The sequence below is a fragment of the Barbus barbus genome, assembly GCF_936440315.1.
Source record: "Barbus barbus genome assembly, chromosome: 3".
Taxonomy (NCBI): domain Eukaryota; kingdom Metazoa; phylum Chordata; class Actinopteri; order Cypriniformes; family Cyprinidae; genus Barbus; species Barbus barbus.
Window position 1 is genome coordinate 4,238,477 of NC_136731.1, and position 72,089 is coordinate 4,310,565.

Genomic DNA, 72,089 nt, shown 5'->3' on the forward strand with positions numbered 1-72,089 from the left:
GCATGCATTTAATAATTTGAATTAAAATTATAATTTGTACTCAATACGTTATTATTGCGTACTGTTTTATAATGTACTACAATACTGAGGTGCAGATAATTGCCACTATTTGCAATAAGTAGTATAAATAGCAGAAAATCTTGCTATTTTAACATAGTGAAAATATAATCTATAGCTATTTGCACTTAGTGTAAATAGCATATCGTTAAAAAACACTGCTATTTTCACTTAGTGTAAGTAGCATCTATCACTAACATCCCACCCCCACCAGAGGATGATGACGATGGAGAAGCTGGAGACGCCAGCCCCCCTAGCAACATCAATCCATGTGAGCCTTCAGACAACACTTTGCCAACCTACACTTTGGGTACACATAATTATTACAAAGGTTTTAATACACACAAGTGTTTGTTTTTCAGGACATTTTATTTGTCACTCTTGGCGAAACACAGGTATATTCTAAATCTGTAAATGTTAGAAAGCCATGGAAATATTCCATGTTTTTGTCAGAAGTGCACGAGCCTTCTGCTTTGAGATTCTCTGCTAAACTTCACAGACTTTATTGAACGAGCACCGCCACGCTCATGCATGCCAAACAGACCTGCAATGAAATAGGAGCGCAACAACTGACTAAAATATAAATTTTACTGAAATATTTGTAGTTAATAAACAATAAATGTGACATGTAGAATTTTAAACCTACAAGTAAGTGTATTTGTATGATAGCACTAACTGTAAAGTGACTGTAATGGGGTAATCAAAACAGCCTTTTTACTCAATTAGTCTGTGCTTTTTTATTATTTTAATTTTTAGTTTAGTAAATTTAACTTCTGCTTTAAAAGCGTTATTTTTATATTGCAATGTTACAATCTTAGAATGTAATGTGATTTTAACATAATATATGCCTATGGTTACATATTTGTTTAATCCAAATACAAAAGCGTAGAAAATACCGAGATATATACCGTATACCGCAAATCAGTGAAGAAATACCGAGATATGATTTTTTGCTCATATCGCCCAGCCCTACTGCAGATGTCAGTATATTGTCCAAGATCCCAGTAACATCGCTAGTACTGTGTGCACCTTTATGAAGTTAAAGATTTCCCTTACATTGCAAGTGAATTTATTAAATATGATTCAAATGATAATCCAATTAAAAGTAATATTCAAATACAAATGTGACCCTGGACCACAAACCCAGTCATAAGGGTCAATTTTCTGAAATTGAGATGTATATATCATCTGAAAGCTAAATGAATAAGCTTTGCATTGATGTGTGGTTTGTTAGGGTCGGACAATATTTGGCTGAGATACAACTATTTGAAAATCTGGAATCTGAGGGTGCAAAAAAATCAAATTTTTGAGAAAATCACCTTTAAAGTTGTTCAAATGAAGTTCTTTGCAATGCATATTACTAATCAAAAATCAAGTTTTGATATATTTACAGTGAGGAAATTTACCAAATTTCTTCATGGAACATGATCTTTACTTAATATCCTAATGATTTTTGGCATAAAAAAAGAGAAATCAATAATTTTGACCCATACAATGTATTTTTGGCTATTGCTACAAATATACCCCAGCGACTTAAGACTGGTTTTGTGGTCCAGGGTCATAAATATTAATTCAAATAGTAGCACGATGCGATTGCAGACATGTTTTCATCCCTGTGTGTAGGAAAAGAGATTTACAGGATTGTTTGTAAGCAGATTCACCAATACTCATCAGAATGAATAACAGAAAACATCATTAAATCATCTAGACTTTCAAATATCTGGCCTTTAATTGTGTTCAGAATCACTGTCAATCAAACACCAGCTTTACAGCAAATGTGCACACACACACACAAAAGCATATACAGTTGATTCAAGTATACGGTTTCACACCATATGCTACACTTCGCAGGACCAGATGTACAAGATATCTTTTCAACCCTGGAAAACACGGGAGATGTTACTGACTATGACACTGTAGTGACCGCTTTGAACTCCTATTTCATGGCCCAAGTCGATGCAGCATTCACCCGCCAAGTTGACTATAAACAAGAGATGATACAACAATTTGCTACTCACATGCGGCAAGCTGCCAAAGACTGGGTATCAAGCAGACACAAGTAACCAGGTTCTTCGCAAATATACATCAGATTACATCTGTCGGAAATTATTAGAGGAAGATCAGAGTCTTAGTAGAACTGAGTGAGAGAATTGAAGAGCAGATGTCAGTCATGTCGCTGAAACCTGATACGGTGCAGCTAACCGAGTCAAAGACAGACAAAAATGAGAAAGGATATAAAGGATAGGCCAGAAACAGACCTGCAGAGAAAAAAAAGATGAAACAGTGGATAGGAAATGTTACAGATGTGGACACAAAGATCATTTAGGCCAAACTTGTCTTCTGTCTCATTGAGTTTTTCACTGAATTGTACACATTTTCTGTTTTGCTAGTTTCCGTGTGGCAGTGATTGCAAGTTGAACAGCCACTGCATGTCTGAATCCTTTGCTCTCAGCTTCCTTTATGGTGCTCTCTTTCTCCTCAAGGGTCACCATCTCCAGTGCTCTGCGTACATCTGATCCTTTTACATGTGGATGCATAAGAAGCTCTGCCATGAATGAGTCAGAAAAAGATTTCTTAGCCTCACGTCGTGACTGCTCTGCTAAACGCCAGTATATTTTCTGCCATTCTGATTGTTTGAACTGCTTTTGTTTCTCATCGAGTTTCTGCTTCTGAATCTCCTGAATGCATTTCTCTGCTTCCTCAAACATCTCATTTGAAAAGTGGCCATTTTCTGCCACCATTGTCTCAACTTTACCGATCAGGTCTTTGAACTGTGGGAAACTGGCAGACTCGTTCTCCAGACAGAAGACTCGGTTTCCACAACTCTCTACAAGTTCTTTAAGAGCTGGATCACCTTCTTCTATATATTGCTCAATGGTTTGCTTTTTCTTCTGTAACTGTTTTTTATGAGTGAAGACGATCATGGAATATTTTTCCATATGTTCTCCAAACACTTCTTTAAGTTTCTTTATTGTATTTTTCTCCTCCTCAGTGAATCGACCCACTGTAATCACAATGAGAAAACCATGTGGTCCTGGACAAGTGAATGTCATGCATTTCCCTATTTCAGTTTTAATCTGATCTTCACTGAGTTTAGTATCATAAAGTCCAGGTGTGTCAAACACTGATATTTCTCTACCAAACCTCACTGTAGTTTCTGACTGACACTGTTTGGTCTGAGAGGTTGAGCTGGCTGAAGATTCAAACACGTTTCTGCCGATGATGGTGTTTCCAGTGGCACTTTTCCCAGCTCCGGTTTTTCCAAGCAGAACCAGCCTGATCTGCTCTTTCTTCTCAGGAATTACATCAGTCTCATCTTGATCTTCAGCTGGAGATTCTCCTGAAACTACAACAGTAAAGATCAGTGAGTCAACATATAAGCTACTTACACTTGGTGAACAAATTGCCATATGTTTGTGTTTTTGAAGTCATTTATAATGGCGGCATGCAAAAGACACTTACAAATGGCATCAGGAACTTCCATACTTGATCTTCTCATTTGTTTCATGATAAATTTCCCTCCATTCTCCACCATCATTCTTTCAATCTTGCGCAGTAGTTCTTGTTTCTGATCGTCTGATTTACTTCTGTTATTGAAACAGTGCAATTTTCCCTTGCATTCTGTCACTAATTGCTGGAGATTCTCATGATCTTTGCGTTTTAGGTGTTCATCAATGTTCTCATCGTCCTCCAGTTCATCTCCATGTGTGAAAAGTACCATCATGTATTTCTGAACTTCAGGACCAAATAAACACTTAATATAATACAGAATCTCTTCCTCATTTTGCACAGGTTCCTCTAGAGGAACGGTGAGCAGAACTGCACTGAGACCTGCTGAACATCGAGAGACCAGCTGCTTTTTTATCATCTTCTGCTGCTCTTTATTCAGATCTGGATCCAGTAGATCTGGACAATCAATCACAGCAATCTGCTTCCCACCGATCTGAGTTTCTTCCTCATAAACTTCAGCTTTATGTTTCTTCTTATGTTTTTTGGCTTTAATCTGTTTTTTTCCCAGTATGGTGTTTCCAGATGAGCTTTTCCCAGAACCCTTCCTGCCCATCAGAAGAATCCGGATCACTTGATCATCTGGACTGGAGCTGATCGCTGACATCTCTGAAAGAGACAGGATATATGGAGTGTAATATGTCAAACTAATTTCTTAATCTTAAATCAGAGTTAAACTGATTAAATAATTAAAAAATGTATTTGTTGTTAATGATGCCTTAATTATTTAGTGAGATGTCAACATAAATTAAACATTACTACAGTCTCAACATTTTTATTAAACAAAAACCAGATCTGTGAAATTACACAGATTTCTGTAGCAGTTCTTGTCTCACTTGCACGGAAAAACTGATTTCAAATATTAAAGGGTACCTATTATGCTAAATTCAGTTTACATGGAGTTTGAACATAAATATGTATCACCCTACAAGATAAAAATCCACCTGCTCCTTTTTTTTTTTTAAGATTTATTTTTTGGCATTTTTTGCAACAGGACAGATCAGAATTGACAGGAAGTGAAGTGGGAGAGAGAGGGGGGTGGGATCAGGAAAGGGCCTCGAGTCGGGATTCGAACACGGGACGTCCATAGCACAAGGCACTGTATTGTGTCAGTGCGCTGCCCAGTAGGTTATCGGCACTGACCACCTGCTCCTTTTTTTTTTAACCCCCATTAATCATAAGCAGTGTCTAAAACACTGTATCACAGACATGTTGCCGGACACAGCTGTATTAGCATAGATTCCACCCTGTGTGAGTTGTACACAGTCCGCTATTGTCTCGAAGCCATAGCATCTGTAGTGACCAGAATGGCTGTTTCTCAATTCCAAGAACTCAAAGAACAAACTTGTGTTCTCAGTCTTGCCAGGCTGCCTTGAAAGAACAAATTTAGAAGGACACAAGGAAATAGACTTGGACTTGCTGATGACGAATCTGAGCATATAAAAACTTTGGCCTGTCCTGTCTTTTCCACCCACATTGCCAACATTTCCACTGTATAACCCCCCTAATTTATTAGATGTTCTTCTATTGATTTCTATTCCTTTATCTGTTATCACCACCCCCCAATCCTCTTATTTCTGTCTCTGGGTTCTTAGCACCATCGGTATAAATCTGGATATATTCATTATATTTGTCCACTACCCAATTATTAAACACTCTTTTTTTTAACACAAACCAGTCTACCTCAGGCCAACCTATCTTCCATGGAGCAATCTCTGGATAAACTGCTGTGTAATTTATCCTCAAATTAAACACTTCTAATTCTTTAGCTGTATCATTTCCAATCCAACCAAAACTCTCCTTTAATTTTTACTGCTTTAATACTGCTTTAGTGGGATGTGAATTATTATGCCCTTGTAAACCAGCCAAATAGTTTGCCATCAACTGCTTCCTTCTTAACTCTACTGGCAGTTCTTCCATTTCTACCTGAATGGCTGACGCTGGTTTTATTTTGAAAGTGCCACAACATATTCTCAAACCTGTGCCTGGACTGTAGAGAGCTTTAGCTGCTGATCCAAATACTCTGCTACCATAAACTACAACTGATCGTATAAGTGCCACATATATTCTTTTCAGTGATAATCTACTTGCAACACATTTTCTTCCCCTCAGACATCTCATTATATTTATTACCTTTTTGCTAATAAATATAATGCTGTATGCTAAACCTGTTCTGCTTGTTTTTCTGGCAGTCAGGCGGCAGCAGCTTAAAGGTGTGGTCGGTGTTACTGTGAAAACTGAATTTGTTTTCCTTGAGTCCGAAGGATATCACTTTTGTATTTGGTGTAAAACACCATCATTCGTCTGTGATTGTTTTTTTTTTTGAAAGACCTTTAAGACTAAGAACACATAATTGTATGAAGGTTACATGATGAAGCAAATAAAGCAAAAACTGAAACTTGGCAACAGAAACATACAGTCTTTAAATCTATGTGAATATATTTCTTACTTTCAGATGCATAAGGCTCCTCCGCCATCTATTTTGAATGAGACACCAGACAGATCACAAGAATAATGCTTCAAGCAAGTACAAAACATTAATAAATCACACTCTTTAAATGGACCGTGTTAAGAACAGCAGCTGTTGAGTTTAGCTTTACTTCCACTTTGGAATTGCTCCTCCCCTTTTTTTTACCTGTTCTTCCTTATACCTGTTTGAGGAGGAGCCTGCATTCAAACAGAGAACAAACATGATCAGAGCCTGACAAATGAACAGCATGAGATGAACACATAATGAAAATGCAATTACTTGATCATCTGTTTAATATATTTCAATTTACATCAGATTTCGCTGTTAAAGGGGTGATGAACTGAGAAACCAAAATTCCCTTGATCTTTTGACTTATAAGAGGTCATTGCTCTTATCATGCCCTAAATATAAATCATCTCCAGGCTAAATTAATAAACGTATGGTGTATGGTGGTTTTCAAAATTGCCTAATGACAACATTTTTCATGCTCTCCTCCAAATTGACATTAAGAACTGTATTAAAACTATTTAAATCATTACAACTCTCAGAGCATTTTAGCATGGTGATGGACATGACAATGATAATGTATTAGGTCTTGGTGGAACAGATCTGCCGTGAGTATTTAAGACATACTGCACAAATAGCATATAAAATAACCCGTAGCAAATCTATACAGGTGGAGCTGGGGAAGGTGGAGGGTTTCAGAGAAACTCTGAAAGCACGCTGCAGGAATCTCAAGTGAATGGTAGACAGCCATATAAATCCAAGGCATTTATTCCAGAAAGCGGGTTTTGATGGAAACTCTGCTAACCCCAGAGAAGAGAAACTCAGGGTTTTTGGTTCCAGAAAAAGACAAAACTAAACCTCTTGTAAGTTACCATAGTAACTTACCTAACCTAACCCTACCTAACCTAACCTAACCTGGTTGGGAGTTTCTTTCGGTCTCCTCCCCCTTTTTAAAGTGAAAGCGATGTTTAAATAATTCATTAATTTATTCATGTTGCAAAAATGCTTTAATTGCTGAGATTTTTTCCTCATTTTAAGTAACCAATAAATATCTAAAAATTCTTAAATCGAGATGCATTTTCAATATAAAAAATATAATACAATATTTACTAAATCAAGGAAACCAAGATGGCGCAGCTGATGGCAGCTATTGTGCGTTGCTCTTCAGTGTTTGTACTGTTGTACTGTTTTTGTTTGTTTTTCCTGTTTTTTGATTTTCAGATACGATCAGTTTTACCAGGGATGACCTACTGAACATTCGGCAGAACACACCACAAAATCTTTTACTGGATTTTTACTATTCGGATGTTTTGCTGGACATTGTAGTTGGCGGAGCCGTAGCTCTGGTCAAACGCTACAGCAGGCGTGAAGCTTCGTCAGCGCGGATTTCGAATGGAGTTGCCTAACATCCATCTGGCGAATCTCCGCTCTCTACCCAACAAAACAGACGAACTCATTCTGCTCTCCCGGACAAACAAGGATTTTTCTAACTCTGCTGCTCTGTGTTTCATGGAAACCTGGCTAAATGGCGACATACCGGACAGCGCGATTCATCTGCCTAATTACCAGCTGATCAGAGCAGATCGGGACACAGAATCAACGGGGAAATCGCGCGGCGGTGGGACGTGCTTTACATCAATGAGAGGTGGTGTACAGATGTAACTGTGTTAAAGAAGATGTGCTGTTCAGATCTAGAAACTCTCTTCATTAACTGCAAGCCGTTCTATTCGCCGCGGGAGTTCTGCTCGTTCATTCTCGTGAGTGTCTACATTCCACCGCAAGCGCACGTGAGCACAGCTTTACAGAAACTCGCTGATATGATCACAGAGAGTGAGCAACAACACCCGGACTCTGTTTTAATCATTCTCGGGGACTTTAATAAAGCAAATCTCTCCCGTGAACTGCCAAAATACAGACAGCACATCACATGTCCCACCAGAGACAGTAATATATTGGATCACTGTTACACAACAATAAAGGACGCATATCACTCGGTTCCACGAGCAGATTTAGGACTCTCTGATCACTGTTTGGCTCATCTTATTCCATCCTACAGGCAGAAACTTAAATCTGCAAAGCCTGTATTAAGATCTGTTAAAAGATGGACTAACGAAACAGAGCAGGATTTACAAGCCTGTTTCGACCTGACTGATTGGTCTGTTTTTGAAGCTGCTGCCACCGATCTGGGCGAGCTCACAGAGACTGTAACATCTTATATCAGTTTCTGTGAGGATATGTGCATTCCTAACAGGACTCATCTAATCTACAACAATGACAAACCATTGTTCACTGCAAAACTCAGACAGCTCCGTCAGACTAAAGAATATGCTTACAGAAAGGGGGATAAAGTCTTGTACAAACAGGCCAAATACACACTGGAAAAGGAGATCAGAGTGGCAAAAAGGAATTATTCTGACAAGCTCAGGAAAAAATTATCTTCCAGTGATCCTGCTTCAGTGTGGAAAGGAATGAAGGATATCACCAGTAACAAGTCACCATCCCTCAGCGCTCTGGAGAATCAACACCTGGCAGACGACTTGAATGAGTTTTATTGTCGTTTTGAAAAATCACCCCACACCCCCCATGAACACCTCTCCACACAACCATTAACACCTCCAGCAACCCCCCTCTCCCCCACACCTACAATTCAAATCAGCGAAGAAGATGTGTGCCAGGTCTTCAGGAAGAACAAAAGAAGGAAAGCACCTGGTCCAGATGGTGTGTCACCAGCCTGCCTAAAAACCTGTACTGATCAGCTGGCCCCAATCTTCACACAGATCTTTAATAGATCACTGGAGCTGTGTGAAGTCCCCTCATGCTTCAAACGCTCCACCATCCTCCCCGTTCCAAAGAAATCCAAAATTACTGGACTTAATGACTATAGACCTGTGGCTCTAACGTCTGTAGCCATGAAATCATTTGAAAGACTGGTTTTGGCTTATCTGAAGGACATCACTGGACCTCCTGCAGTTTGCCTACAGAGCAAACGGGTCTGTGGATGATGCTGTCAACATGGGACTGCACTTCATCCTGCAGCATCTCGACAGACCAGGGACTTATGTGAGGATCCTGTTTGTGGACTTCAGCTCCGCTTTTAACACCATAATCACGGAAACCCTTCAGAATAAACTAAGCTCTCCGTCTGTCAGTGGATCAACAGCTTCCTGACAGATAGGCAGCAGTTAGTAAAGCTTGGTAAATCCACATTCAGCACTCGTACCATCAGCACTGGAGCTCCTCAGGGCCGCGTTCTCTCCCCACTGCTCTTCTCCCTCTACACCAACGACTGCACCTCTAAAGACCCCTCTGTCAAGCTCCTGAAGTTTGCAGAAGACACCACATAGATTGGCCTTATCCAGGACGGCGAAAAGTCTGCTTACAGACAGGAGGTTAAGGAGCGGTCTGTCTGGTGCAGTCTTAACAACCTGGAGCTTAACGCGCTCAAAACTGTGGAGATGATTGTGGACTTCAGGAGAAACCCCCCTGCTCTCCCCCCACTCACCATCATGAACAGCACTGTGACTGCAGTGGAGTCATTCAGATTCCTGGGCACCACCATCTCCCAGGACCTGAAGTGGGACATTCACATTGACTCCATTGTCAGGAAGGCCCAGCAGAGGTTGTACTTTCTTCGCGAGCTGAGGAAGTTCAGCCTGCCACAGGAGCTGCTGAAACAGTTCTACTCTGCCATCATTGAATCCATCCTCTGCATTTCAATAACTGTCTGGTTCAGCTCAGCTACCAAATCTGACCTCAGAAGACTACAGAGGGTAATCCGGACTGCTGAGCGAATCACTGGTACAACCCTCCCCACTCTCCAAGAACTGTACTCATCCAGAGTGAGGAAAAGGGCTGGTAAAATCACTCTGGACCCCTCACATCCAGCACACTCCCTCTTTGAACTGTTACCATCTTGTCGACGCTACAGAGCACTGTGCACCAGAACGACCAGACACAGGAACAGTTTCTTCCCTCAGGCAATCCATCTCATGAACACTCAACAATAAACGTGCAACACACAACTATAATACATTATCCATTCACCACACTCACTTATTTTATTTTTATTTTCTCATTTCTAATTTGCACATACTTGACCTGTACATACATAGTTGTCTATATTATATATTGTGTTTTTGCTGTTTTGTACATTGCCTATTTGGATATTAGTATATTATTCTTTTATTATCTGTGTCCTGTCTTGTTGCTGTCTTTCTGTTGCACTGTGGAGCTTCTGTCACTACAACAAATTCCTTGTATGTGTAAACATACTTGGCCAATAAAGCTCATTCTGATTCTTTCTTCTGAAACAAGTAAAATGATCTGCCAGTGGGGTAATAAAAATTATCTAACAATACTACAGAGGGTAGTATTTAACAATGCAAATGGAAACAAGATTTTTTCTGACCGCGCCACTTTAATTTTCATCATGCAGACACTGTAAATGTGACAAAAATGGCATGGGATCCTGTCAGTGAGGAGGCTGCATTAATTTGTAGGGAGTTATTTGATTTTGCCATATCCACAAGCATATTTATTTGAGGAGTACCACTTTTAAATGATGTTCACTTTCACTTGATAACATCTTGCTGCGATCTCTGGAAGTAACCTAGTAATTAGAATTTCCTTTAGGATTTCCAGTGTGGTTGAATGCATTGATGACACACATATTCCAATCATCGCACCTTCCCAAATTAATCTGATTACTAATGGAAGGATAGCAGATGGAAGAGTAGTGCGAGATATCTATCCTGTAATCACCACCACAGCTGTTAAATAAATACAAATTATTCACAATTAATTTGTCATGTTTATTTACTACAAATAAAAGAGCAACACTTATTATTTTCCCTGTTGGATTTTAATATTGGCATTGTGGCCATCTCATCTTAATCTGTCAGTGATGCTGGTGCAGGTTCTCCCCCCATTTTACTAGTCTCTGGGCTCTAGCTGTTGGCTGAATAGCAGTCAAATGTTAATTTCATTACCCTAATTAAGAAATGTAGCATGTTGGATTAGAGAACATTTAATTAGCCAATGTGAAAAGAGCATTAGACTATGTTGAAAAAGCCACTGCACACTGAAATAGACAATGAATGATATTTATTGAATATGTTTTTGAAGCCATGTAGGCTAGCCTACACCCATGAACCTTTTACACTTGAAGATTTACCTGGCTGAATTATGTTTTTATGTTTAATTTTTATCTTCTACAACATTTTTTTTGCCCGTGGGATACCATTAAAATGAAGATTTTATAATGTTAATATTATATAATTTTTTTATTAAATGATGGTAAATGTTAAACGTCAAATGAATTACTTTTGTTATTATCATTGTATCCTTAAAATGCTTCTCGCACACCACATATCCACACAGTTTTTTTTGTTTTGTTTTCAGTGAGAGGTCTGCTCTTCTGATATTGTGTTAAAAACTCATAAGTGTATTTAATTTCCTTGTTTTAGACACAATCTCCACCTTGCTGTAAATAAGGCATTAGAGTTAAACAGGAGGGTCTCCACAGCGCTGTGGAGTGTTCAAGTGTTCAAAAAAAACTCTCTGCCTTCACAAGATTACCAAAACTTTCATGACAGCTGGCCAAAAAGCAGTCAGATCTGTCCTCTCCAAACCACAAACTCATTCATGATGAACCCACTCGTTGAAATTCTTTATACGATATGGTGGAACGTTTCTTGGAGCAGCAGGTTGCTGTGCTGGCTGAAGACAGGAAAAAATGGTATCTAATGCCAAAAGACTTGGATATTTAAGTTTTAAAAACTATTAAAAGGAGTTCTTGAGCCACTCTAGGGGTGTGCGATATGATTTTTGAGTGTGAACTTTTAAAATGTCTTCGCAATCTGCTTCTGAACAAATATCGTAGTATTGTGCTGCAGCGCACATTCTATCAGCTGCAGTTCTGGCGCTGCTGTATCAATTTAGCTGTACAACGACACATACATTCACATCAGTGTAAACAGCAATAGAGTTACTCACTGGACACTGCACTTATTTGCAGTCACAAAAGTGCATTATGTTTATGTGCTTTAAAGTCTTGCCAGTTAAAAATTTCATTCACGTGCTGTTATAACATTCACTTTTTCTGAGCACGCACACATAAAGCGTGCACATACTAAAAGCCTGTCAAACAACACCTGATTACTAAGTTATCTTTTGCATTTGATCGCGCGAATACCCTCAAAGACACACAAGGTTTACATATAAACAGCTTTTTAGGTCTAAAATGAAGGTAAACATTTGAGAAAAACGGATGCATTAAAAGGCTTAAAGGGTTAGTTCACCCAAAATGAAAATTCTGTCATTAATTACTCAACCTCATGTCGTTCCAAACCTGTAAGATCTTCATTCATGTTCGGAACACAAATTAAGATATTTTTGATGAAATCCGAGAGCTCTCAGACCCTCCATAGACAGCAACGCAACTCAAATTTTCCCAGGCCCAGAAACGTAGTAAATACATTGCTTATACAGCCCATGTGACATCAGTGGTTCAACTTCAGTTCTGCGACGCCACGAAAAAAAAACATTTTGATCAAAGAAAACAAAAGTAACAATTTACTCAGCCATTCTTCTCCCCCGAGTTACGTTGTCCGACATTTTGGAGAGTATCACAATGCATATGCATGCTTTCGTCTAAGTGCAAACAATGCTTATTACGTAGCTTCCGTTCACGCGTGCAAATTCCCTCCAAATGTAAACGCTGATTATGTCAAATACATTCTTGGGTACTGTCCAAAATGGTGGAACACGTAACTCGGGGGAGAAGAATGATTGAGTAAATTGTTATTTTTGTTCTCTTTGCGCAGTGGCCAGCCACTCCTGGGAAGGTTCACCACTGTTCCATGTTTTCACCATTTGTGGATAATTGCTCTCACTGTGGTTCACTGGAGTCCCAAAGCTTTAGAAATGACTTTATAGCCTTTTCCAGACTGATAGATCTCAATTACTTTCTTTCTCATTTGTTCTTGAATTTCTTTGGATCTCAACATGATGTGTAGCTTTTGAGGATCTTTTGGTCTACTTCACTTTGTCAGGCAGGTCCTATTTAAGTGATTTCTTGATTGCGAACAGGTGAGGCAGTAATCAGGCCTGGGTGTGGCTAGAGAAACTGAACGCAGGTGTCAAGAAGATCTTTCAGAAAGGCAATTTAGAAAACAAATGCGAGATATTTACTTTGTGCAGAGCGGACATTCGTATATATATATATATATATATATATATATATATATATATATATAGGGGATTTGACTGTTTTCTTCTGGGACATTTCCTTTGAAAATGAAATTTAACCACAGTGTCCTCAGCGGCTCGGATGGAGGGAGACTATGGAGACTCCTATGTTCATTGGTGCATCCCAAAACACAACATTTGTAATGTCTCTTTGGGGCTGACATTGAAAGCGCTAGGGGAACGTCTTCAGCGTGACCGCGCTCTGAACCAGAGTGTAATCTGTCCAATGGATGGGCGAGACGTCATAGGCGGGTGACGTCACCGACCGGGAAGCATAAAAGCACGTGCGGTGGAGCCGGCGTTTGCTTTTTGTCATTCAGCAACCGCTACTCTGTCTGTGTGTCTGTCTATTTGTGTTGTGAGTCTTATTTAGTGTTGTTTGTCCTGGCACAATCACTTGAATTAGGCTCCAGCAATATGTGCAAGCACTTGGGCGATAGAAGATCGCATTACGGGCTGTGTGTTCCTCCCTGCACACGTTATATCACTGCTGGGGATACACGCAGTCTGTGTGTGGTCTGCTTGAGAGCAGAGCACGCAGATTCAGCTCTCGAGGGAGCTGACTGCCTGTTTTGTGCTTGCTCTCTGAAGTGAGCTATCACTAGTGTGGAATGAAGACAGGCGAGCCCCTATCTTCTTCCCTTCCTTCAGTCTTCCTCCTCCGAGGTGGATGCATTAATGAAGCAGTGTTTGCACAAGCATATTATGAATGAGAACGGTGCGCAGTCAGCTCTAAAAAAAAGAAGAAAAGAAGAGAGAGAAGAAAAAATAGAGGGGCTGATTGTGCTTCTCCCCGCTGCATTCCCGCCGCTGCTGAGTTTGCGGGGATCGCAACATGGATCTGGTGAACGTGTTGTAGACGGGTTCGCCCTATCTTCTCCTGCATTCCCCAGATTTAGCGCTCTCGCTCGGGGAAGCCCGCGTGTACGGTTCTTCCCCCTTTGAGTGAGAGCTTGCTGTTGCAGCGCGCGTTGCCGAGGCGATGCGTGCATTTCTCATTCATATCAGAGAGTGATGCCCGAGTGGAACAGACGCTCGTGAGCTATCTGTTCCCTTGCATGGCGTTGTCTCTAAGGCTCGCGGCTGCAGGTCAGGCTGGTGCGTGTCTGCACACCATGGCAGTGTTACAGGCGCACCAAGACGTACCTACTTAGAGAGCTGGATGAGGGATAGGGGCTCAATTTAGATTGAAATATAAGCTGATCTCTGAGCTCCCTAGAAACGCTGTCTGTGGTTGTCCCTATCTGACATGAAGGAGAAGATGGGGTCTTCCTCGTGGATGCCCCGCTTGCGCCTTCTGGCCTGTTCGGCGACGCCATCAATTACGTCGTCAGCAGGTACCAGGAGGCTCGTAGACAAGCGGCGGCGTGTCAGCGGTTTCTACCTCGCCTATCTCTAGCTCAGGGGGCTGCTGGGCAGGAGCAGCCCTCACCGCGTGTCAGCCCCTCTTCAGAGAGGCACAAAACAGAGCGCGTGGCTATTCGCACCCCACCGAGGTGGGGTCATGGGGGCAAGCGTTCTGAGTCGGGGACCTCTAAGGCTAAGCCGGATCTGCGGACCGCTCTTAAGTCTAAGAAGTCATCGGTTAAGAAGCCCTGGCGGGCGTGGCCCGGGGCTTACGAAGGCAGACCTCTCTGGGGCTGTGCGGGTGTCCGCCTTCTCCCAGTGCCCTCGGGAGACCAGTCTGCCAACCCTGCCAGAGTTCCAGGGCGCAGCTGGCTCCAGCGAGCATTTCTCTCAGTTTCTTCCACTCCGAAGTGTAGCAGAGCTGAGAAGCTCGCCACCCCTGCGGGGGTCTCTAGAGCTCCTGGTCATAGAAAGTCGGTCGTCTCCTGCCGGTCCTCCGCTTCAGGGCACCGAGCTAGCAGATCTAAGTACACCAGAGGCCAGTCTCGAGAGACTGGTTCCCTTAGGAGACCATCTGGCAGCGTGGAAACTACTGCCAATGTGTCTCTTTGGGTCCTGCCTTACAGGGTCTGGTTCTCTCAGCCTGATCTTCTTAGGAATGACTAGAGAGAAGAAAAAAAATCTGACCATTAGGAATGGAGGTTGACTAATACCATTAAGTTGGCCGCCTACTGCTTGCTCTTGACAAAAAGTGTAGTTTGTTAGGTCACTTCAATGCAACTTGCTAAGTCAGCGATAGACAAAAATGAAAAGGTATCTGATGACTGCTCCAATCATCCAAGTGCCTTCAGTTGGATCTATTCCGGACAGATTTGAGGTAACATCAGCGCTCATTCAAAACAGTTTGGTTCGATCCTTCGCTGGATGTGCTTATTTAAATCTAGCCGGTCTGTTGTGTCTCGTGCCACAAGTTCAATGATGCAGGCAGTGACGATTTTCTCCGGCCAATGTCTCAGGCGCTGAAAAACCCAGTGGAAAACCCCCCAAAGCCTCTGGTGAAATGTCTTCTGTGTTTTACAACTTAGAATTGAAGATTTATTTGTTCTGGTCTGGGTATTTAAGGGAAAGTGGCAAAAGAGTCATTGGGATTCTGTAACCACATCATTTTTGAAAGCTTTTCATTTAAGCCAATCTTTCTCATAATTTAAGTAACTGCTGTGATATTGAAACCATTTTACCAACAGCACTGAGACATTTGACCGATTTTTACATAGCATGTGCGACATATACACACTTAATTGATTTTTCTTTTAAAATTAATTTTTGTCCTTTCATAGTTTTACAAGAAACTTCACATAGTGTTTTTTTTTCTTCACAATTAAATCTTGTTTACATGCATATGTTTTATTATTATTGTTGTTGTTATTACAGTGTTCTAACATTTACGGATTAACCCCGTTCACTTCTGTCTCACCCAGATCACGGTAATTTAAATTAATATAAACATATTTGTTTAAAAGTAATTTGTGTGGTATTTAATATTATGCCACAAGTGATGTCACTTGAACTCAATGTGTATTTTCTCAGAATATTCCTTTAAGTGACCAACGTGTTCACTTTTTTATGTGCAATGTGATTGAAAGGATCACAGAATGAGACCAGCTGAGAAATATAATTTGCTATTTTGAACTCTGGAGATGGACAGATGGCACAGACAGAGACATCAACAGTCTTTTAGTTTCCCTGCTCATAGTAACTGTTTAATGTCTATAAATCAAAATGAACTTTGACTCCTAGTTAAACATTATTCACATACACATGATTCTAATATGATCTTCTACACAGACACATCTTTCACTTTTCTTTAAGGGAAATCATCATGAAGGTTGTATCTTTCTTCATACTATTAGATAATTTGTTTTCTGAAACGAAAATATGCTTAGCAATAGCGATGAATGATCATATAATGTGTATGAAATATGTATAATTTTTTCATCTACAAACTTTTGGGTGTAATGCTATACATTTTTTTTTTGTCCTTATTTGTAAGTCGCTTTGGATAAAAGTGTCTGCTAAATGACTAAATAATAATAATAATATCTTTACTTTTATATTCAGTATTCTTTTAGTTACATTAAAATCTGCAAAGTGCATTGTGCTTCTTTGTAACCGAAAAAAAAGGTTATTAAAATATATTTAATAAATAATTCAGCTAATTGATATTGAACTATCCCTGCATGGAAAAAGAGCTTTGTCACTATTCTTTAAAATTCAGTTTGAAAAGAACTCATAGAAATCATATTGTGTGCATGTTTTGTGGGTAGAGAAGAGGAGCCATAGTTTCAGAAATTGTAAGCAATTTAAAACTGTAATAGAATTACTAAAAACTGTAATAGTTTGAATAGATGTGGTTGGTATTCTTAATATTGTAAGTGCTACAAACTTCATCCTTCGACTCCAGATGTCTGAATACTATCAACATATCCCGTGGTTGCAAGACTTGATCTGTTTTTTTGTTGTTGTTTACTTTACAGTGACATAATGGCCAATTAAAATCTAGATGATACCATGGACACTTTTGCAGAGACAGACCATCTTTCTGCGACAAAAGGAGAGATCAGCAAAGACATGAACCAAACTCAGCACAGGTCTAATGTAGAGGTAGATGATTTCACTGAATCTAAAAAAGCTCAGTCTTTTACGATAAAGACACCGATCCAGTTAAAAAGGAAGTCAGTAAAGAGACAAAGACCCAAACAGACTCTGCAAAGAGCAAAGTTTAAGTATAAAGGAAATTGTCCAGAATATTAGACTATAGAGAAACTGTACGTATATAGATACATGTAAAAAAAAAATCTAAATATACCATTAGATTATGATAATTAATCTTTCTTTAGGATAATGGACAGTCTAGAAAAGAAGGAAGCAAATCTAAACCTGAAGAACGATGTGACACCGATTCATCAGACAGCCTGGGTAAGATAGCAACGATATTGTTTATAATAAGACTCATTGTTGAAGTGTTTGATGTGTTTAAGAACAGAACTTTGATGTTTATTTTAGAGATCATACCTCCCAATATGACCATTGTATTAACTGGAAACTCTGCAGCCATCCAGTTTGGACATGAAAACCTTCTACTAGGAGTAAAACAGACAGATGTGGAAAGTGCAGAAATATCCAGGATTATTCCTGTACAGAAGAAGATATCAGAACATCATGTTTCTGTGATCAATATGACTGATTTACATGAGGCTGAACATGTGGATAATCTCATTGATAAACTAGTGAATGAAATCCACGTCTTCATCTTTGTTGTACGATTGGGTCAGTTAACAGATACTGATAAGATTGGTCTTGAATGGCTTCAGAAAGTATTTGGTGACGAGATTTTTCATTTTGTGATGATTCTCTTCGTCTATGAGAGAGAAGATCAGTGCGATACTATAATAGATGATCTGAAGAACAACTCTGTTCTGGAGCAACTGCTGGAGAAATGTGGAGGAAGATGTCACACCTGCAACAAGATGATGAACAACCAATCAGAGATGAGAGAACTGATGAACAAGATTGAGCGTCTGTTTGATGAGAATGAACAGCAGTGTTACACTGGAGAGATGTACAACACTGCATTAAGACAGAGAGAAGACCTGAAAAACAGTAAACGTGAAAGGGGTAGGAACATATTTATTTTCTTGATATTTTAATTCAATATTCAATAACCAGTCAATTACTAAATATATTTGTACACATGTACAATCATCTGATACACAGCTCAGTGGTTTTCAAACCGGTCCTGGAGGACCCCCTGCCCTACACATTTTGTATGTCTCCCTAATCAAACACACCCAATTTAGTCCTTTGTTCAATTTAGTTCAAGAACTATTTAGTTCTTGCAGTCTCTACTAAAGAGCTAATGAGTGGAAGCAGGTCTGTTAGATGAGAGAGACATGCAAAATGGGCATGAAACTCTAGATGGCGCAGTCAGATAGGTCTAACTCAGTCTGACCTAATGACATCATTATCACATGGCACAGCTGATTGGTTTTCTCCTGTATCTGTAGACAATGAGCTATATCGGTAAGATCAATTCCATGTGATATAATTAAATCTAGCGTATGATTAAAACGATGAGTTGGCCCATTGATGTTTTGCTCGACTCCAAAAGAGTTTATTAGGTCAGTAAACGTAAGTCCTAATGCATCATTTGTATTATCAACGTGAATGTTAAAATCTCCGACAATTCTCCAGAGCAATAGATAGGAGAGATTTTGCATATCTGACAGAGTAACATTAAGTAGAAATATTTTGAATGAGAACCTGTATTCTGTTTTCTGAGTAACATCGGGAATAGCTTGGTGGAGTGGACTCGTTTAGAACGATATAATAATTTGGTTTAAGCCAGTTTTCAGTCAAGCAGAATACATCAACATTATTATCTGTGATCACGTCATTTACAATAACTGTTTTGGGTGTGAGTGACCTACTGTTTACTGTTTAAAAATTGTCTGGTTTAATCACAATCAGATTTTTTCTAGATCCTGCATTAAATTTATATTTTGGCCTCACTATTCGGAGAACAGACACAGTCTTTATAGATTAGACAGCATAAGTTCTTCAATCTTTTAATTGTAGAACAAAAGTCATCATAGCAGTTATTTGAGAATTGGCTTACAGGTCATATGGAGCGTAGCGTCCTGGTGATGTTGGACCGTCGTTGCCTACCCCTGACCTGCATCTGAAAACGGAACAATTCTGCCTTCGGAGGCAGCATTCCAAGGTAGAAAGGCATCAAGGCGCGTCCGAATCCAAAGTTAGCTTCACTTCCTGTCTCATGAGATACCTTCATCTGATCGATTTTTGAAGGCAACGTAGATGTATCCTTCGCTACCTTTGATATCCCATAATCCTGTACGTTCCATTCTATGACGGTTGAGCTAAAAAATAAACATGGCGTCTGAAAGTTGCGTTTGGTGGTTAGTTTGTGTGTGAATGTATATTTCTGATTAACTTTTTGCATATTTGGTGTTATTTCTATAGCTAGAAATTAGTATTGTAGTAATTAAATAATTGTTTAGTTATCGCCAAAACTCGTTCTGTTTTGTTGTAGATCATTAAACCTTTACACTGCCTCAGAAGCCTGTCCGAAATCAGTTTCGTGAGGTGCCTTTGTGCAGAAACACTGTCATTGCCTCATAATGCAGCAAGTCAGCTACCTAAGTTTTTTGATGCATTCCTTAGGTGTGCATTCAGAGGATTATAAGGCTAAAAATCGTTTGAAACTGTCTTCAGGTCTGTGGTCTCCCATGGTTTTAAAAACATCTAGTGTGTCCCAGGCCTTAGTCCATGTCTGTGCGTCAGACTAATACTGTGTCCTAACTACACACGACGTGACAAGATTCCAGTGACAAACAATTTGGCAGTCCACAACAGATGTGACACGACAACATGACGCAACAGAATCAAATATCACAGCCAATCAAAAGCATGTGTGGGTGGGCTCTCTTTGGTGCACAGAAAATATTTGTTAACTGGTCTTTTCTGTTTCGTGTTTCTTTTTTTACTGGGTCAGAGCATTTGATGCTGTGTCAGTACAGAAACATCCATATCAGTACGCGTATCAGCATGGAATGCTTCACAATTTTTTGAGCACAGTCCTATTTAAAGCCTTGTTGCATGTGCTCCTTTTATACTTTGAACACCTGCTACTAATTAATTGAAAGAATAATTAATAATAATAATAACTAGATAAAAAAGTTTGTCAAGACAAACTTTAAGTTGGCTCGAGAAAGCCAGACCAGAACGTTTGAAAAAGTTTGAAAAAGTTTTAAGTTTGATGGTTTTCAGTCTGAAATAGTTTGAAGTAGTTTTACAAGCTTAAAGGAAAACGCCACCGCTGATACGTACCTCTCCCGTCTCAGTGCGTGCACTTAATCGCTCTAGCGCGCGGCGCCACTATGCTAATGTTTATTTTTTGTCACCATACTTACTCGTGTAACTACTCATGTAACCGTCTTTAAATAGGGAAAACATGGAAGTGTTTGGTGGCTTCTAAATTCATCCCTGTTTGGATCCTAAGGAATAAATGGTGTTTTCCTTTAAGGCAATACAGTCTGTCAGAGATAGATGGAGTCAGATTATAGAAAGACAGACAGATAGAATCAGATTTTAGATAGATAGATGGTACGGACCTCAGAGTGGTTGCTAGGGTAGTCTAGGTGGTTGCTAGGGTGTTGCTATGTGATAGCTACGGTGCTCTGGATTGTTGCTAGGGTGTTGCTATGTGGTTGCTAGGGTACTTGGAGTGATGACGGTTGCTCGGCTAACCGGGGTGGTTGCTAGGGTACTTGGGATGTAGCTATGTGGTTGCTAAGGTACCCGGGTTGGTGGCTAGGGTGTTGCTATGTGGTTGCTAGGGTACCTGGGGTGGTTGCTAAGGTGTTGCTGTGCGGTTGCTAAGGTACCCAGGTCGGTTGCTAGGGTGTTGCTATGTAGTTGCTAGGTTACCCAGGGTGGTTGCTAGGGTGTTATTATTGATGAAGTTATACTATGAATAAGAAACAAAAACTGCCAGTAGATGGCACTGAATGTCTTACTGAGAAAATTATTCATTCATTCAATTCCTTCAAACGGATGATTCATTCAGGAATGATGTAAATGGTTCTCTCTATGAACCATTGAATCATGATGCACAGTTCTGCTAATGGCTTTTGTAATATTGTCATTGGACAAATTGAGCAAGAATAGACAATATTGAGTCTACAATATAACATGATATTAACATTTTTACTAGGGCTGGGTATTGAAACAAATTTCACACTGTTTATTTTCCGCTTTTTAAGATGATGCACTGACAAGAATGGAAGACACAGGAACATCAGAGACTGGAGAACAACACAAAGTGAGTGCCTAGTTATTTTAAGAACTTCCTGTGTTAACATTTAAAGATAATAATAAGAATTAAAAACTACATTCTAATTTTATCTTTCTGGAGTATGTGTTTAATGACAAAAATGTAATAATCAACCACACTGCTTATTATTTAAAACCAAAGTATCAATGTAAATATAATGTTATTTGTTTATTCATTAGGGAAAAAACCTGCTATTTCATAGACTTTGTCTTGAAGACGGACACCACAATAAACTGAGAGCTGCAGATGTTCTTCAGATAACTAAACATTCATTACAGTCTCGTGAATCTTGTGCTGAAGAGGAGCTGATTCAGAATTTCATACAAAAACTACTGATGATGAACTACAGAGCAAGATACAGTAAAACTGAGGAGAATAATCACACACACATTGAAACTGAGGAAGCTCACAGACAACAAAGAGACAAAGAAGTTGAGGGTAATATTTTTGATGATGCTCTTAAAAAAGGAACAAGTCAGTCAGACCCTGTTCACCCAATGGATGTTCAGATGGCTGTGTTTCATTGTGCTGATGGTTTCCTGAAGCAGCTGATGGTGACTAAACTGTCCCAGTGTCAGTACGCTCTGCCTCTGCTTGTTCCTGATCCATTCACACAACAGATTGAGTTTCCTCTCTGGACATTCAGACAAATCAAGAAGAGCTGGAAGACTAGAAACACAGACAAAGAAACCATCAGTCAAACCCAGCCGATTTACAAGGCAGAAACTCCAATGGTGTTTTTCTTCAGGTTTGGCTCTGTGTCTTCATCCAAGTCTGAGCTGATGAACAGTCTGATCAATGAGAAACACAACACGTTCTTCCACAGGAACTGCCTGGGCAGCAGCAAAACCAGAGAACTGATGGATGGAGTGGTGGAGATCGCCTGGTACTGCCCTTCTGGGAAAAACACGGATAAATTCACTGACTGTGTTGCGTTCTGTAATCTACACGGTGATGCAGGAAACCATGAGAAACAGCTGCAGATCCTCACTGAAATGGCCTCAGTCAATGTTGTTCTTCTACCACGACTGGACAGGAATGACAGACATGCAGCAAAAATACAAAACCTGTACAAAGACAGAAAGCCACTTATTTGTCTTTTTACAGAGGATGAATCTGCTGTCATTGAAATGAAAAAAGAGAAATACAAGATTGGTATAAAAGGCAGAAATCAGTCAGACGTATCTGAAGAACTCAGAAGAGCTATAAATAAATGTCTATCACAATCATCTTCCATTTTCAGACTTAAAGATCTGTCCAAACAATCAGATATCAGAGTAGATGAGGAAGATGATGAAGACTGCAGGAGAGGAAGAGAAGCAGCACATCAGATAATGAGTTTACTGGAGAATAAGGGTCTGACAGAAATGAAAGAATCATTTCTGCCTCATCAGGGGAAACTGTGGCATCAGTGGAGTCAGAAGAACAAAGAACTACATCGACCTCGAGGGCATGAGACAGAAATGGGAAAAAGTCAAAGAGACAAAATGAAAGGACTCCGGGAACAGCAGCATGAAGTTAATGTAAATACTTTCATACAGTCATTTATTAAAGAAATGATCTCACATGCTGAGAATAAGATGTATTTTCTTAAATGGCTTGGAATTTTCCTGGATGCACATACCTCACAGTATATTTCTGACCTTCATCACAAATATGATGAAAAGAGGCCAGCAGTTATAAAACGGAAGAAGAGTCGCAACACTGATCAAACTAAACATGAGAGAATATCTGAGGATCTTCAATCATGAGGGAGATCGGTCAGATCTATGAATCATGTTTGTCTGTGAAGAAGAACAAGAAAGACCTGCAGATTCACTTCTCTTCTCTCCCGAGTCTCGCAGCAGAGATGATGATCTCTGGATTTCCTCTGGAGCTGATGGATGGAGACGCTGCTCATGTTCCTGTGATCTGGATCTCTGCTGTTCTAGATGAACTCATCCAGAAACTGGGAGACCAGAGAGTCTTTGTGCTGTCAGTTTTAGGGCTTCAGAGCTCTGGGAAATCCACCATGCTGAACGCCATGTTTGGACTCCAGTTTGCCGTCAGTGCTGGTCGGTGCACCAGAGGAGCTTTCATGCAGCTGGTCAGAGTCTCAGACGAGATGAAAACACAACTGAACTTTGACTATATTCTGGTTGTTGATACTGAGGGTCTTCGTGCTGCAGAACTGGCTGGAAGATCAACAAGACATCATGACAATGAATTGGCCACATTTGTTGTTGGTCTGGGAAATATGACATTGATCAATATTTTTGGTGAAAACCCAGTTGAGATGCAGGACATTCTTCAGATTGTTGTTCAGGCCTTCCTGAGGATGAAGAAGGTCAGACTGAATCCCAGCTGTGTGTTTGTGCATCAGAACGTGTCAGACATCACAGCTGGAGAGAAAAACATGGAGGGAAGGAAACGACTGCAGGAGACACTGGATGAAATGACAAAACTCGCTGCTAAAGAGGAAGTCTATGATGCAGAACATTTCAGTGATATAATTAAATTTGATGTTCATAATGATGTGAAGTATTTTGCTCATCTCTGGGAGGGCAGTCCACCCATGGCACCACCAAACCCAAACTACTGTGAAAACATTCAAGAACTAAAGGAAACTATCATGTCTCATGCCTCAAAATCGTTTGTAATGATGCTGATAGACTTAAAAGACCGTATTAAAGATCTCTGGGAGGCTTTACTGAATGAAGGATTCGTTTTCAGCTTCAGAAATTCTCTGGAAGTTGCAGCCTACAGGAAACTGGAGACCGAATACAGCAAATGGTCCTGGAGGCTTCGCAGTGCCATGCTGGAAACTGAGAACAAACTACACAACAAAATAGAAAATGAAGCAATTCTTGAGGTTGAGGAAAATGATCTTCAAAAAGAACTGAAGGAGACAAGTGAAGAAGTGAAAAAATCAATGTCAGACTTCTTTGAAAAAGAGAAAGATAAAAATATACTGATTCACTGGGAAACGTCATTTGACCTCAAAATCAAAGAGCTTCAGGAAAACATTGTGAGTGAAACGAAGAGAAAATTAAATGAGATTCTTCAGCAGCGAGACCTGAAAAAAAAGATTGATGATCAGAGGACACATCATATAAACACTCTGCATGAAAAGGGCAAAGAACTTGCCTTAAAACTCAAAAACAAAACAAATGATGAAGAAACACTGAAGAAAGAGTTTGATTTGTTTTGGGACCAGAGTGTGAAGAAGATCATCCAAGATCACACTCCTACAATCAAAGACATTAACATAATGATAGATGTGAGAAGACATCTTAATGACATTCATCGGGGAATTCTCCCTGTTGACCTCTGGAAAGAAAGCAGTGAATATAATGATATTTTTCCTGTGCTCAGTTACTCTGAACATGTTATTCTCATAAAGTCTGCACAAAGAGTTAAAGAAACACATGGATTTGCTCAAACTCTGTCTCCAGAGGATGAAGCACAGATAAGATCATTAGTCACAGATGTTGCAGGGCAAACAAACAAAATGATTCAGTCATTTAATATTTCAAAGATGGGATACAACATCAGCTACATTCAACAACTCACAGATTACATCAGGAAGAGAACAACAGAACATCAGGAAGAATCAGCTAAATATGTGTTCAAGAAAGAGTTCTTCTTCAATTTGGTTTTTTCACTCTGTAAGAGAGCAAACAAAGCAATCACTGAACAACTCGGATTGTTCAGAGAGAGAAATGATCCTGTTATATATTTGGAGAAGAGCAGAGATGAGTTCTATAGTATTTTCCAGAAATACTGTCATGGAGCAACATCAGCTGCTATTTTTGGTGAAATCATCTGTCAGAAACTCAAAGAGCCCATCGAGCAGAGCGTCTACAAGAAGACTTCCAGAGATTTAGCAGATGAAATGAGATCAAACTGTGAATCACTGAATGGAAACAGATCAAATCTGGAGAAACACATCCTGAAGACACTGGCAGAAGAGGAGGATTTTGACAAATACATGAACTACATTGAAACTCCCAGAGATCACTTCGAGAGTTTCATCAGAGATGAAGTCAGTCGGTACATCGCTGATCAGTTCAGTGCCAGTGTTTTACCCAAGATGAAGGAGAACACTAAACTCCTGCAGCAGAAGATCATGAAAGCAGCTCATCAATCTACTGAACATGTTCAAGTGAAAAGAGATGCTGGTTTGTGGTTGAAGAGTTTCACACAGCAGCTCTCAGATGAGCTGATCTTCTCCGAAAAAGACCTCAGTGGAGTCAAACATGATGATGTTGATGATTTCAACCTCCTAGAAGATGTGATAAGACAAGAACTTACTGATGTAATGTCTGACATCAGCTGTAGATTCAACACAGAGACATTAAAGCTAGACTTTAAATTCAGACCAGATGAGCTTTTGATTGATCACCTCTGTCAGTGCTGTTGGGTTCAATGTCCGTTCTGTAAAGCCATCTGCACCAACACCATAGAAAACCATGATGGAGATCACAGTGTTGCTTTCCATCGTGTTACAGGACTAAGAGGGTGGTTTCACTGCGAAACAACAAACTTTTGTACTGACATATGCACATCTGCAGTAGCGAGCAGCATAAAATCTTTTTGCCCTAATTTGTCAGATATGCCAGTCCTCTGGAGAGATTACAGAACAGCAGGAGGAGTTTATGCAGACTGGAGCATCACCCCTGACCTCTCTGAACTTCCTTACTGGAAGTGGTTTGTGTGCAGATTCCAGAAAGATCTGGAAAAATATCACAGTTATACATTTGAGGGGAAGGGTGAGATCCCAGTTGAATGGAGAACATACTCAAAACAGGATGCTTTTGACAGTTTAGATAAATACATTTAATTGAACAAGGAAAAAAAAAATTTTTGACTTTCAAAACACGGTTTGCAATTAATTTTTGTTCCTTACAAAACTGAGTTTGAGTCTCTAAACTTCACTTCACAGAATCAGGGACAGATTAACGCATGGACCTACTGGACATATGGCCAGGGCACTAGACCAGAGGGGGGCCTGTTTTTTTTTTGGAGCAATTTAATTTTGCAGTCCAAAAAGCAAAGTTGAACCAATGTCATGAAAAATGATGTGTATGCGTTAATTTGCAGTGGTGATTGGCTGCTGTGGCTGGAGAGTATGCGTCTACACAGGGACATTGGACAGGGGATAATAGTGGAACTAACAAGTAACAAGAGCCCTCATGGAGGGGGAGCCCACATATTTATATTGATAATCCCTAATATTATAATGACAAAGTTATAATTACATGCTTGTCAGTAGGAATAACATTTAACAAGACTCAATTTTACATCAGTAAAAACAAGAAATTAGCACTCCCCTATCAAAAGGAAAAGTGGTTTGATCTTGTAACGAAGAGAAAAGGAAAGAAAAACTGCAGGAGGGCAGACAACTTGTCGCTGTTGTTTATAGAAGAATTGCGAAAGAAGTATTCTGGTCCCTTTTCCTCAATGTAGTAGAGTAAAAAATACCAGTACAAAGTGGATACTTAAATTCTAAATATGTGACGTTACCAGATTTTCTTAATTAGATACCCGCTGATAGGCAGCTGCATTCAAACAGTGTTATGGACATCTTCAGTGACGAAAGTGAGCACACTTTCTGTATATATCCCATTCACTATAACAGTAAAAGTTGCGTGTGACACCTGCATACATGTGTAATGGGGTGGAGGTAGTAGCTCTATATTAGGCTTGTTTAGGACTACAAATGAGTTGGACTACAAACCCCATGAGTCTAGGTACTATAAAGAGGAAATCAAACTTTTTGGCCTTCCTCTTTGTGGTGCCATGTGCTAAGCATGTGCATTTTTCATGACATTTAGTTTCGTATGAATGGTCATGTTAATTACAAATCAGTGGTACAACTGATTTGGTGATATTATAAACATGTAAGCATGTGATAACACTTTACATAAGTCTTAATCAAACTTCTAGAGGTGTTTCTCCACATGATGATTTGAGTGTTAGATAATGTATGCACGGAAAAGAAGCCCTACAGGGACAATTTGATTGGAAGAAGCCTCTAGTGAGTGGACAGAATTCAGTCTGTGACACAAAGGCTTCGATGCTTGCTGCTTGTTCTAAAAACTTTGGCTTAGTCTCTGATTGAGCTCCAAAAGCGCTCACAGCCGTAACATCAGGCAAGAATTCACACACGCTGTCAAACCTCTGACTGAAGAGACTTTCAAAGCTAAGTTGTGTCAAACAGACCTCTTAAGGGTTTCCAGAGCGTCATCACGTCACAAAGAAACCTATCACGGAAGGGCTTTCCTAGAAACGCGTCACGCAACGACAACTTCAGCAGCCAATCAGCAGCCCTGGAGATTCCCCTCGACTACGCGAGGAAAACAACAGATCAGCTATCAAACTCAACCTTGAAAAACATGTAAACAAACTTTTGCTGAAAACTTCCATACACTTCATAATGAGGTATTTTTTATTTTTATATATTTTGTTGTTTGTTTAGTTTGTAAAATTTGGTATTGGGGTGGCGGGTATGGTTGGGAGATTTTTTTGTTTCTATTCTCTTGTATCATCTTCTATTATTATAAAATGTTTATTAAACAGACTAAGCAAAAAATACAAATACTGTAACGCTTCTTTGACACACTTTGTATTGTTAAAACCGCTATACAAGTAAATTTGATTTGAAATTTTAAAAAGCAATTTGATTTACAACCTGCGGATGTCAAGTTTATGTATAGAAATACCAAACGTACGATTTATGCCTGGCATAGTAATAGAATAGGTACCTGTTAAATTTTGTAATAATTCCATTGTGAATAATTTGTTACCCCCTTATTACCCAAACGTAACACATTGTTCCCTTATACCTACATGTACGTTGTTTATAGGTACACTATAATTACAGAAACCTACACCGTAAATTCAGTATACGTACGTAGTTCTTCGCAGGTTGTAATCTAAAACGTTACCTATATTTTAATATTCATTTGTCTGTGTTCTCCCCTCTTCCCACCCTCTACACTCCTGCTTTTCCACAGAAAGACTCCAGAAATGGGTGTGTAAAACTAAGATCTACAGTGGTGGCCCAAATTATTAGAATACTAGTATTTTCATAGTGTGTCAGAGAGATGGTAGTATACGTTGTGTCAAAATGGTTGATTTATTACCCTCATAAAAATTCCACCCCCCTCCCATAACTGGACACCTGTTTGGACACCTGTTTTGTACACCCCTAGCCCCCACCGTCTCTAAGCGGCCATTTTATTGACCTCATGGTGAACTTAAGAATTTATGACAATGTGTTTGTGTGTGTGTGTGTGGGGCCGATGTTATGTGGTTTAAACTTTAAATGGTGAATTTGTGTTAAATGGGGTAAAGGGAAGTTTTTATTAAAGTGTTTTCACATACATATCAAGGGAAAAAAAACATCAAACATGTGTGTAAAACGTACAAAGACTGTTTATTTCCCTACAAGTGGAGACTTAAAACAGGAAAAATGTAGAAAATAAAACAAAAAAAGCATTAGATACACTATCTTAAAACTAGTTGTTTGACAAAGTTAAATAGAAGAAGTGAGCGCGTTCGTTTAAACCTATTTTGCGGTTTTAAAAAGTTGTGACTTTATAACAGGTACAAAGTTAAATAATATAGATTCGTTTTTATCTTACGATGGTACGTGTGTTTTTCCCTTACAAGTGGAGACTAGTCTTGTTAAAACAGTTTTAGGAAAAACTAAAACAAATAAAAAAGCATTAGATACGCTATTTTTCCTATCATTAGAATTTAAAACTAGGTCCTTTGACAAAGTTAAATAAATAGAAGAGTTGCGAGCGCGTTCGTTTATCTATAACAAAAAAGAATCGGATGCGTTAGTTAAAACAATAAGATATTTATCAAAAAAACTATGTCTTGCTTTAAAAAAAAATAGTTTGACTTTATAACAGACATAAAGTTAAATAATATAAAGACGAGTTCTCTTACCGTGAAGTGAAATAAAAAATATCAGACCGTTAAACAACAGTATAAGATAGCTGTAAAAATCTTCTCACATTACAATTGAAAACCTAGTCTTTGTCCCAACTTAGAAAAGTTAAACAAATGTCTATCTTACGCAGCGTCCGTTTACACAACCTCACGCTTCTGTGTCAAACTCAGAATGAGCTCGCGGGCCGCTGTCAGGACACACCCACATCACCGCCCTCTAACGCTGTAAGGAGAGACCGGTCTGAAGATTTGCATGTTAAAGAAATTAAAGTAATGTTTTAACATTAGAACAAAGTTATTTTATAAATATTTTACATTTCTCAATTAATGAAACCGTTCACCATTCATCATAAAACTTTTCACTTTAAAAGGTTACATAACCTTCTTGTAAACAAATGCCCCACAGGGGAAAAATGTTGTTTGTTTGTCTTATTTTATTTTAGTTATTCACACTTAACACCTTTTATTTATTTACTCTTTGATATTGTCAATCTTAAAACTTCTAGTGTGCTGCGTCGGTTAAAATACACGTGCGGGAAGAAACTGAAATGATAGCAAATGTTTTGGATTTTCAGTCATAATTAGAGGGGTGGTAAACTTTTTTTTTTTTTTCTACAACATCTTACGAATGTAAATGTATGTCTCACGCAGAGCGACCGAATGAGAAAGTGGGCTGCGCGTCTGGTCGCATGGCCACTGAAACGGTGTTATCTGATCAACGTTGTAAAATAACTAAAGTTTCTGGGGATTCAACTCATTTGCAATCTAATGAGTTTTGAGGGGATCTGGTATCATAAACATCGTTAGAACGCGGTCCATTGATTAAAACAGATGGTGTTTCTAACATGTTCAACGATCAAAGGATATCCGCTTTAAGCATTTATGAGGCACGCCTGGCTGCCTGTGTGTCTGTGCGTCTCTGTCGAAGGTTTAGACAAAACTACCCAACCCGGTCAAAGGAAACTTTTTATGACACACGTCTGGCAAAGTTAGATGTAGTTGAGAATTGTGTATTTATAATGAATTTATAATCTATTCGAATACGACTTTAAAGTAACCTTTAGGATGTGATGAGATAGTCAAAGAAGGCGGTAACCACAAACTTAAATACATGTCCCACAAAGACGACGGCGTATGCAGGAAAATAATATTTAATTTACTTCATTTTACCTAGTTTTATTTCTTCCCAACATAAGAATTAAATCAGTCCCTGCTTCAAACGTGTATTTGAACGGATGGGTTACATCATACGAGATCAATAAACAGATATTCTGAGATTTTGATGGTTAAAACCTCTCGTCGAATTTAAACACTTCTAGATAAGGAAAGAACAGGGTCTACACGCGAGGATAACGCGAACTAATTATCTTGTAAAGAAAAAAAGAAAGATCTAAATCCGTTTCAACCCATCTCCAACAGAGTTCAGTAAACTGATGAAGACCAGACGGGTAACTGCGGGTGATGAATTTGAGCGGGACTGTTTTGATTTATTACAAAAGTCAGAATCTTTTTTTTTTTTACGATAACGGTTTACGATACAATTGCTGAAAACGTCACACTCCCTGAAACGTTAAAAAACCACAGTCTATTACATCTTCATTATCTGTGTGGCAGTTTGCTCTCTTAGGCGCAATACAATACCAATTATGGCACAAAATAGACTACGCCACCCCGGAAAATGGGCCGGGGACCCGCTTGTACATCAAGTGCAAAGCACACAGATACGCGGTGACTGGGTCAGATAACAGACAACAAGGAACGTTCGAATCGTTTATTAAATACAAATAGGAAAAATACCAAGCAGCATAATACAAACACACAGTAGAATAAATATGTCAACCATAGCACTTATCCATTTCAGAATTGGGGATTCAACTCGCCTGCCCAGTAAACACTGCAACTATTAGTGCTCTCACCGCACAGCACCCAATCACCCTCTGTGAACACTGCAAGGGATAAGCACACCACCACCACACCAGAGGACGTGGGCGTTGAGCTGGCACCCCAACTCTGGATAAAGGAAAGAGAGGACAAATTGAGACATAAACAACCCTACACATACACACGCACACACAATGCACTTTCCACAGAATAGTCTTTTGGTTGAACCCTTATTACATATGGACAGATGGAATCAGTTGTTTACACAAAAAAGAAGGATAAAAGCAACCACTCACTGGGCAACGCTCATTAATAGTTTTCCGACACTGCGTCGCCGGATGATTACAGTATTTTCAAAAGTATACCCTGCTCAGGTCAGATTTAGAAATACATATAAAACATTAAAAATACAGACAATAACCATTTTATAACCGTAAATACTTTAAGTGACAATGTTCCTGCTAACAGAGCGAGTAGAAGTGACAACCCAGTTATTCGCCGCTGTACTTCAGCCCAAGGATCAGCATTGAATTTGCTAAATTCTAAATGCGTCACTACGGCCGAAAATGCGCCATTGTTCCGGCCGTCTCAGGACGAATGAGAGATAAGAGAAAGTATTAGTCAGATGATCACAACAAATACGCGGTTCCAGTAATAGTCTTAAGAAATGATCGAGGAGTTTCTGGCAAGGGGGAAACACAATCCAATCGGTCGTCACTAAGCCCAGCTACTCCCACCAAGCCTGCTGTAACACCACCCCTGTATTACTGAAGAAATATATAACACAATTGTAATTTACACATTTATGATCTCATGAACTTAACATTGACATGAGTATGACTTACCGGTAAATGGTGAATCATACCGCTCAGTGCATTCAATAGGGTACGAATTATAGGATCGATCACTAAAAAAACAATATATCACATCGTTTATAATTTGCGAATTTATGGTCTTGTGAACCTGATATTGAAAGGAGTATGACTTACCGGTAAATGGTGAATCACACCGCTCAGTGCACGCAATAAGGTGCAAATTACAGGCTTGCCGTAACGGATACGTTATCAATGAGTTTACAGTCTTCCTCAGTCGCACTGTGAATTGAACGAGTCTTAAATTCTTTCCTAACGCACGTTCAGAATTAAGTATCTACCAACATTCCTTACCTCCCGAACGTAAACACTGGCGTGCCAGGATGACGTCACTTCCAGAACGAGAATGACGCGCTCGCTTAGGCGCCATTCCCGTCCCTTTTTATATCTGCCGCGCATACCCGGTCCGCCCCTAATCATTATCATGATGGAGCGCATCACCACATCTGTAAACTCTGTTTCTCCCACGACAACAAAATACCTCACCGACCTAAGGACAATGGCAAGTCTGTGTTTTGTTCACAGATGATATTTATGATGATATTTTTGTTTAAAATGAATATTTTAATGTATATTTGTTTAACACTATGTTATTATCTTCAGATACTTTCGAGAATATCGAATTTGACGAGGGTTTGGAACAAATCCTTGAAGATATATGTAAGTCTTTACATCTGGCTATTGAACAGTTTAACAACTAATAACCGCCCATAATAGGGTAATAACAATCCTTATCATTTATACAGTTGATGAAGCACAACTATTTATACATGGTGACGAAGTGGGAGTTAATGGTGAGTTATACAGATTTTTTTCTTAACATCTTAAAAAAAGTTCCAGGGTCTCAAACGGTCTCTGATTATTTGACAGCCGAAGGGGATGATGACGTCGCGGTCGCGGCAGAGGAGGTTGCGGTGAGAACGGATTTACGTCACGAACCAGATAACGTCGCACAGTCCGAGCCCTCCCACGGTGACTGTTCAACAGAAAGAGTTCACACGCTTACCGACTGTGAGAGTGGGCGCAGGACAGAGACCGGTTCTCCCAGCCAGCCAATATATGGTTGTGGTCAAGGCGTAAAACGTCTGAGATTACCGGAACAGGACGCTGATGCGCCAAGCACTAGTCGTTTAAGGAGTTCAGAAAATAATGGTATGTATTAAAACAGAAAATCAGATTATTCTTATGTTCCGCTTTTATCTAATAAATTAATAAAAGCATTATTGTTATTCTTTTGTTTTCAGAACAAGGTCATGACGAAGGAAGCCTAACAGCCTGGACTGATTCCATGATTAATGCTTGGGATCAGGGTTCGTTCGCTGATACGGAAGCCGAGGAGGAGGAGGAGGAGGATTTACCCCAGGAACTGTTCCGTGAATGTGATTTAAATAGGAGACTTGATCGCGAGGCGCTGAACCGTCTTAACCGATACTTTGAGAGACTCTTTGACCTGGCTGGACAGCCCTTATCATACCGGGAAGTAGAAGAGATTGCATCTAACAGTCAAGGTGATGTAATTTCGATTTTAAGAAACGTAATCGAATGCCAGCAACAACATACAGACGCCTTAAGACACGCAGCTGAATTTTGGAGAAACTGTCACGAGCAATTGTATAACCAATTCAGAGAGTTTCAACGCGCTATGATCCACGTACCGGAATCTGTCCGTGACCATCAAGTGGAATTATCTCTTACTTACTTATCTATTACTGTTAACGCCTTATCATTGATATCTGAACGTTTGAATCTTTTACAAAGAATGTTAGTAGAATTGCATGATCGAATGATGGGTGGAAGATAAAAAAAAAAATATATATATATATATATATATATATATATATATATATATATATATATATATATATATATATATTATATATATCTTACATTATTTGTATGTTACAGGTATTGATTTTTCATACAATTATTAGTATTTGTCATTGACAACGGATTATTATTGTTTTATCCGTGTTATTAGTAGCTAGTTCATGGTGAAATGTATCGGATTTTTCATACAAACATCACCATTTGTTATTGACAACGGATTATCATTGTTTTATTTGTGTTATTAGCATGTATGACAAATTCTTCTCATCATTGATTGTTTGATTTATATCATCAACATTTCATATGTATTGATTTGTATTTGGTTATTATTATCTGTTTCTGATTCATTTTACAACCGGTTGACATATCTGCTTATGCAATGTTGTGAACCATTGTGATGTTTTCAAGAGGGTGCGTTTGTCTTTAATGCTAAAAAATGTTTGATGTATTCTGACTAGATAGAGAAATCACTTTATATCTAAAAGAATATCAAAGCTGTTAAAGCTTTTTATTCGTCCATTTGTTTCACTATTAGTTGTGTACATTTCAGTCCTAAAGTGTTTGTTACCCTTTACAATAACTTTGCAAAATATATTAATCCATTAAAAATAAATTCTTATTGTCTTACTGAGTAAAGCTGTAAGCTTCTTGGGGTCCAGAGGCTGGCGTCTCTCTGCAGATGGATCGACCTTGTTGACCCCTCCCGTCAGGGTGGACTTCAGTAGGACATCAATGCTGAACAGGCCCAGCAGGAGGGTGCGGCCCATTCCTTTCGCTGTAGGTTGTGCTTTTGCAGTCTCCCAACAATGGGCAGACACTCACATCATTCCCTAGTGGCACCTAATTAATTGTAAGAAGGAAAGACAAACCAGAATAAAAACAAAGAAAATCAGCAGTGACAGAATGTTTTTAATTGACCATTACAAAAATGTACTTACTGATGTTGGTTTGGGAGATGTGGGTTGAGGAGGTGATGGTAGAGCAACACTGGCCTCATATTCGCTTTCACCTCCATTGCTTGAGCTCTCTGTGATCTTGTCCGAAATGAGGGTCTCACAGCTGCTAAGAGTGATGGAATTTCTGGAAAATATGGCCCACCGAATTTACCACAACAGGACTCCAAACAAGTTGTAAATACATAACATGTAAAAAACAAAATACACCTCTGCTCATTTTTTGGTGTCTCAAAGTGTAGCAAAATGTGTTGGTGAGGGGTTCTGAAAGCATTACAGGGTTTCTGCCAGACCAATTTTGCCTCAGTGGCACTAAAGTGTTTAGCCCTAGGCTATTTTTTTCCTACAGGAAACCCTAGACTACATCAGTAGATATCCCCTAAAAATGTAGACACAGATACATCTCTAACAATAACACCAAAAATAATAAAAATAAAAATGGTGTTACATAAGTACTAAAATACTGTGGTAAACTGTGGTTACTGTAATAAAACCATGGTTAATTTTTGTAAAAGGCTCCCAGGCTGCTGTACTTCTAAAGGTGAAACTTTAGCATATTTTTTTATTAACAGCAGTTACAGAACCTAACACAATCCATTTGAACTTTTAACAACCAGTTTAAAAAAAATGTACTTGCACAAACTAGCCTATTTAAAATAAATATTACATAAACCAAGTTTGGGGTTAGTAATATTTTTTAAATAAACCTCATGCTCACCGAGGTTGCACTTATTTGAACAAAAATACAGTAAAAAGAGCAATATTGTGAAATATAACCATTAAAATGACTATTTTCTATTTTAATATATTTTAAAATGTAATTTAAAATGCCTTTGTGATCAAAGCTGAATTTTCAGCATCATTACTCCAGTGTTCAGTGTCACATGATCCTTCAGAAATAATTATCATTTGCTGCTCAAGAAACATTTCTGATTATTGCTGCTTCATATTTGTGTGAAAACCGTGATGCATTTTTCAGAATTAATTTTATACGTAGTAACAATGATATGTAATGTAATGATGTGGCAATGTTTTATAAAGATCTACTTATGCTTCTGATGCTTTTGGGAAACGTAGCTCTATTTGAACAAACACTGTGACTGAGCCATGCATCAGCAGCAAACGCCGTCTGTGATTGACTGGTTTTGTCTTTCAGCATTTGCGTTCCGATGGAGCAGGAGAAATCACTCTAACACAATTAGACTAACACTAAGCTTATTTATGCACAGAATTTCTTAATAAAATTAGTGATTAAAAAAATGCAGTTTAGAATCAATATTTTTATGTGAGGATCGATCCTTTCGATACAACATCAGTATCTAAAGTATCGATACTTTAGGATCGATCTGCCCATCCCTATTAGACGTCTTTAAACTCAAAATTGCTTGCTGGGCTCTTGCTGTGAGGCGACAGTGCTAACCACTGTCAGAAATGTACAAATATATACAGACAGAAATGTAAAAATATATTATAAAAATATCCTGTAAAAAGTGTCCTGTACGGAACACCGTTAAGCCGGCGGCTGGCGGAGGAGGTACTTTTCCCCACTTTTCTCAAAAACTATTGGTCCTAAAGACATCAATCAAAGTGTGGACTGTATAATGGGTATTCCCCCAGAGAAGGATCACACAAACATGCTTGTCTGTCTCTCGACAACGTCGGAGTGGTCGCTGTTGTGCGGTGAATAGCGAAAAGTGTACGGAACATGGTTAGTCTACGTTAGGCCTCTTGCCACCGATGCTGCGGCACTCGATAAGATACTCCTTTTTAGAGTTTTCAGGATCGAAGTCTACGATCCAATTTACGGGGACTATACTGAGAGCATCTTTATCTTTTCCCTTTGACCAGCTCACTAGCGCAAACTTCATCTTTTTTTTTCTTTTCTCCTCTCACCGCTGAGGCACGTACGCACAGACTCAAGAGTAGTGGTGGCTTGTGTCCCGTGCTGCCAGCACGATCGGTTATGCGCATGCGCAATATGTTCGCGCGGTGCAAAGGTGCGCAAGGGTGGGATCGTGCAGTGTCGTAAAAACAATGCACTGAGAAATGCTGTGCCTAGATGTATACAGCTGTATACATACAACTTGACTGGTGAAAAAAAGCTGAAACAGTTTGAAAGAGTAGCAGATCAAGTTGTGACCCTTGGTTTACACTATGTACGAAAACTTACTAACAAAGAGATACTGGCTATGAGAGAGAAACTTTCAGTCACCACGGATACAATTGTGAAAATATTCAGTAGAACTTTCGTCAAAGGAGAACTGTATTACTCAGAGCAGTTCACTAGAGTAATGAAAAGGAACAGCTTCACTGTTTTGTTGGATAATGGACACATAATCACTGTGTATTATTACATTGTGGTAGAGACTTGATGACAGAAAATGTTTTGCTGTTGGAAGACAGTATGACAAATCACACAGTTCAGTACTAAATTTAGAAAATGTAGTTGGCTTGAAAAGAGTGTTACAGGGCAGGAAAAAGGTTTTTGATGTGATGCAATTCAACAGGAAATGTATGTTGGTTGATCTGCCACATTATGCCAACCTTTATGCATGTATACCTCCACGTTGCAGTGTGGAGGACTGAAATGTCATGTTGATGATGAAATGTCTGACATGTGGAGGAATAAAATGTTGAGAATGAAATGTCGTGGGGGAATAAAAAGTGGACTCAAAAAAAGAAAATGTAATTGCTGCTGTTAATGATAATTTAATTTATAATACTCTCATCTACATTTGACCATATATGAATCAATACATAGCCATATATGGTCTATCCATATGGCTATATAAATTAAAATATAATGAATGTCATGCAAAAATCTGATTTGGACTATTGTTAATCAACCTCTCTGTAAACCTATGCATGAGCTTGCTTAACTCATAAAAAAAAATACTTTGTTTCAATAAACATACATGCAATAATGTAATACAGTTTTGTTTGTATATCAATGTATTTTAATATATGAATCAATATATAGCAATAGATTGTCCATCCATATATTGCTATATATTTTCAAATATATGAAGAAGTTTCTGATACATTGAAATATATTTTCTAATGTATTGCAATATATTTTTGTTACGCAAGGGATATGATCTGCAAATGTCAATTGTGAGTCTATAAGCAGAGTATGCAGTTTGCGTAGGGCGCCAACTCCCAGGGGGTGCACCACCACAATTGCTCAAAAAAAAAAAACTCATTCTATATTAATATAGTTCCCTTGTGAAAATTAGTCATGGTTTTACTAATAAATGCAAAGCCTCGGAATAAAGATATGGTGTCGTGCTTCCTATTAGAGATCTAACAGGTACTTTAAGCTGAAACGTGACAGACAGACTTATATTACATCTTGTGAACGGGCATACATAATAGGCTCGCTTTAAATAAATACTATGGCTGTATGCTAAACCTGTTCTGCTTGTTTTTCTGGCAGTCAGGTGGCAGCAGCGTTACTGTGAAAACTGAATTTCTTTTCCTCGAGTCCGAAGGATATCACTTTTGTCTTTTGTGTAAAACACCATCATTCGTCTGTTTTTTTTTTTTGAAAGACCTTTAAGACCAAGAACACATAATTGTATGAAGTTTACATGATGAAGCAAATAAAGCAAAAACTGAAACTTGGCAACAGAAACATACAGTCTTTAAATCTATGTGAATATATTTCTTACTTTCAGGTGCAGAAGTTTCCTCCGCCATCTTTTTTGAATGAGACACCAGACAGATCACAAGAATAACGCTTCAAACAAGTACAAAACATTAATAAATCACACTCTTTAAATGGACCGTGTTGAGAACAGCAGCTGTTGAGTTTAGCTTTACTTCCACTTTGGAATTGCTCCTCCCCTTTTTTTTTACCTGTTCTTCCTTATACCTGTTTGAGGAGGAGCCTGCGTTCAAACACAGAACAAACATGATCAGAGCCTGACAAAAATGTAAGTTACTTGATCACAATGGCGCCACCAGGGGGTCAGGGGTCACCCCTGGCCGACTCCTGGCCACCCCACTGGCCAGTATAAATTTTAGTAGCATCATTTATGCATTTCATCCCTAATGCACACAGTAGCCAGCCCTCTCCCCCGCCCCTCCGTCCATGCCGCTGTTGCGCGCTCAGACAGCAACAGCTCAGCGAGTGCCCGTCGGTCAACAATTTCAAAAGAAGTTAAGAAAGAAGACGAAGAAGACTACCGGTAAGTAAATAAGTAAAAAATATTCTTTAGTAAAAGAAGACGGGGAATTATGTATCGTGACATGTGCTTTTTAAGTGCCAAATGGTTACAGTATACTGTTACAGCAGCTTTTTGATGTGTTTTTGAAAAAAAAAAAAAAATAAATAAAATATATATATATATATATATATATATATTTGCTTCCTCAGAGTTTGCTAAACATTCTGTAATATACTCTGTATATAGAACAGCATGTGATGTGTCCTATGCCATGCCTCGTCTTATTCGTTTTTGTTAATAAATCTTATAAAAGCTAGTTTGTCATTGTCAACGTACTGTTTTATTGTTGTTGTGCTTTTTAATTAAGAATAACAATGAATCCATCTTTTGTTTTAGTCTTAAAAAGTGAAAGGTGTATAGTTATAAGCAAAACAGACAATTATCTTTTCTTGTAAAATGTGACACCAAGATCGCAAATTTGAAAGTGAAAGCGCACGAAAAAAGGAATTCCTGTTCACAAAATTTAAATCATAAATAATATTGATGAAAAAGAACGAGTTGAATGTTGAACACTTTCGTTACTATATAACTACAAACTATGATAAAAGTTCATCAGCATGCATTGATTAATCAAATGTTCAAATGTGCAAAAACAAAAAAACTAATTGCAACCAAATTATGTGCTCGTGCGACCAACTGAGAAAGTTAGAGGCAAAAGTCTAGAGACCTGCATAAAAGACTGCTAATTCTCAAAAAAAAAAATTAAGATGACTGAAATGAGGAAAAACCAAAGTGAAGTATGGACTTACTTCACGCAGTCATTTATTTACTTTATAACAGTAAATAAATATCGGTTCTGCATATCGGTTATGGGGCACATAAACATGCAAATAATTGGTATCGGTATCGGTTATAAAAAAAAAAAAAAATCAATATCGGTCGATCACTAATTACAACACAAATAGAAATCTGTTAGGATTTTCTTCATGTGACAAAAGAACTAAGCAGATAATGTATGCATGGGACGACGCCTTGCAGGGTGGGGCTCCGCCCTATAGGCACAATCTGATTGGAAGAAGCCTCCTGTGGGTGGACCCCGAATCAGGCCGTTTAAATGGTCAAAGAAGCTCTGCTTGCTGGCTTTTGCTCGCGCGCTGACCTGCTTGAAACTTGGGCTCCTCACCTGATCACGCTGTTAAGCACTCTCAGCCATATACCATCTGGCAAGGATCCACACATGCCTTCAAAGTTCTGACCAAAGAAACTTTAACATCTAAAGCCGAAAGAACTCTAAACAGACTTCCTAAGAGCGTCATCGAGTCACAGAGAAACTAACCACTCACAGGAGGGCATCCCCAGTGACATCACGCAATGACTTCAAACACAGCCTTGGATGTTTCCTTGGACAACGCGGGAACACGCGAAAGCAACATCCCAGCAATCAACTCAACTTGAAAAGCAAGTATACAAACAACTACCTTCATATCTTGCTGAACCTGGGTTGCATTCATCTTTAAAAGTAAAGATAGTAAAGTTCCCTGCTTGTGACTCCCTCAGGTTGAAGTTAGAGCATTCTTGAAAACGAGCATTAGAACCTTAAACTCTCTTCAAGCCGAAATAACTCTGAAACTGTGTGTGTTTAAAATAAGTAGTTCATGTATCATCATATAATAATAGACTAGCAAATAAACTCTCTCATTTATAAAGAAATCTTCTGTCTTCTGTTGTGTAATATTGTTTTCCATTTACCTTCCTCTTTTGTGAAATCCTACCCCGCCAGGCTAAAGCAGGTCAACGAAAAGGTAGGCGTTGGCGAGAAACAAGGTTAGCCGTCTAACACGACAGCTCGACTACATAAAAGCGGAATCTGATAGTTTCCAAGAGGAACTCAAGCACGCCTACGAACTGCACCGTGAGCCTGGAGACAAGACAAGGACGTCACGAACCTCCTCAAGCCTACTACAGCCGACTCAGACGAGCATACTTCGGAACTCGCAACGAACCCGACATGGAGGACGAACTAAACTTCAAAACTCTCTTCCTAAGGAACCTTCACCCCGGTGTAAGCCACCATCTTGGCGTTCTTGCATGTCCACGAACAATGAATGCTCAGCAGTTGCGAGACTTGGCGCAGAAAGCCTATGGCAAACAAAAGACGGCCTCAGAAAAGAACGGCAAAGCCCCAGCAGTTCTTGACTTCAACACTCAAAGTCAAGGGCTGGCTCTAGAAGGCACCCAATGCCAAGCCGCCACCCAGAGACTGGAATCTACCCTCGTCCCAACAAAGAACGAGACTCACACGCTGGCACCCGACCTAAACAGAGGTATGACCGCAGGGATGAACCGCTTGGATGTCAACGCTCACCTGGACGGCACTGGGAAAAGACATGGGACCAGTCAAGACCTTATGAGAGTCAATGGGAAAGATCGTGGAACCAGCCAAGCTCATTTGGAAACTCAAGGGGAAAAAACTCATGGGAATTCAACGGAAAACGTCAAGGGAAAATTATAAACTCACCTTGGAGCGATCAGCCCAAGGAATCGACGAAAGAATTCACAAAGATTCCAAGCTGACCGAGCTCAAACTGAATCCACACAAGAGCAAAAGACACCACCGGGTTTCGACTCACAAGAACTGATGAAAATGATGATAAAATAATTTTTCCAAAGGAAAGAGGAAGATCGGAAATGGGAAAAGAAAGACAAACCAGATTCAGCCTGACTACCGGCCGGACGAGAAGGCAGCGACCAGCTGATTCAACCAGCCACGGAGAACAGCACTCCTGGAGAAACAGGACCCCACGAGATTGTAGACAAGCTCTCACCTGTCTCCTAAATCAGACAAGGGCACAGCGAGCCAGTCCTTCGATGGGTCCATCGAAACCAGATAAAGAGGCACCAGAGCTCCAGCCGACTGGAAAAGGGGGAAGATCAAACCCGCTGGATTTCCTCCTAAACGAGCGAGTTAATGCCATTCAAAAGTCTTTCAACAAATGCACGTCAGGAGTCCCGCGCATTTTCCGACAAGAACCCGAACCTGAGAACTCAACCAACCTGATTGAGATCACGTCTATACCACCTCGTTGAACCCCTGACAACTAAACCAATCAGCATGACCCAATTACCAATGTCTTTTCAAGTTTCTAATCTGTTCGGTCCCAAATTACCCTGCACCAGGATTCAGTCAGTGATGGAGATGTTGTTTGTGTCTTGTGTGTGCCTGTTCGCCCTGCTTCTTATTCCAGTACCCGCCGACGTTCACAATGGAAACCTTACCGAACAAAGGGGGAATGTGTAGAACCTTGTCAAAACAAGAACACACACACGCAACAGGACAGCCCATTCCTGAGGAACACCCCCCTTTCATTATCTGTGGTCGTAAAATTAATAAATGACCAGCACCGCACTCAACATCCTGCTCTGCTCTCTTTAACATCTCATGAGACCCCTAAAACAAGGATAGATTTGTAGAGAAAATCTGGAATGTATTTAAAATAGGACTTCACCGTTCTTATCACTTAACCATAATTCAACCGGACAAGGACAAAAGAACTCCCTATCTGGGCATGGTCTAGGATGACCGTTTAACGCATAATTCAATAATGGGAGACTGCTTACGAGAAGTGAGAGTGTTGAAGTTTTGCAGATGCACGCCCAAATTGACTTCCTGACCTCCCGTTCTGTTCGACTCACATTCCAAAAAGAAACACTTTTCTCTTTTCTCCTCTCTAGCAAACCAAGAGTCTCAAAACTTTTCTTAAGTGTTCCAAAAGGACAAATAATAATTGTTGCTGCAACCAAAAGCAACATATATACACAATATATAGACAATATATATTAAGGTTGTATGTTTATTTTATGTCAGTTATAAGCCTGCTGTGTTATTTAGAACCTAGGATATTTTTGTAATTTTTTGAACGTATAATTTTATTCTGTAAAGAAATCACTGGTGTTTAGTATCATATGGATGATGTGTTATTTCTAATCTTTAATTTGAACCCTTTTTGGTGTTTTAGCAGGAAAAGATATCAACATGTGTGGAATATGTTGAGTTTAGTTTCATATGGATGGGCATGATAATTACAAATCAGTGGTGCAACTGACATGGTGATATTATAAACTGTATGTATGTGATAACGCTTTATATAAGTCTTAACCAAACTTCTAGAGGTGTTTTTTCACATGGTGATTTGAGTATGAAATAATTTACGCGCAGAAAACTGAGCCGTGCGGGGCGGGGCGGGGCTCCGCCCTACAAGGACAACATGATTGGAAGCCACTGGTGGCCGTACTGAAATCAGTCCGTTAAAAATGGACACCCAGGCTTGTGGGCTTGCTCGCGCGCTGACCTGCCTGAAACTTGGGCTCCTCATCTGATTGCGCTGTTAAGCACTCTCAGCCATATACCATCTGGCAAGGATCCACACATGCCTTCAAAGTTCTGACCAAAGAAACTTTAACACCTGAAGCCGAAAGAACTCTAAACAGACTTCCTAAGAGCGTCATTGAGTCACAGAGAAACCAACCACTCACAGGAGGGCATCCCCAGTGACATCACGCAACGACGTCAATCACAGCCTCTGAGGTTTCCCTTGGACCATGCGGGAACACGCAAAAAAGCAAGTAATCAAACAACTACCTTCATATCTAGCTGAACCTGGGTTGCATTCATCTTTAAAAGTAAAGATAGTAAAGTTCCCTGCTTTTGACTCCCTCTGGTTGAAGTTAGAGCATTCTTGAAAACGAGCATTAGAACCTTAAACTCTCTTCAAGCCGAAATAACTCTGAAACTGTGTGTGTGTGTTTAAAATAAGTAGTTCATGTATCATCATATAATAATAGAATAGCAAATAAACTCTCTCATTATAAATCTTCTGTCTTCTGTTGTGTAATATTCATGTTAAAATAAGTCAATATTGAATCCTTACGATTCGATTTCCCTAAAATTAAGATAATAAAATAAGAGCTAATTTTTACACTGATCAGCTTTTACCCGATCGACTTTATGATTTTAACACTGACAAATACTAACATTCAGTTACTAGCTGCAGATTCTGGTGTAATATTGTTACAAGCAGCTCTGATGTCACACAAAACAGAGTTATCCAATCTAATTATAACATATTTGGCACATAATTGAAGACCACATTGTGAATTTATATTTATGCTTTTGATGCAAGACATAAAAAATAAAAAACATGTTGCAGCAGCGTGATGTAGGTGGTGAAGATAATCATTCATATATTTTCATAAGTGAGAATTTGTCTGCATTGAAATGATCAGTGAACAAGTAAATAATAATAACAAAAAAAACATCAAATACATCTGCAAATATGCCATATGATATTTAAGAGGTGTGTAGCATCATCAGATGTTTAATGTAACAATTAGGTGAATTAAGGTTAGAAAATAGAAAATGTATTTATATTATGATTTATGTAATAAACATCCATGGTTATTAAAGATAATTTTGTTTAGAGCTGGGTAGATTACTTACATATTGTAATCCGTTACCGATTCCAAATTACATGACAAAAATTGTAGTCAGTAACATAATCCATTACATTACTCATTTTAGGTAATGTAATCAGACTACTTTTAGATTACTTTTGTCCTAACTCGTTTATCACAATAATTGAAATAGGATAATATTGCACTTTTTTGTATTTATTTATTTATTATTATTACCTTTATTTAACCAGGAAGAAACTCATTGAGATTAAAAATCTCTTTTTCAAGAGTGTCCTGTCCAAGATAGGCAGAGTACAACCATACATACATACAGACACAAAATACATAAAAATTATAATAGCATAAAACTGAAAAAGCAAATCATTTATTATGTACCATAATGATGTAAAAATACAAAGAGTAAGAAAATATATTACATTCATTGTAATTAACAACATGAAGTGTATTAAACATTATATTGCATATTACAACTGGGGTTCGTAAATTAACTGCAGGGGGTTTATAGTTTAATGAAAAGCTAACAATGAATTAAATCATAAATCACGTGAAATTAAAATAAATGATTTTAAAATAATCAAATTAAAACAGCTGCGTGTCATATGGCCATTAACCAATGCCACAGAACTGTGAACACGCAAATGTGATATTTAATTATTAAAAAATTTTATTTTTTAAAATTTCAGGGGTACTTATAGGGGTCCTTGATTATAATTTTTTTCCAACTTTAGTTAAATAGTCCTGTTTGAGCATAAACAACATCTGCAAAGTTCAATGCAAAGGGAGATGATTGCTTTTACAGAATTTGCTTTTTAAGGCAACAAACGGCCGGTATGGACTACAACGAGCTTCTTTGTAAACTAAGGATAGTTTGTGATATCACAAACCCTAAAATTTACATAAACCCTGCCCCCGGGAGCACACAATACACTGGGCCAGCTAACCAATCTGAGCCCATTGCATATTTCTGAGGAAGACCCTTCATAGAACCAGGAAGTCAAAAGACCAGTTCTCTTTTTAGGAGAACAGAAACTGTGGTAAAATATATGAAAAATAATGCATTAAAAAACACACAAAGAAAACAAGCATGAACATGTGTTATAGTACCCCCCATAAACACAATGAAGCCTTTGAAAATAGCTGGTTGACCACCCCTTTAAAGTAAATACATAAAAGAGGTTCACATGACAAAACGTTTGTGAATGTCTGCATTACATGTAAATAATGAGTTAGAAAGACACAAGCTTTTCAATAATATCTAATAATAAATGGTTAAATAACCTACTGATTGATAATTTAAATAAAAAATGTGTTCTTCAGTAGTTGATGCAATGCTGAAACACTTAAACCTTGTTTAAGTAAAAATTAAAAAATATTTTTGTAAATCCAGTGATCAAATGCTGTGTAGCACCTGACTAATGACTGATCTCTGTGTGAATATGCACAAAACTGGAAGACTTTCTGAGTGTATATATAGCTAGGCTATTTTAGAAAGGAAAATTTCAAAGATGAAAAAAGAGAAATTAGAGAGAATCAATAAATTGTGAATAATTTATTGCTTTTGTGTGAATAATATGTAATCATGTAATCTATAAAAAGAAAAAAAAACCTAGTCTGAGTACGAGTATTTTAAAATATAACATTCTAATTACAAGTACTTTACTTCTTTTTTTGAATCTGATTACGTAATCCAGTTATCAGTTACTAACCAGCTCCGCTTATGTTGATCTCTTTATTTAATATTACATATTATCTATTCAGTTTGGAGCACTGGAAAAAATCCTTCAAAACCATGCAAATATACACTGAACAAAATTATAAATGCAACACTTTTGTTTTTGCCCCATTTTTCATGAGCTGAACTCAAAGATGTAAGACTTTTTCTATGTACACAAAAGGCCTTTTTCTCTCAAATATTGTTCACAAATCTGTCTAAATCTGTGTTAGTGAGCACTTCTCCTTTGCTGAGATAGTCCATCCACCTCACAGGTGTGGCATATCAAGATGCTGATTAGACAGCATGATTATTGCACAGGTGTGCCTTAGGCTTGAGTTGATATGCCACACCTGTGAGGTGGATGGATTATCTCTGCAAAGGAGAAGTGCTCACTAACATATATAATAATATATAACAATAACAATATTTGAGAGAAATAGGCCTTTTGTGTACATAGAAAAAGTCTTAGATCTTTGAGTTCAGCTCATGAAAAATGGGGGCAAAAACAAAAGTGTTTATAATTTTGTTCAGTATACATAATATCATTGACATGAAGATAAATCTTGCTGTAATCTGGCCTGTTGTTTGTTGAAAGTAATTTATTCTAATGTTGTATTCATCACTATTTCCTCGAGGTGCTGTGAGTTCCTCCTCCCTGCAAAATAAGTCAACACAAAAGCATTTACTGAGCTCTCATGACTGCAGATTGTTAAAGATCAATGTGAATCATCTCAAAAACTCACCAGCTCTTCTTGCACAGATGATCTGGAGAAGAACCACAGTAGGGGCAGCAAACACTGAAAACTCAACAGTAATCACAATCACTGCAGGAAAGATGGACAGATGATAAACACAATTAATCTGCAGTGGTTTGTGAAGAATTGTGATTTGATTGTTTCACTATTAATGAATTGTCGTACCTCTGAATAATGATACAGGAGTCCTGCTGACTTCAGTTTCTGCTGGATCTGTTAGTTCAGATCAAACATAATGAACATCTTAAAACCAAACATCTTAATACTTCAGCTTCACATCACATAAATATGTTTCAGGCCTATGTGCACTATATTAATAAATTAAAAGTCTCAGTTATGCATGTAACCTTAGTTCCCTGAATAGGGAAGAAGACGCTGTGTCACTGGAACTATGTGAAACACCCCCGGGAGGGACGACTGACTAAAGCCCTGATACCATCACACCAATTCATTAGCCAGTAGCGCCTCTGAGGAATAAGTCACAGTACAAGAATGGCCAGCAATGCAGTATCTCATACTCTATTCAGGGAACCAGGCTTACATACATTACCGAGAAGTTCCCATTCTTAGGTTCATTACGATCAGTTTTACCAGGGATGAACTGCTGAACATTCGGCAGAACACACCACAAAATCTTCTACCAGTTTTTGATTATTCTGACGTTTTGCTAAACTCTGTAGTTGGCACAGCAGCAGCGCTGATCAAACACTTCAGGACGCGCAGACGGGGGAAGCAAGCCCACGCGCTCAAAGCTTCGAAAGCGCTGATTTAAAACACCACTGCCTAGTATCCATCTGGCGAACCTCCACTCTCTAACCAACAAAGAGACAAACTCTTTATGCTCTCCTGGACAAATAAGGTTCCTCTTCAGGAACTCGAGCTGGGTCCGAAGATGCTAGGGGAACGCCTTCAGCGGTGAGGTAATGGTCAGCTGGTACAAAAGCACGTGCAGTGAAACCGGCGTCAGCTTTCTGTCATTCAGCTAGCGCTCTGTGTCTCTGCGAGTCATATTTGGTGTTGTCTGGCTATCATGTCTAAAAACCAGTATAAGGCGAAGCACTAGGGCGAGAGCAAACAATACAAGCAGTGTGTTCCTCCCTGCAAACGTTTCATGTGTGCAGGTGATACACACGGCTTGTGTATGGTTTGCTTGGGAGCGAGGCATGCGGAGGTGGCTCTCGACAGAAAGCTGCCCGTTCTCACTGCCCGTGCTCCCCCATGAAAAAATCAGGGCGGTAAGAAGGGCTCTCAGTCGAGGACCTCACATCCTAAGCCGGATCTGCAGATCGTTCTTCAGGCGAAAAGGTCTTCGGCCAAGAAGGCCTGAGGCTGGTGGCCCAGGGCTTTTGAGGGTAGACCCCCCTGGGGAAGAGCGGCGATCACCGCAGCGCATGGTACCTATTTCACCCCAGTGCCCTCAGGAGATTGATCTGTTAACCCTGCGACGTACAGTGTTCCAGGGCGCAGCGATCTCCAATGAGCACACATCTCAGTTTTTTCTGCCCGGAAGTGTAACGGAGCTGAGATGCTCGCCACCCCTTCGGGGGTCTCTGGAGCAGCTATCTGATTACACCAGAGGCCAGTCTCGAGAGACTGGTTCCCTTAGTAGACTATTTTGCAGTGTGGAAACTACTGCCAAATGTGTCTCAGTGGGTCTTGCATACTGTAGAGAGAGGCTACAGAATCCAGTTCGGTTCTCTTCCGCCTCGATTCAACGGAGTGAATTCCACTCTGGTGGGCCCCGAGCAGGCTCTGGTAATGGAACGAGAAGCAGGTACTCTCTTAGGGAAGGAGGCCATCAAGGTGGCTCCTCCTCATGAAAGAGAGTCCAGGTTCTACAGCCGGTACTTCATAGTTCTAAAGAAGGATGGAGGTTTGCGTTCCATTTTAGATCTGCGTCAATTGAACCGTTCAGTCAGCAGACTGAAGTTCAAGATGCTTACATTCAAACAGGTCTCAAATCAGGTCAGAGGACTGGTTTGTTGTGATCGATCTAAAAGACGCATACTTCCAAGTCTCCATACTTCCCACTCACAGGAAGTTCCTGAGGTTTGCTTTCAGGGGCAAAGCTTACCAGTATTGGGTTCTTCCCTTCGGACTAGCACTCTCACCCTGCACTTTTATGAAGTGTGTGGACGCTGTGTTAGCTCCATTGCGGCTACGAGGCATCCACTCTATTACATAGATGATTGTTTGATTCTCGTTGAATCATAGCGGATGGCGGCTCAACATCGAGATGTTGTTCTCGCTCACATGAAAGTGTTGGGGTTAAGACTGAAGGCCAAGAAGAGTGTGCTTTCTCCATCACAGAGAACCACTTATCGTGGTGTGGTGTGGGATTATGTCCCCTGCTCGGATCGAGTCGATCCTCACGGAAGTCAGGAGAGTTAAAGAAGGCCAGTCACTCCCTGTCAAGCAGTTTCAGAGACTGCTGGGTCTGATGGCAGCTACGTCCAACGTGATAACTATTGGCCTGCTGTACATGAGACCCCTACAGTGGTGGCTCAAGACCAAGGGGTTCTCCCCGAGGGGAAACCCGCTTCGCTTGATCAAGGTCACGCGGCGGTGCCCACGTGCCTTAGACATGTGGAGACAACCTTGGTTCCTTTCTCAGGGCCCGGTGCTGGGAGCTCCTTGACGCTGCATAACGCTAGCGACAGATGCGTCCCTCACCAGTAGACCAGTAAACTGCCACAGCTATTGGGATTTATTATAAATTAATGCTTGGCTTTAGCTTCATTGCTTTGATAGGAAGATAATTAATTCAATTATAATTGCGCTCATGATTTCAAGGATGTCAGTGGATGAATTGCTATTAAGTATTTGAAATTGATAAATTTCACAAATTACACCCTCAGACCCCAGGGGGTTAATCAGACTAGAATATGACAATCGTATTTTAATCAGTTAACACTCAAGATAACTCTAATATTATTAGCACATCTAACAGAGACTCTTCAGTAACTGATCATGAGATTGTTTTCTCACCTGAACTCTTGACAGTATATGTGGCTGAGGTTATGACTTGATTTCTGTGAGTAACTGCACATCTCCACTCTCTGTTGTCATCTTCATTCAGGAGTGTTGTAGTCAGAGTGATGATACAGTGATCTGATGAGAATAATATCTGATATCTGGAGTCTGATATTGTCAGTTTAACACCAGTCTGATTCATCCAGAACAGCTGAATTCCCTCAGAACTAAACAAATATTCACAAGAGCTTTCAGCATATGAATACAACTGACACGAGAGAGTCACAGAGCGGCCTGCTCTGATCACAGTCTGTGAGGATGATGAAGATGAAGAGACTGAAACACAAAATAACACAAATCACAGACTCTTCAATCATCATGAGAGATTAAATGAAGAACTTGCTCTTTTTAAATTGACCACATGATCATAAAATTACCATAAAGAACATGCACATAAACACGTGCATCAGTTCCTTGTTGTTTGTCATTCACAAATTGTCTGCAGGTGTAAAATCCATAATCTTTTTTTGTGATGTTCTCGATGTTCAGAGAGCAGTCAGACCCCAGACTCAGTCTCTCGTGACTCTCCGTGTCTTCATTCTTTATCCCTGAATAAATCAGTTCAACAGTCGTTGAATTTCTATTATAGTTCCATAGAGTTGATTTGCAGTCAGGAAGAGCATTATTGCAGGACAGATGGACATTTTCACCAGGACTGATGAACACATGAGCATCATTCACTCCACTGGTATCTGAAACACAATTACATATGACTTATCATTTTTATATATTAGTAAATGAAAACAAAACATAACATTATTTTTTTAAAAACCAGAAGATTCAGATCATACAGAAAATAGAGATTTCTTTACCTTTGAGAAGTGAAGAGAGAAAGATCAGTGCCAGCAGACACAAATTACACTTAGCCATATTTCTCTTTCTGTCAGTCTTCCTCTTTATTAAATACTTACAACTCTTTCTTTAAATACTCTCAGCTCTTCCTGTGGTCGTTCACTTCCTGTGATCTGATCAACTGAGTGTTGCGTTACATTGTGTGAAACACGTTCTTCAGTGTGAAAACTGGATCAACACACATTCACTCTGAACATTATCTATAGGCTATTCTTTACATTACTGTTAGTTTAAATTCTTTCATTTAGCAGTTTCCTGCATGCCATTAAATAAATGTAAAATCATGAAATTATTCATGATAAAATTGATTTGAGACTGAAAAGTTCCCCTTCAGGAACTCAAGCTGCGTCGAACACTTTGGGAACGCCTTCAGCGAGACCATGCTCTGAAACGTGTGTAATCAAACCAATGAATGGGTGGGATGTCACGGACGGGGTGACACGTGACCAGAAAGCTATAAAAGCATGTGAGGTGGATACACCGGCAGCTTCTGTCATTCAGCGAAGCGCTCTGTGTGTGTATGTCTTATTTACCGTTGTCTGTCACTGTGAGAAACGATAAAGCCATGCTATAGACTAAGTATAAGTCTGATAAGGGGTGTGATAAAAGTAAACAGCAGTTTAGGCTGTGTGGTCCTCCCTGCCCTTGTTACAGCCTTTGTGTTGTTTGCTTGGGGGCGAAGCATGCTCAGTCAGCTCTCGAGTGATTGTGTACGCCTCTCACTGCGTACGCTTCGCTCCCGGAGGGCTCTCTTTGAGGAGGGAGCCCTCGCCAGCATTCCTCATGGCTATGGTCCGATTGCGGTCATGGGGTTCGCAGGTGGATCTCGTGAAGGGAATGGAGACAGGCGAGTCCCTTCCTCCTTCCTCTGCTGCGGGATCCAGCGCCACCTCCCAGGGCTTGGAAGCACGCTCTGACAGAGCTCAGACTGTCGTCCTCTGAGGTGGGCGATGGCGAGAGCACCGATGAACCACCCCAGTCTGCACAGTATGAGGAGCTTGTGGAGGTTATAACTCTTGCTGTGGCCAAGTTTCATCTTGAATGGCCCGCCAAAAAGCAAGCTGAACCCTCAAAGAGCAAGTTAGATGAGCGTTTTTGAGGTCTAAGCCGCTTCCTCCCTTGCCGTTTTTTACCGATATCCATTCTGAGGTTTCGAGATCGTGGGGAAGACCTTATTCAGCCCACCTCTTTAGACCCTCCCTTGTTGATTATAGTAACGTCTCGGGACTAAATGAGCGCGGTTAAAGAGCGATGCCCCTTGTTGAACAGACACTCGTGAGCTATCTGTCTCTCAGTGTGGTAACGTCTCTTAAAGCCCCGGCGCTGCCCACCAAGCCACTTCGTACTACATCAGCGCTGGTGGGCAATTGGTACACGGCAGCAGGTCAGGCTGGTGCTTGCTTACATACGATGTCAGTGTTGCGAGCATACCAAGCAGACATGCTGAAAGAGCTGGATGAGGGTGAGGAAGTAAAACTGATGATTTTCAAGAACTCAGAAGAATCGTTGATTTGTCTCTCCTTGCCATAAAGGAGACCGCTAGAGCAATCGGGCAGTCTATGGCTGCCCTAGTGGCCGCAGAGAGGCATCTCTGGTTGACCCTGTCAGATATAAAAGAGAAAGACAGGGTCTTCCTTCTCAACGCTCCATTTGCGCCTTCTGGCCTGTTCAGCGACGCAGTCAACTCCGTTGTTGACCGGTTTCAGGAGGCTCGTAAACAAGCGTCAGCGTTTCAGTGGTTATTTCCTCACCGCTCTCGAGCTCAGGGGGCTGCTGGACGGGACCAGCCCCAACCGTGTGCCCGTTCCTCATACAGAAAGGTGCAGAAAGTGAACGTCGCAACTTGCACGCCCTCACGTGAAAGGGGTTCGCGAAAGGAGTGACATTCACGATCGAAGACTTCGAAGCCGAAGGTCAATTTGAGGACCGTCCTTCTGGCTAAGAAATCTAAAAAAAAGAAGCCCTGATCTTTGTGTCCCAGGGCTTCTGAGGGTAGCCCCCGCTGGGGAAGAGCGGTGTACACTTCATTATACAGTGCCCCTCTCTCCCCAGTGCCCTCAGGAGACCGACCTGTTAACACTGCCACCGAGGGAAATCCACTTTGCCTGATCAAGGTCACGCAGCGATGCTTTCGTGACTTAGACATGTGGAGGAAACCTTAGTGTTTGTCACAGGGGCTGGTGTTGGGAGTTCCTTGTCATCGTGTAACACTAAAGATGCGTCCCTCACCGTTTGGGGTGCGGTCATGAGTGGTCGCCCTGCCCGCGGTCTGTGGAGCGGCTGCCATCTCACGTGGCACATCAACTGCCTGGAGATGCTGGTATTTCGAGCAATAAAGTTCTTTCTTCCAGACCTGAGAGATTGCCATGTGTTGGTGCGCACCGACAACACATCGGTGGTCTCTTATATCAACCACCAGGGAGGTCTGCGTTCGCGCCCCTTGTACAAGCTGGCACACCAGATCCTTGTGTGGTCCCAAGACAAACTCCTCTCGCTGAGAGCATTGCATATTCCTGGGCACCTCAATATGGGAGCAGAAATCCTGTCGAGACAGGGGGAGAGGCCCGGGGAATGGATGCTTCACCCCGAGGTGGTGGAGCAGATTTGGAGAGTTTTTGGCCAGGCTCAAGTGGACCTCTTTACGACTCAAGGGACATTGCAATGTCCCCTCTGGTACTTTCGGACTCATCCAGCTCCACTGGGGCAGGATGCCATGGTACAGACTTGGCCGAGGCTTCATCTGTATGCTTTTCCCATGATTGCCCTGCTCCCAGGAGTTCTGGAGAGTGTGCGCCGGGACGGGGTCCGTCTGCTACTCGTAGCCCCGTTCTGGCCGGGCAAAGTATGTTTCTCGGACCTGATTTCCCTTCTCGACGGCTCTCCATGGGAAATTCCCGTCAGGAGGGATCTCCTCTCACAGGCGGGGGGGCACCATATTTCACCCCTACCTGGAGTTGTGGAAGCTGTGGGTGTGGCCCCTGAGGGGGCACAACTCGTAGCTTCTGGTCTCTCAACTGAGGTTGTTGAGACCATTCTCCAATCCAGAGCTCCCTCTAAGAGGAAACTGTATGGCTTAAAGTGGAACCTTTTCACTTCATGGTGTAGAGATCGCCTGCTTGACCCAGTTTACTGCCTGGTCAGTTCAGTGCTGGAGTTCTTGCAGGATAGATTATCTGCAGGGTTGACCCACTCCAACCTGAAGGTGAATGTGGCAGCTATAACTGCTTACCACGCCCCTCTCGGTGGTTAGTCTGTGGGAAGACACCCCCTGGTTACACGTTTGCTCCACGGTGCACTGAGGCTGAGGCCTCCCGTACTATCTCTTATCCCCCCATGAGATCTGGCCGTGGACCTGGAGGCTCTCTGTAAACCTCCGTTTGAACCTTTAGAGGAGGTTTCAGATCGAGTTTTGATACTTAAGACTGTCTTCTTGTTAGCTACCCCATCACGGAAGAGAGTCGGAGATTTGCAGGCCTTGTCAGTGGCCCCCTCCTTCGTGGACTTTACGCCCTGCTTGGCCAAAGCTTTTCTGTACCCCAGGCCAGGGTACGTCCCTCAAGTGCCCTCCTCAGTGTAGTGCCTTGTGGAGAAGGACACACACAAAATAATTGCAGGAGAGCACATTCCTAAGGAACTTCCCCTTCCATTATCTGCAAGTCATAAAGTTAATAAATGAACAGCACCGCGCCCAGTTGTCTAACTGAGTTTCCTGCCATGTTCTGCTTATCACCTTATGAGACCCATAAAAACAAGGAGAGACTTGAGGAAAACATCTGGATGTATTCCAGAACAGGACGTCACTGTGGCTTTTTATCACTTAAACATAATTCAACCAGAACAGTAAAAAGAACGTTGTATCTGGACACTTTCCAGCGACAGACACTCCCGGAGACTCCTGACCGTTAACGCATAATTCAATGATGCTATCAACAAGGGAAGACTGTTTTACAACGAGATGTCTGAGCGTTGAAGTTTTATAGATACACACACAAACGTGACCTTCTCATTACTTCCTGAACTCCCGTTCTTCTTCTGCATTCCACCAGAATGTACGCTTTTTCTCTCCTTTAGCAGAACAAAGACTCAAACTTGTATTAAGTTTTCCAAAAGAACAAATAATAATTGCTGCTGCTATTAAACCCCTGGGGTCGAAGCCCGCACTGGTGCAGGCTGTCTCGTTTTTTCTTTATGACGCGAAACAAACTAAACATTTATCTTACAGATAAGAGTAACGTATCTTTTGAAACTGCAAAGGGTCTACTTTTATTTGTGTATAGTCATAATAACAACAAAACAATGTGCTTTTAAAAAATAGAGATAATAAACAGGGTGCGTTCTCTGCCGGCTGTCTCTCCGTCACAGACACATAAATAAAACAACATGAATCTCTGCGAATACTCGCCTGAAAAACATGAGAAATATATGTATAGAAAGCTTGAAATGTCTACTTTTAAATGAAATAAGTCACGTCCAAAACACGTATTCTATGTTAAAGTAATCCATATGAAACCAACGCGATGTCCAGTTTTCCCGTCTCAACTCATTATATCTAATGCGGCCACGAGCCTTTCACATTCAAACATCCACGTGAGGTGCGCGCAAATGTAAACGCCCACATCGCCTCCGCGAAAACAAACAAGTTTATCCCAGCTACTTTGTTTCTGGAAGAAGATCTGCTGAGAGAAATAACCCAGAATTTCAAAATGTGTTTTTTTTCCCCTTCAGAACACATAAACAATATATACTATGAAAATACCAGGTTCAAAAGCTTGGAGACAGTGTATATATAGAAATTAAAACTTTTATTTAGCACCCAAGTGATGATAAAGACATGTATCACGTTACAAACTTTATTTACATAAAAAAAATGAAAAATTCTTCTTCTTTTCAACATAATAATTTATCCTTCTGGGGTCTGAGGGTGTTTTGGGGGACTGGAGAACTTTCGACATGCCCTGACATTTGTGCTTTTTTCAGTTGCTTATAAATATATAAATGGCTAAAGTCTAATAACACTGTAAACAGCACAAACTGGGCTACAATAATATGTTTACAGCATTTACGTACTTGATTGTGTTTTTGAGAAAGCAACGTTAATACGTGGTTAGAGAAAAACAAAAATTTTGAAGTCACTGAAATAAGGCCATAAAACACATACAGAACATTTGTTCACAAGACTTCTGAGAACTGGATCTTGTAGCCTAGAATTTTTGCTTCAAAATAATGTGAAAATTATCTTATTTATTAGCTCACAGAAAACAATGCATTGATTTAAATTTTCTAAGTCACTTTTTGAGTAAAAAGGGTCTATGCGAGAAGGCGTCAACCTTCACATTCACACCTGAGAAGACAAAAGCCCGCATAATGAGCTGTATTATGAGCTTCATAATGAGCCATTTAGTCAAGTATGTGACTGAGAGGGAAGAGTTACAAGAAAGAATACGAGGACAAAATAAATTTAAATGTGTTTGTTTTTTTGTAATTTATTAATATATTTAGCGATCACACAAAATAACTTGAGATTCACTTGTGAGTGCAGTAAAACAGTTTATTAGGATCAATCAAAGCTGACTTTTTAGGATCATTACTCCAGTCACATGATCCTTCAGAAATCATTCTAATATTCTGATTTGCTGCTCAAAAAAAAATATATATATTATTATTATTATGTTGAAAAGAAGATTTTTTTTTTTGCTGAATAGAAAGTTTGTAACATGATACATGTCTTTATCATCACTTGTGTGCTAAATAAAAGCTTTAATTTCTATATATACACTGTCTCCAAGCTTTTGAACCTGGTATTGTCATAGTGTATATTGTTTATGTGTTCTGCCGAAAAAAAAAAAACTTAAGTCAGGCTTAAAATCCTGTAGTGTGAACTAGCCTTGAGGTGCAGAAAAAAAACTGTCAGGAGTGTGACAAAAAGGCTTGATACATTAACATACACACACACACATCTCAGTTTTTCATAATGTTTCATTACTGGGCAGTGATTTTGTTGAAGAGAGTGAAATGGTGGAGTTATTTAGACTGGATGAATGAGGTTTAAGCAACACTAAAGCTTTAGCTTCAGGGGGGTGGTGATGGCGCAGTGGATAAGACACATGCCTTTGGTGTTAGAGACCCGGGTTCGAATCCACTGTGAGACACCAATGTGTCCCTGAGCAAGACACTTAACCCCTAGTTGCTCCAGAGACGTGCGACCTCTGACATATATAGCAATTGTAAGTCAGCTAAATGAATAAATGTAAATGTAAGCTTCACTAAAACAACACAAGTGCTGCAAGTACTGTGCTGTTCTCCACACAAGCTTTGAAGCCTAGATATCAGGCTGAACTGATCGATTTAGATACACTCAACCAACCAAACTAACACTGAATTTGCAAATGGTGTGTAGCAACTATAGCAAACATTTATGCAAAAGGATAAAGTTGAGTTTCAGTTGTAGAAAGAAATAAAGGAGAGGAACTGTTACATGAATGTGTGGGAATTCACAGTCATCTGTCCAAACTGGGTGATCTTAGATCTGTGTGGGTTAAAACTAACCGAGTTCCCACAGCCAGCAGTAACATGCTTCAGAAAATACAACAAAAAATCCCAACGGTCTGTAGGAGGAGTCAAAAAAGGAGGTTTTCAAAGATTTTCAAAATAGCAGACAGGAAGTTCAACTCTAGCATAAGAGGTATCCTTTTTTCATTACAACAGGAAAAAATCATCAAAATCTATTGCCTTTTTTATTTCATTATTTTGCCCTTACATATTTTGAGTATGTTCAGGGAATGATGCCGATTACTCTTACCGACTGTCATAACCACAAGGTATTCCAAAAAAATATAGCATTTTATGACAAGAGTCTAAGTAGACACCTTTTAAAGCATCTCTGAAGCACTTTAAACAGCTCAGTCTGTGTCACAACAAACAAATCCAGCTAACCGTGAATTATCAGCCTTCAGAGTGACTTGTGCTGCTGAAATACAATGGCTGAAGGGAAAATGTGCTTCTTTTTAGTGTTTGTGGTGTTAATAACAGAATCTGGATCTGATCTGTTTTCTCAGGGCTGGAGAGAGAAAATCAGCATATTATAATTTGTAATTCATGAGTAGAAACATTTTAGAGACGCTCGTGTGTGAAGACCTTTTGTTCTTTTCAAAATACTTTAAAAACTGTTTAGGAATGAATTTTCTAAATGAGTCATGGACAGTGGAAAATGCCTCAAGTTTAGATATGTAACACTAGTTACATGAGGGAATGAGACGCTGCATCGAACGCTTTGGGAACGCCTTTAGCGAGACCATGCTCTGAAAAGTGTGTAATCAAACCAATGAATGGGCGCGATGTCACGGACAGAGTGACACATGACCAGGAATAGCAGGGATGCCAGAAGTATGGCAGGAGATGCAGCGTCATGATTACAACACGAATAGAAATCTGTTAGGATTTGCTTCATGATATTGAAATAATTAACCTGTTAACCTTCAACCCCATTTAGGGCCTCGCAGGTGAAAATAACCTACCTAAATTAAAATGGTAACAGTTTGTGACAAAGTGTGCTTACACAAACAAATTAGGTATCTTTGGAAAGAAAAGACTCTGGGCTTTACTATCTATCATCCAGAGTTGATAATGCTCAAAAAGATAAAAAGTTATAGACACTGACGTGCCTTGAAAAATATTTTTCCACACTGAATGTTTTTTTATTTCATATACAAATACATGAAATAAGTCCTGGAGCAATCCAGAAAAGTAATGGATCGAAAGCCACGTGTCTCATGGGTTCATATTTCAAATTTGAAGAAGATACCATGAAAAATGAGATTCCTGCAATATTTTCTGAAACTATTTATAGTCCCCCCCACCCCCCTGTTTGAGGAAAAATAACCACCAAATGGATTGCAGAATTATACAAGCTATTTTAGTCATTATACATGTTCCTGCATAGTTTTTCAATTATAAAATAATAGACAGATTTATTTGAGCACTAAAAAATACAAAAATAATTATTTGAGTAATAAAAAAGGAAAAAAAATTGAAAAAAATGCTTTGTATATAGTATGTATACTGAAGTATTCTTCGTTATTCGTTATTACAATGATAAATATCACTGCCAGACGTGAAGTGATATTGCCAGACATGGTCATAGAGTCAGTAAACACACGCTGATGTGCTTCCATTCAGATTATAATCAAACAGATGGGCCATATAATCAATAATAGCTGATCAATGAATCACAATGATAGCCGTCATAGAGTCGCTAATAAACACGCTGATGTGCGTCCATACAGATTATAATCATGCAGACACGGCCACATTCCCCACACAATACACACACACACATATAAAAAATGTAGAAGAAAAAAAAAACAGTTTTTTATGGATAAAGCAGATCGCTAAGTTACGCCCCGCTCAGATGACAGCGTGCGTCACAGAAGCGTCACTGCCGGCTGGAGGGAGCGCCAAATTCAAATAATCTATATTCCGCTTTTCTGAGACTTTTTTTTCTGTAGACGGTCTCATTATGTTTGTAAGACCATATGCTACAACATCGTTTTGTTTTTTTACCACCAAGACGCTGTTTTTGAGCGTAATTTATTCCATAACGGACGCGAACAATAACTCTCTGAAGAAATGAAACGTAAACAAAGGAATATTCATCCTTATTACAACGTTATTGTTTCGCTGGACTAAAAGTGCTCGCTGGATGTTGTTCTGTGGACCCTTACCTCTCTAACTAAACTGGGATTTCAGCAGTGGACGCGTTTGTGGCTCGTTATTACAATGATAAAGGTACGTACGGCTTTTTTACTCTGCGTGTTTGGATGTGTACTGCTTACACAAATGTAGCAAATTTGTGCCACTCATTCCTTATAAGCTTTCCATCGAAAAACAGCGATCTGTCGTCGATGCTTGAGGCTTAGACCCTCAGAATGATATATAGTTTGTCAAGATTAACTTTGTCCCGTTTCATTTATTCTATTAGAAAACAATGACACATGCAAACAAAGAGCGTTCAGTGCGAGGTCGCTCTGGTGAACGCTAACAGGTTAAGCAGATTATGTACGCATGGAAAATGAGCCGTGCAGGGTGGGGCTCCGCCCTAGAGGAACAATCTGATTGGGACAGTCGCCCGTGGGTGGATCCAAATCGGGCAGTTTAAAATGGGCACAAAAGCTTTGCTCATTGCTCGCTGACTTGTTAGAAAACTTTGGCTTCATCATTTGATCACACTGCGAAGCGCCCTCAGCCATATACCATCTGGCGAGAATCCACACATGCCGTCAAAGTTTCAACCGAAGAAACTTTAAAACCTGAAGCCATAAGAACTCTAAACAGACTCACGTTGTCATGTCACAGAGAAGCCAACCTACCACCGGAGGGGCATCCCTTGAAACGCGTCACACAACTACAGCTACAACAACCAATCTGCAGTCGCGGGGTTCCCTCAACCAGGAAAGGACCGAAAAAACAAATAACAACTATCTTCATACCTTACTGAGCTGGTGGTCTTAATCTTTAAAAGTAAAGATAGTAAGGTTCTCTGCTCGTGATCTGCCCCTGGTGGACCTTTTGAAATAGCAAATAGTGCTATACTTTAACTTTCTTCAAATCGCATTAATGTATATGCGTGTATGTGTGTTTTGTGTAGTATTTTATCGTAGATTAGCAAATAAACTTTGATTCATTTATAAAGAAATCTTTTGTCTTCTGTTCTGTAATATTCAAGTCAAAACTTTGCCCACTGTCACGAATCTGGTCCATGCTCTCCCGGTCAACCACCACTAGAGGTCACCCGTTCACCACATTGACTTTTTCACTCACAACTCATTGGACTCCATTTCCCACAACCCATTGCACTGACGACATGCACAGCTGTTCACCATTATCTCACCCACACCTGATTATCATTTCACAATCACTCACTCACTATTTAAGCCTGGGACTTGCTCTTGCTCACTGCCGAGTATTGTTAGCCCGTCTACCTTACAAAGCGTTTCCCTGTTTTCTTAGTTAGTTTTCCTGTGTCTTGATTCCTGCCCGTGTTCCTGGATTATTCTCTCTGCCTTGCCCTGTCTGGATACTGTACGCTGATCGTCGACCTACGCTGCCCTTCGGATTGTTCTGTGTCTTGCCTCTGTCATACCTGTCTGCTGTTATTTTACCCTGCCTGTCTTCTGACCATGTTTTATAATAAAGCTTTGCATATGGATCCGCACGTCTCACGTCTCGTCAGCCCCGTAACAACCAGAGCCTACTACCTGTGCTCAGAATTACCCAACCAATTCTGTATTATTATCGTGGCCAAGAAATAAACAGAATTGCTAAGATATACTGGTTTAATGCTCCCTGGACGAGTCGTTAATAAAGTAGAAATTATATTTTTTGATTAATATTAATTAATCAAATCAATATCGAATCTCTACGATTCGATTTCCTAAAGCTAAAATAAAATAAGACTAATAAATGCATTACATCAGTACCACGGCCCGTCGTACTTCAGGCATTCTGTTCCCCTCCCTTTCGGGAGCCTGACCAGCAGAAGCTAAATTACATGTGTCCAGTGCGAGCAGACCCTCAGTAGGTGGATTGTTGATGCCATTATTATGTCATATGAGTCCTCTGGCCTTCCCTCACCCTTAAGGGTCAAGGCTCACTCCACCCGAAGTGTGGCAGCCTCGAAGGCCTTCCTGTCGGGTGTGGCAATGCAGGATAAATGTAACGCTGCGGACCTCGACATTTGTAACGCTCCTGGTTCTTCCCTCCTTTTGCTGTAGCTGTGCTGAAGTTCATACACACTACGCAGGGACTTGAAAGTCTAGCAGCTTGGGCATCTCATTCCCAAAGTGTTTGACACAGCTCAAGTTCTTGAAGGGAAACGTCTCAAGGTTACGTATGTAACCCTAGTTCCCCGATGGAACGAGACGCTGCGCCTCCTGCCATACTTCTGGCATCCCTGCTATTCCTGGTCATGTGTCACTCTGTCCGTGACATCGCGCCCATTCATTGGTTTGACTACACACTTTTCAGAGCATGGTCTCGCTAAAGGCATTCCCAAAGCGTTCGATGCAGCGTCTCATTCCCTCATGTAACTAGTGTTACATATCTAAACTTGAGGCATTTTCCACTGTCCATGACTCATTTAGAAAATTCATTCCTAAACAGTTTTTAAAGTATTTTGAAAAGAACAAAAGGTCTTCACACACGAGCGTCTCTAAAATGTTTCTACTCATGAATTACAAATTATAATATGCTGATTTTCTCTCTCCAGCCCTGAGAAAACAGATCAGATCCAGATTCTGTTATTAACACCACAAACACTAAAAAGAAGCACATTTTCCCTTCAGCCATTGTATTTCAGCAGCACAAGTCACTCTGAAGGCTGATAATTCACGGTTAGCTGGATTTGTTTGTTGTGACACAGACTGAGCTGTTTAAAGTGCTTCAGAGATGCTTTAAAAGGTGTCTACTTAGACTCTTGTCATAAAATGCTATATTTTTTTGGAATACCTTGTGGTTATGACAGTCGGTAAGAGTAATCGGCATCATTCCCTGAACATACTCAAAATATGTAAGGGCAAAATAATGAAATAAAAAAGGCAATAGATTTTGATGATTTTTTCCTGTTGTAATGAAAAAAGGATACCTCTTATGCTAGAGTTGAACTTCCTGTCTGCTATTTTGAAAATCTTTGAAAACCTCCTTTTTTGACTCCTCCTACAGACCGTTGGGATTTTTTGTTGTATTTTCTGAAGCATGTTACTGCTGGCTGTGGGAACTCGGTTAGTTTTAACCCACACAGATCTAAGATCACCCAGTTTGGACAGATGACTGTGAATTCCCACACATTCATGTAACAGTTCCTCTCCTTTATTTCTTTCTACAACTGAAACTCAACTTTATCCTTTTGCATAAATGTTTGCTATAGTTGCTACACACCATTTGCAAATTCAGTGTTAGTTTGGTTGGTTGAGTGTATCTAAATCGATCAGTTCAGCCTGATATCTAGGCTTCAAAGCTTGTGTGGAGAACAGCACAGTACTTGCAGCACTTGTGTTGTTTTAGTGAAGCTAAAGCTTTAGTGTTGCTTTAACCTCATTCATCCAGTCTAAATAACTCCACCATTTCACTATCTTCAACAAAATCACTGCCCAGTAATGAAACATTATGAAAAACTGAGATGTGTGTGTGTGTATGTTAATGTATCAAGCCTTTTTGAACTGTCACACTCCTGACAGTTTTTTTCTGCACCTTAAGGCTAGTTCACACTACAGGATTTTAAGCCCAATTTGCAAGTTAACGAGCTCATCGAAAGGGTGGGCTGTAATCGGGGGAAAATCAGCGGGTGATTGGCGCTCCGCAATGTTTATGTGTGAACTACACAACGATGCATCAAAGAGGCTCGCTAACGCGTCGCCAACAAATATCTAGCATGCCAAATATCTGGACCAGTCGGCCGATTCGACATCATGTGGTGTCAGGTGTCGTGACGAGCTATAGCCAATGAAAGAGCAAGGCATGGGTTGAGGTCACCGGAAGAAAAACAATGCCACTCTCACACTACACATGTTCTCATGCAGTGAAAGATACATCGCAGAGCAAAGAGGAAACTGACAACACACCGACAGAGAAGACAGAGCAGGTTACTTCTGATATGAAACAAGATCTCAGGACTCTCTGCTTTTAAATTGAGTAATTTTTTTAAGAAATTCAAACAATAAATACCGTTTTCTGGCTCTTCAATGTGTCGTGACAGATCACTCTATTGCCTCAGTTCAAACACGTGAACCGATCGTCTTTTCATATGTACTTAATGTATAAAATTAACATGGATAAACATCAGAAAGTGTTTTATTTCAACCACGAAACACACCATTTTTAAAATTTAAGTCCACCGAAGTTAATCTGCTCTACTGTCTGATTTGTGGTTAAGGCAGATGCAGCTGTGGCTACTGGGCATGCTCATGTAAATATTTTCCGAGCCAACAATGTCAAACCTATAAAATTGGTTTTAAAAAGCACATGGCGTCGTAGTTTCATCACTTTAGAGTGTTGCAGTGACCGTCTTTTTGCAGTAAAGGACCTGTCATAGTTTAATGAGTGGGAAGATGATATGAAGCGTCATGGTAAACCTGCATTGAAAACAGATGAGCTCCCGATCAGGGCGAAGTTCACAGGATTTTGTCCACAAAATTATAAGAGCACACGTTTTAACATATTATTTTATTATTTCTCACTCAGTATTTGACTTAAGTGCTGCAAGCCATGCATACAGAGCCAGACATGACAGATTTCTGGTACGCAAAACAAGTACTTCAAAGGAGTACCTTACCATTACCATGGCAACCAACAACAGCACAGCTTAACCCTTTGCACAAATTTATATTTAGTTATATTTAAAAAGTTTAAATTCATCTCTTTTTTTCCCCCGTTTTAACATGTATTTCTATGAAGACAGACTGTAGCTGCTGGGCAAGATGGTGCACATAATAAACGCGTTCTGATTGGTCAGATCGCCTGTCAATCAAGCTCTTTGCGAAGAGTCAATTCTCGCGTGTTTTCATTACAAAACATGGTTTAGGGGCCTAATCGAGTCATTACGTGACAGAGTTGTTGTCAGCTCGTATAGTATCTAACCCCTGGTTGCGGATCATTTACATAGAGTCAGGTACCCAGATAGCACACGTACGTCTGCAAGATGTCTTTAAGTCTGTTAAAGATCTCTTGATCTGGAAAGCATCTGCTGTCTACAAACGTCTGACAGATGTCTTTAAGATGTCAGTTTTACATACATCCTAAATCATAAACATCTTAAAGACATCTAATAGACATCTATTTGACATCTAAAATGAAACATCCTATAGACGTATTGCAGATGAGCAAACACCCTAAATAAGTCGTCTTGCAGATGTAAATGCAGGCCTGATAGCACTCCGGCGCCACGCCGGATTTCCGGCGTACAGACATGTCTGCGGAAAAAATGTTTGCGTGATCTGAGAGGCGCTTTCACTAAACCACACCAGTAAGCCTACTTCAGCCAATCGGTAATAAGGTAGGGGCTGGTCTTGGGTTTTGGCCAATCAGATTGATTCAGCAGTCACTCCACGTGCGATTTTGTTTTGTGTTTCCCCATACACTACGACAGTGTTTCCCACACTGGCAGCGTGAAACGTAGCCAAAGTCATGGAGTGAAACTTTATGAAGCCAGGGGAAGATACCAAACTTGTCGATAAAGGCATAAAGAATAAATGGCGCTGGTCTTGGATAGAGGAGGTGGGTAGAGACGAAAAGCCCTTTGGAAGCTGGTGTCAAAAACTTGGAGCATGTTTCTGCACTTTGTGTGCAAGGAAAATATTATATGGAACTAGCGGGAAAAAAGTGCTGCCACGGCACGAGTTAGACCCTAGTCATCAAGCAGCTGTCCGAGCAATTCAACACACCTCACGTTTGCCGGGGGCAACAGCCACAGCAGATATCCGACCCTCAATGACTGATCGCGTGGCTGATTTAAAAATTCACTTGTGCTCCTTCATTGCCGAGTTTGATCTGTCGTTTACAATCGCTCATCCACTCGTCACTTTGTGTCAGAAATTAGCGGAGGATAAACTCGCCCTTACGCATCTGTCTGTCTCGAGACAGCATGCGGGCTATCTTATTACACACGGCATCTCGGCAGAATTGAAAAGAAATCTGTCCGACAAGCTTAAGGGATTAGTTCACTTTTAAAAAAACTTTTGCTGATAATTTACTCACCCCCATGTCATCCAAGATGTCCATGTCTTTCTTTCTTCAGTCGAAAAGAAATTAAGGTTTTTGATGAAAACATTTCTCCATATAATGGACTTCAATGGGACCCAAACGGTTCAAGGTCCAAATGACAGTTTCAGTGCAGCTTCAAAGGGCTTTAAACGATACCAGACGATGAATAAGGGTCTTATCTAGCGAAACGATCGGTCATTTCAAAAATAAATAAAAAAGTTTAAGTTTTATAAGCACAAATGCTCGCCTTGCTCTGTTCCGTGATGTGCGTTCATGACGTCATGTAATACGCAATTACGTGGTATAAGGTCACGGTATATTTGGACAAGTTTCGCCGATCATTCCCCAGCTTGCCCCGTTAAAAAAAACTTAAAAGACGTCTAAAGACGTCTTTGGCAGCGAATGGTTGTATTAGACAGCCAATGAGTTACAGGACTAGAAATTCGTATAGGAATATATCAAAAAGTTATCTCTTCTGTTGAGTAGTATGACTAGTATTTTTAATAAAACCACCCTATTAATATTTAGCTTGAGCAAAATTTAGTTGTATTATTATTTAGTTATATATTGTATTTTAAATGCATAATCAGACTCGTGTTCAGATAATTCCCAACACTGGTTGTGAGTTTTAATTACTCATATTGTCTTTTATATTTGCAGGGGTCCTTCCAACATTTCAGAGATTTGCCAAAAAGCTCCAACATGAAAAGCCAATGGTGCATTTGGTGCATGTGGAAATGGTGCCCTTGTAAGAGAGCTCCTGGGCAAATTTATGAGACCAAAGGCTATCCCACTGAGTCACAAGGAGATTCTCAAGGTTGATGTACGGAGAAGGGATTTGCAACTGCCAAACAAGAGGCTCTCTGTTGGACAGTTTTGCTACATTGCAATGAACAAAGCCCGTGTGGAGGGAAAGGTATGGGTTGATCATATCTATGACTCTCTCAAAGAAGGGTATATGAGGTCAGCAGAGTTTCTGCTAAAAAACCTTCCCCTGGATAACATCATATTATCATCACTCTCTGCTCTTACTCCATCTCTAATGCTATCTGATGGAGTCATTGGAGCTTTGACCGCATTAGGAGAAGCCTTGCCAAATGTTGTCCCTCCAGAAGAGATTGGTAAGCTGGTAGAAGAATGCCGGGCCTACCAGCTGGATGGGGACATGCTTCTTCGTCTACAGAGCTACACTGAAGGCAACTGTCGAGTCGATGTAGACTGGTGGAGCCATGTTGCTTCCTTGAAAAAGGCAGAGAGGGATGTGAGGTATCCGACCATGTGCAAGCTAGTTAAAGCTCTTCTGTCCATTTTCACAGGCCCCTTGGTGGAAGGATCATTTAATTTGATGGATGATATCCTTGAAGATGACAGGTGCTCCATGAATGTGGAAACTTATGAAAGCCTCGCAGTAATCAAGTCCACACTTAAAGCCAGTGACAGGACAGCCTCAACTATGACCATTGACCAGCCTCTGAGGCGAGCCTGCCTTCATCATTCCAAAACTACCAATTACATTTACAGAAAAAGAAAGAGACCGAACAGGCACTAATGCAGAAAAGGCTGAGTGAGGCAGCAAGGATGCAGTCCTCAAAGGAGGCAAACAAACTGGTTCAACAGGCCCAAAAAATCAAAAGGCCAGCAAAATCCTCCTCTGTGCCAGTCTCTACCTCCTCTGCACAAGCCACCACCTCCTCTGGTCAACAGGCCAGAACACCAGACAAACCCTCATCTTCTCCAGCCACCACCTCTGGACAAGCCAGATGTCCCCCATTTGCCACAGCCTCCTCTTCACTAGACAGACAACATCTTTTTGCACCAGCTTCCCCAACCTCAGAACCAGCTACAACCTCCTCTGAATCAGCCACCACATCCTCAGCATCAGCTACCACATCCTCTTTACCAACACGTTTTTTCCCACTCTTTCATGGCCAATCCGAAGCATCATCTGCACTGTCACCAAACATGTTGAAAAGGAAAGGTTCTGCTAACCCAAAAAGCTGTTCAAAAAGGAAAGGAAGGGGAAAATGTTTTCTGTAGTAAACTGTATTTGCTTATTTTTATTTATTTCTCAATGTTTTTCAGTTCTTGAAGCACTTTAAATTATTGCCAATTATTGTTCTCATAATAGCAAATGGTTTTGAATAAACAAATTGAGTGTTGTATTACATATGGTTTTGTTGCACTGTAACTGTTTCAAAAAATATTTAAAATAAATGGTGCATATTTAGCAGAAAAATAAATATCTCCTTGTCCATGCCCTTAAGTCAATGGTTAGGCTACTAATTAGTAAGTAGTTTACTTTGGAGTATTATAATTGCCACCCACTGACCTTTCTTGGTATGGCTGTAGTATCTGTAGTCTCAGTATGCTATACAAGCAATAAGTATGCAGGTAAAAGTGACTAGTTAAACGCTGGGATGGATTAATGAACAGGCCTACCAGGCCCAGGGTCCCAGGAGCTCTGGTGCTCTACACAAAGATGCTACTGTAATATAGCCTTGTATTGGGTTTGTTCATCTCATGTCTGAATGATGTCCATTTATATCCACAAAAGTCACCAGAATCTATCATTTAAGGGACTATTTATCCCTGTAAATGCAGACGTCAAATAGATGTCTCCAAGATGTGCTATTAGGGTAGTCTTTGTGTGAACACCACAAAGACTAAAAGACAGACAATCAAGTAATGTAGTCTGGACAGCACAGCGATCTGTCAACGTTTAAAGTTGTGTAGTGTGAACTTGGCTTTATTTGCATTGACCAGCAGGTGTCTCTAGTTTGCATTCAAAGCTTCGAGAAATGAACCACTTTTTAACACATCTGGCTGCAAATCATCAAAGGTTCATGAAGCTTCATCTTGCATGCACCTCTAGTATATTTCAGTGATTTTATGTAAAGCAGGGTTCCTCATCCACACACGTGGATGTGATTTGCTAGTAAACTCAAAGACCTTGATTAGCTGATTCAGGTGCACTGAAAAAAACAGATCAGAAAAATCAACAGATATGAGTGTTTATGTAGATTTTCAACACACATTGGGCCTCATTTATCAATCTAACATACCCGGACAGCACACGTACATCTGGCCGACGTCGGCCCGATATCGAAACGTCTAAAAAACATCGGCCAGGCGTAGGCTGGTATAATTCGGTCAGTGCTCTGTTTCTCAGCTCTTCAATCGTCGGCTCCGAGTCGGTTCCCGACTGCAGGCCGATGCTGCGCTCATCTGTTTGCTTAATCCCAGTTATTAGTTTTTTAGCAACCCACAGAGAGAAGAGACTCATCCCAGCGACATCTGGGGCTTTCAGGTAAGATTTCACTTCAGCTAACACAGATTTCACTTCTGTGACACTTAAAAGGTACTAGTAAGGCACTCGGTGTGCTACAGCACAGGTGAAGAGACTGTGCCTCATTTCCATCTAACTTGTTTAGCTAACGGTCACGCTAGCGATTTTTAAAATGAATGTTAACGCCTTAATGCGTTTCCAGCAATTACTCTGAGGGGAAATATTAAAGCGGATTATTAAAGAGAAGTCCTAACTGCTTTATCTCCGTGTTTTTCACACTTTTACAGGCTGCTAGAAAGAACCCGTCTCTATAGGGTGAGCTGTTGTTGCTGTTGCTTTTTGAACTCCAAATTGAGTATTAAAATCATTATTGAATATTAATTGAACGAGACTGTAATTTATTAATGTAATGTTTTAATGCTAGATGTTTGTGTGAATGCTGTGTGTGTGTGTTGAGTAGGGCTGGGACTCGATTCCAAAAAGCATCGATTCCGAGGCGTTGGGAATTGAGAGTCGATTCCATTAAGGGGAATCGACTCCTCTTTAAGATTTTTTTTTTAACACAAACCGCAGCCTGTAGCCGATTTCATTTGTCAACACAATTACGTCACCTGTGAAGAAATAAAGTTCAGACTAAATAAATGGATCCAGTCGTAACACAGAGTGGTTTAGGTAGGATGATTATTTCAGCATTGTGTAGCAGTCAGCGCAATGACTGACCCAATGAAATCTTTTAGAATCGGTTGCTGGGCGGGGTTTGATCTTCCTCCTTGTAGTTTAGGACAAGAAGAATAAATCTGATTTAACTCGATCGACAACAACAATAAAACAAACAACACTCACGCGAAGATGAATGCCTCCAAGGTCAACATCAGTAGTCTGGCGCTACTTTACGTTAGATTCGACAAAAAATGAAGTTAAATGGCAAATTTGCGATAAAAAATTAGCATATAATAAAACAACATCCCCAATGATAAAACATCTTAGGGCCGTTCACAAAAAGGAGGTGACAGAAGAGGATCAGTTAACAATTGTTACTAATTGTTAATTAATTAACTAATCTGACGCACCATTTTACGTCAGATACATAAGCAGATCAATTTGAAGGTTTAAAAAACGGGAATGTAAATCAAATAAATTACTAACTATTGTGGTTAGTCAGATTTAGGTAGCCTAGCCTCATTAACTCATTAAGGGTTTTTATTTTCCTATCGCAATTCCAAAAGGAGGGAGAAACTCCGCCTGCCCCGAAAAGGCGCTTGATCCAGCCATCAATTGAACAACAGTTTGGGGCCAAGATGCCATACCCTGGTAGGTGTTTACTCAAATTATTTATTTTAAGATTATTTGGTGTAGGGAAACTAAGCAAGTATACAGTATAATCATCCCATTAATTCTGATGTATGTCAATAATAGTGTGTAGTATATGTTAATAGTCATTTCAGTCTTAGTTGGTTAGTTTAGGTTATTTTTTTGCACATAAGATTTAAAAGGTCTTTCTTTTATCTGACTCGCTGTTTTCTTTATATGATTGTTCTTTCATTGTAGCTCATAGTCTTCCCAAACAAAAACTGGATCAAAAGCTAATTGAGTTCATAATCAAGGACGTGCAGCCACTATCTGTTGTGGAGGATAAAGGTTTTCGAGCATTCGTGAATACACTTGATCCAAAGTACAGGATTCCATGCAGACAAACAACAAAACAACTCATTTTGGAAAGATATTCAAAAGAAAAACAAGCTCTGAAGGACCAGCTCACTGTATGTCTGAGTAACTTTTTTTCCTGTTTGTCATTATTTCCCCTCTATTTCAATATGCTGTTTTGTTTTATGCTTTCCTAAATGCAAGATGTTAAACGGCTATATTCATAATTTAATTAATCATTTAGTAATCCCCATATACTGATAAATGTAAATGACAGAATTGTTATTTATTAACATGACAAATAACAGTGACTGAAAAAAGTAAATCTGAGTGGGTGTAAATGTAACACACTTGAAGAAAGCAACAAGCGTGATGGATGTTTGGGTTCTTTGGTTTATTCAGCCAGCATTTTTCTTTACAGGTCTCACCACAGCTCCGTGCAACACAACATCGCGTGAACTACTACTACTACTACTAACTCTTTCTGTTCTCTTCTCTTTTAGGTTTGCTCTCGGGATTCCCATCTGGCTACTGCCACCCACTGGACACCCAGCGCCTAGCTGTGAGTATGCAAACAAAGATGTATGCATGTACTGAATACTTTAACATAAATCAAACAATAACTGTTGAACAGACATTACAAAGAAAATTAATATATATAGGGGGCTAGCTTTTTATACAAAAACGTAATCTATCAATATACATATTCTCGATTTCTCCACATTCTCCCCCACAAAACAGAATGTAGTCCCAACATTGAACACCTTGAACCATTGAAACAATCTACTTCGTAAATGTTTTTATCTGGAATGTTATAGCTACTACTTTATCATTAAAACTGAAAATATTAAATTAATTGTGTTCTTGTTGTAATTCAGCTTATCAATCGAACTGATTAAACTATTAGCTGTCAATTAACATTATAACTAGAACAAATTTTTTTTTCCATTTAATTTCACAGTTTAGGCTGACCTAGGGTATGGTAAGTAAACATTTTTTTTGCTTTTCTGTTTCTCAAAGGATATATTCTTTTGCAGGCTGGTTGCGAAGGAGTCTCCGTGTCACTCTCTTCAGCATCATCTGTTTCTCTGATCTCTGTTCTTGAGTATGACACATCATCTTCTCCCCGCCCTGCTCCTTGCTCATCTTCCTCCTCCGGAACTGCATCGTTCAGGATCACTGTGTCCTCTGAATCAGGTTCTGGATGTTCTGACTGTAGACGCCTTCTGTTGTTTCGACCCTCTCTGTTGATTGGCACTCCAATCAGGGTTCTCCAATCATCTTCACCATCTGAACTGTCACAGTGCATTTGAGATTTCTGTTTTGATGTTTTTCTAACCTTTTTCTTGTTCTCTTTTTCAGGTCCTCCAGGTAGGTGTTCATCTTCT

General features: G+C 39.9%; 1 protein-coding gene and 1 pseudogene across 2 annotated transcripts; one reads left to right on the forward strand and one right to left on the reverse strand.

Moving 5' to 3' along the window:
- Nucleotides 1–811: 811 nt before the first annotated feature.
- Nucleotides 812–6,185, reverse strand: LOC306854459 (GTPase IMAP family member 8-like). The gene is made up of 3 exons (XM_079392485.1): nt 6,014–6,185; nt 3,520–4,173; nt 812–3,403 (listed from the first exon to the last, which is right to left on the reverse strand). The coding sequence occupies exons 1-3, from the start codon at nt 6,039–6,041 to the stop codon at nt 2,415–2,417; spliced, it is 1,671 nt and encodes a 556-aa protein (XP_079248611.1). The 5' UTR covers nt 6,042–6,185; the 3' UTR covers nt 812–2,414.
- Nucleotides 6,186–14,346: 8,161 nt separating this feature from the next.
- LOC306850712 (interferon-induced very large GTPase 1-like) lies at nt 14,347–26,370 on the forward strand (annotated as a pseudogene). The gene is made up of 6 exons: nt 14,347–14,377; nt 14,544–14,872; nt 17,533–17,611; nt 17,699–18,310; nt 21,478–21,536; nt 21,728–26,370. The product of its transcript is annotated as an interferon-induced very large GTPase 1-like (transcript).
- The last annotated feature ends 45,719 nt before the right edge of the window (nt 26,371–72,089 follow it).

Coding starts and splice junctions, on each gene's coding strand:
- LOC306854459 (XM_079392485.1), bottom strand. CDS start 6,041: ATGGCGGAGGAGCCTTATGCATCTGAAA. Junction 4,174..6,013: donor GGAGCCTTATGCATCTGAAA/GTAAGAAATATA, acceptor TGTCTCTTTCAG/AGATGTCAGCGATCAGCTCC. Junction 3,404..3,519: donor GGAAGTTCCTGATGCCATTT/GTAAGTGTCTTT, acceptor TTACTGTTGTAG/TTTCAGGAGAATCTCCAGCT.